Consider the following 72,089-nt stretch of genomic DNA (forward strand, 5'->3'; position numbering starts at 1 on the left):
GGAGAACCTGTTGAGTCTTCCGTCGGCAGCTCTTAAAGCAGGGGTGGGGAACCTTTTTTCTGCCAAGGGCCATTTGGATATTTATAACATCATTCATGGGCCATACAAAATTATCAACTTAAAGTCAGCCTGCTATATTTGGTCAAACATTTAGCCAAGAGGCATGACCGGAGACGGCTCCGAATGTCCGCCACGTAGAGAGAGACTCACTTTCGAGCTCTGCCGTCCCCAGCAGGTCCTAAGAGATTCAGGCAGGGCAGCCTCCTTCTGAGCTAGAGATCTGCCAGGACCCCACACCAAATGATTCGGCGGGCCTTATACGGCCCCCGGGCCTGATGTTCCCCACCCGCCTTAAAGGGACCGGCGCGGAGTCCTCCCGGGGCTAGCAGCCCCCCTCGCAGGACGTGCCGCAGCCCCGACCCTCTCAAGTAAGTTGGCAACGCGGGCTCCCGGCGGTCCTTCGCCTTTGCGAAAGAGCTTCCCGACGACAGCAACCCCCCCCCCCCATCCCATCTCCCTGGACTCCCGCAGCCCCTCCCTCCGTCCCCTAAAGCGGGATAGGGACCTCCCCGCCTCCTCCTCCCGGCGCCCAGCCCTCCGAGGCACAGAAGGCGTTGCTAAGCGCAGTCTGGTTGGAGGGGAGGGGGCTTTCCCCCCCAGCCCCCTCCGGATCACCCGTCCTCGTCCTTCCGACGTGCTCCTGGGCTCACTCGCAACGTGCCAGGCGGACCGTGCCTTCCTCGCCGGCGTCGCAAGCGGAGCTTCCCCCCCACCCCTGCCCTGGATGCCTTAAAAAGGCGGCGTCTTTCCCCCCCCCCCTCTATTCAAAACCCACCCCCCGGCTTTCTCTCTCGCTCGCTCTCGCTCTGGATGCTGCTCCGTCGTGCCTCCGATGCCCGTCCGGGTGGCCGGCGCTGGGGCGTAAGGCGCCCTTTCCCCCCCGGCAAGCGATGACTTCGTTCCCGGAGGAGGGGTGGCGGGCGGGCGGATAAAAGGCGGGCGGGCAGGTGGGCAGGTGGGCAGGCAGGTGGGCGCGCGATGAGCTTCCACAAGGAGACCGGGATGGGCAGCCTGTGCCACAAGGCGCTGCAGATCATCTCCGAGCTGTGCCTGGGCGGCCAAGTGGAGCTGGAGAAGTGCTCCGGCATCTTCCCGCTGGAGACCCCCAACCAAGGTAGAGAGGCGCCGCCGCCGCGCGCTCGGGCTTTGGCGGGCCCCCCTCCGCCCCGCGGCCGTCCCGTCTCGCTCCTCGCCTCCCTGCCTGGCTCCCCAAGGGGGGGGGAGGGCCAGGAGAGGTGCGTGGGGGGGGGAGGGAGAGGCTTCCTTCTGCTGATCGCGGCAGCGTTGAGGGGGCGGCTGGAAAGTTGCGCTTTCCCCTCTCCCGCTCGCTCTTTCGGGGCTGGCCCCGCCGGGGCAGGAGAGCCCTTTCGGCGGGCTGCGAGGGCTGCCGCTCGGGCTTGGGGCTGAAAGGCGGCATTCCCCGGACCAAACCACGGGGTTTGTTGTGGCTGTTCGCAGGGCGAGGGGGTTTTACTCCCTTTACTCCCGTCTGGGGGGGCTGGGATGCGAGGAAGGGGGCAGTGGGGAGACTCAACTCAGGCTGGAGGCTAGATGGCCGTCTGTCAGCAATGCTGATTCTTTTTCTTTCTTTCTTTTTTCTTTTTTTTTATATATAGCAATGCTGATTCTATGACCTCAGGCTAGATGGCCATCTGTCAGCAATGCTGATTCTACGACCTCGGGCGGTTCATGAGAGGGAGGGCATCTTGGGCATCTTCTGGGCATGGAGGAGGGTGTGCGGGGGGAGGTAGTTGTGAATTGCCTGCATTGTGCAGGGGGGTGGACTACATGACCCTGGTGGTCCCTTCCAACTCTATGATTCTAAGCAGCTAAAGTCTGGTTTTAAGGCTGCCGGTCCCCATCCTTCTAAAAACAAACAAACTCCAGCCACCCCTACATGTTTTTAAAGCCCTTCAGTCTCCACGTTTGTTTGTGTCGAATCTTTCCACCGGTTTTTGCTCTGGGAGAAAGATCAGTTTCTATTGCAGGATCAAATAAAAGGGGCTGATGTCCCAGTAACTGATTCCAAAAAGGTGCCGGGGCTTAATCCTGCTTGAAATTCCCATGCTCCCTAAGCTGGTGCTTGAGGGGGGAAGATGCTTGACAGTGACTCTGCCCCTGATTTTAACAGTGGTGCAGTGGGAAGAAATGCAACAGGTGAAGCTTGGAGTTGGGGGAAGTTTCTGTTCCACTGCTCTGCCTCTGTCAAAAGGAGAGATGCTTCAGAGTTAGGTGCTGTGATGAGAAAGTACATTTCTGAGGCTCTCTTTGATACTGCTTTCCTCCTTTGCAGAATAACCTCGGGACACAAGGCTCTATCTTAAATTAGGTTCTGCTTTCCCCCTTTCCATTAAATGCATTAACGCAAGTGGTATATTGTATGTGGCGTTTAAGAGTGAAAGGCATTCACCATCTGCCCAAAGTCTTCCACTTTTCCAGCAATCCTGTATTAATTACCCCTAAACCAAGAATCACAGTCTGTTTTGAAAGAAAAACTCTTTGTATTTTCTGCAATGATATTTTTGGTTGTTGTTGTTTTTTATCAAAAGAAGAGAAAGATGGAAGGGTGGCAGATTCTTCTCCAGTTGCCTAGGGAAGGGAGGGTTTTTATTGTTCCAAGAAAAACCCAAGCCCCGCTAATATTATCTTGAGCATTGTAAAGTGTGGAATGTTTGAAATGGTATTACATTTACCTTTTTAAAAAAGTATTTTAAAGGTTGTATGTCTCTCTCAGTCTCTGCCTTTGGTTAGTAGCTGGAGCTGACATACAGTTTCCATGCACGCTTACAAAGGAAGCAACAGGTGGAAGGAGAACAGCTTCAAGTACCTGTTGCTGTGGGAGGGAAAGAAATGTCCCTGTGAAAAGACAGATGGGTGTGGAAAAGAAGGTCTTTATCCTGTGAGTGGGAAAGGGATGGAGGTTGAATAGCATTTCATGAGGTTTGCTTTGATGGATCATGCATTTGACAAAGTGGGCTGGAGGCCATGGAAGCAACTGCTGGAATAACATTCTGTTAGCCTTTGGGGTGGAGCAAACTGTGATCCCTCTAATCCGGAATTTTCCTTCCCAGCATATCCAGCTGGGGGATTCTGGGCTCACACAAGCAGGGCATGAAGGGGATGGCTTACCCCCAATGTTTGGCCCCCGGTACCTGACATTCCAAGACAGATTGCCTCTGAACATGGAGGTACCCTTTCATGGGGAGGGGATGCAAATCAATCCTTTTTAAGGAGGAATTGTGGCAACAGATAAATTGATAATCGTGCTGTGTGAACAAAGCTGGCTGCACTCCTAAACACTCTTTTCTAGCAGGAAGCTTCAATTAAAAATGCGGGACTTACTTCTAAGGAGAACCACTTGAGCTCGATCCTACAGCTATCTGCTAAGATACTTGTACTATTGACATATTTGGTGTTTCATTATCAGAGACCTACTGAGACAAGTAATCTTATCCATTAAAAATATTTCTGTCATTTGTGAAGACTCTTCTGGTCCATTTCAGTTGCTAATTCTCCCTCTCAGTCTACTATGCATTGTAATTGTGAAGATAAGTAAAAATTACAAATACTATAGGCTTTAAAAAGTATTGTATATACAATAAGGACCACTATAGCCATCATTGGAGGCCCTGCTTTGAGTGCCTTCTCCTTCTGAAATTAAGCAGGTGGCAACCCAGGAGAGGGCCTTCTCGGTAATGGCACCCAAACTTTGGAACTCTCTCCCCAGGGAGATCTGTCTGTCCCCTTCTTTTGTAATCTTCCGCCAGCAGGTGAAGACTTGTTAGTTTTGTTTGGCATTTCCTCAGTGATCCCTCCTTCCTGCCCAATATTTTAATTGTTGCTTTTATGTCTTTGTATGTATTTTAGCTCCAGTTTTAATTCTTTTAATGATGTGTTGCTTTGTGTTGGTTTTAATGGTTTTAAAATGTGATTTTATTATGTATGTTTTAATTTGTTAGCTGCCTTGGGGGCACTTCTGAGGGCAGGAAGGCATGGTATAAATTTTGTAAAAATAAGATACTAAAACTAGATGGGTGGGAGAGCCATTCATTCTTTTGCAGATATCTTGCCTGTTATACATGTTATGTCAACCGTACACCTGTAGATCTGTTTTTGTATCATTTTTTTTTGTACAGATGGAGTCAGGAGAGACCAGTGCAGACTTAAAATACCACAATACCCTACCACTCCCATAGTTCTTTTGACTATTCAAGGCTCTTCGCAATCATTATTTTGCTGACATCCACATAAAAACCCTCTAAGTCAAGTGAGCGTTATTGTTCTCATATTGCAAATGGGATGGGGGGAGTTTGCAGCTGAGAGAAGAGTTACTTGCCATGGGGCAGCTGGAGAGTTTTAAGGCAAGGCAAGATTTGTCATGGGGGCTTCCCGAGTAATTGATTAGTCCCCCAGTCACTAGACTTCACCCCATAGAGATTATGTCATCCCTAGAAAGAACCTCACCCATAATCCTTTTTGGGGAGGAGTTGGAGCTCATTCAGAGTGCTGCGGCGCAACTATTAGTGGGAGCCAGATGGAGCATGCATATTACTCCCATTCTGCAGATGCTCCCTTGGCTGCCTATATGTTACCGAGCTCAATTTAAGGTATTGGCAATTGCATACAAAGCCCTTCATGGCTTTGGCCCCTCTTATCTGCAGGGCCGCCTCTCTCCCTATGCTCCGCCACAACAACTTTGCTGAAGTTAGCAGGGGCTTCTGCAGGTGCCAGCCTGCAAATGGGCAAAATTAATAATTGAGAGCCAGCATGGTGTAGTGGTTAAGAGCGGTGGTTTGGAGAGGTGGACTCTGATCTGGAGAACCGGGTTTGATTCCCCACTCCTCCATATGAGCGGCGGACGCTAATCTGGTGAACTGGGTTTGTTTCCTCACTCCTGCACATGAAGCCAGCTGGGTGACCTTGGGCTAGTCACAGTTCTTTCAGCCCCCACCTACCTCACAAGGTGTCTGTTGTGGGGAGGGGGAAGGGAAGGTGATCGTAAGCCGGTTTGATTCTTCCTTAAGTGGTAGAGAAAGCCAGCGTATAAAAACCAACTCTTCTTCTTCTTCAGCTTGTATACATGTTTTCTCTGCTGTGGCTCCCACGCTATGGAATGGCCTGCCCAAGGAGGTCAGGAAAGTTCCCACTCTCCTGTGTGTGTGTGTGTGTGTGTGTGTGTGTGTATGTAAAGTGCCGTCAAGTCACAGCCGACTTATGGCAATCCCTTTTTGGGGGTTTTCATGGCAAGAGACTAACAGAGGTGGTTTGCCAGGGCCTTCCTCTGCACAGCAACCCTGGTATTCCTTGGTTGTCTCCCATCCAAGTACTAACCAGGGCTGACCCTGCTTAGCTTCTGAGATCTGACGAGATCAGGCTAGCCTGGGCCATCCAGTCCAGGGCACCCACTCTCCTGGCCTTCCACAAACTATCCAAAACTTACCTATCCAAGAGGGCTTCTCTGTGCCAGTAATAGGGTTACACTGTACAAAATGGTTCATGTTAAGTCCGCGTGGGGAGGACACACTAGGACGAGATGGAGTTCCAACAACAACGCTTTATTGTAGTGAAGTACAGAACTGAGAACTGTACAACCAGGCCCTGCTTAAATGCTCCCCAGGCTCCTGGTGGTCATTCCCCCCCGATCCGTGATAGGGGGAAAACAACCCCCGGGTCACCAATGGCATGACCCGGCTTAGGGCCAATGGGATGCATTGGCTTGGCCAAAAGCGCAAGCAAGGTTTAGGAGCCTTCGCCCGGGACTCAAGCTCCTAGGGTTTCCCTTTCTACGATCTTCTCTACTCACATACATTACAGTTCACCTACTTACTTGGATGAATGATTGAGACTGTGGACAATACTGCTGCATATAGCTTATTGTAAGCAGGATCCTATTATGTAATTTCTGTACCACTTAATGTGTCAGGTTAAATACTTATGCTATGCTTCAGTTCTTTCTGGTGTTTCTAGACTTCAAAAATACTAATGCATTGGTGTGAGGCCTCAGCAACACGTTGCGTTTCTTGTAAAGGGACTTCACTCCAGACGTTGCAGCGAGTTAGAAGTTTTATTCAGAAAGTCAGCGAGTTCAGCAGGTCATAGAAACTTAAGGCTAGAATACAGGCATGGGGAAAACTCAGTACATATATAGGGTAAATACAATGGGATTGATTAGGTTTTAGAAACAATGAAGCAATACAGAAACTAACTGCCGGTGACGACTTAAGACAACGCATACAGGAATTTAACGAGTGCAATAACTGGTTGATCTTCCCGGGCTCCCGGCATTGTTCTGCGGGACCCGGTATCAGATCAACGATTACTCGGGCGGGTCCCCATTGAGGTGCAGATGCCGGGCGGGGGACCGGGTGCAAACGGGGAGGGACGGAGTGCACAAAAAACTCCATTTTGTTTGTGCGGGGAACCATCTTGTTTTTACCCGGGGTCGACAGAGAGCCTAGCTGACAATTGGTTATTGAATGTCTCATTTTCTTGACTGTACTGACTCACTCTGTGGAATCTGCCTTGAGTCACTGTGAGAAAGACAAGACTATAAGTAATGTAAATAAAATAATAAAAATGTTAAAGGTCTAAACTGGTTAAGATCTTGGCATCCTCCAACCCCACAGATTCTAGGGACAAGGCTGGGCAATCCTTATGAGAAGAGATTTCCTCTACGAATGTTCAGAAAATAACAAGGAGCCATAACTCTCCCCATTCTAAACCCTAGAACCTCGCACCAGGTCTCAAAAACTTATATCAGGGGTTATTCCCAGCAGTCAAGGCACTGCTGGGAGTTTGTGTGGGTGAAGGATACGTAAAGGTGGGGAATGACCCAATTCCCCTTCCACAAGTGATCCCTCGTGTAGATAGGAAGACTTTGCCAACTCCAGGTTGGGAAATTCCTGGCAATTTTAGGGGTAGACCTGGGGAGGATGGGGTTTGGGGAGGGGAGGGACCTCAGCAGGGTATAATGCCATAGTGTCCACCCTTCAAAGCAGCCATTTTCTGCTGGGGAACTGACCTATGTCATCTGGAAATCAGTTGAAGTTCTGGGAGACCTCCAGTCCCCACCTGGAGGTTGGCAACCAGATCCCCCTCACCTGCTTAGTAGGGCATTTTCATTTACTTTGCCACATATCCTGCCTTTCTGCCCTCGCAAAGTTAGCTTCATCACCCATTCATTCAAATCTGGATATTCCTTTGCCTTCCATTTTGCTGCATATGTTACTCTTGCTGCCGTCACCATATACTTTTATAATTCACTATTATAATTTTTTTGAATATTACTTGGTAAAATATTTAATAGCCCATTTAGCATCTGTTTTGAAGTATCATGCATTTCTGGGCAAACTGTCACACTCCTACCAATCAATGCCACTTAAAGTTTGTCACAGCAATTTTGATTAGTATTTGAAAAGAACCACATCTCTGTTAACAGACTAGATTTCCAAAGTATGCGAGGCCTTGTTCAAGATATTGAATGTTGCTTGCAGGTTCTGAATGTTTCCTTTGCTTGGGTAATGAAACTAATGGTAACTGGGGTGACTTTAGTATAGGGATGCCAACCTCCAGGTACTAGCTGGAGATCTCCTGCTATTACAACTGATCTCCAGCCGATAGAGATTAATTCCCCTGGAGAAAATGGCTGCTTTGGCCATTGGACTCTATGGCATTGAAGTCCCTCCTCTCTCCAAACCCCACCCTCCTCAGGCTCCACCCCCAAAACCTCCCACCAGTAGTGAAGAGGGACCCGGCAACCCTACTTTAGTATGAGTCTTTCCTGTAAGCTTTCCATTCTTCTGATATGACCGTCTGCTACATAGTCTATTACAGGATCTCATTAGCAGCAAGTCCATCATGAGAACATAAGAAAAGCCTTGCTGGATCAGACCAAGGTCCATCAAGTCCAGCAGTATGTTCACACAGTGACCAACCAGGCACCTCTAGGAAGCCCACAAACTGCAGCATCATTATCCTGCCTTTGTTCCAATGCACCTAATATAATAGGCATGCTCATCTGATCTTGGAGATAATAGGTATACATCATGACTAGTAGCCATTTTGACTACGAGCCATGAATGCCCCTCTCCTCCATGAACATGTCCACTCCCCTCTTAAAGCCATCCAAGTTGGCAGCCATCACCACATCCTGTGGCAGGGAGTTCCACAATTTAACTGTGCATCGTGTGAAGAAATACTTCCTTTTATCTGTTTTGAATCTCTCAAGGCACTTCGGCATACAGTTTCACCCATCATGTAGTCCTCTTCTAAAGCTGGACTGTTAAGTGTCCCTTTCACTGACAAAATTGATTTCTAACCATTCATGATAGGGGGCAAACTGTATTCATTTACACACATACATTTTTCTCCACTTCAAAGCAGAGCTATCCAATGATAGCTGTCAACCATGTTTACACTCAGAGGCATCAAAAGCCCGCTAATTAAAACCTGCCTCTCAGAATGGGTTTCCACAGTTAACTGACATGAAATAAGGAAGGCAAACATAAAGCAGTCAAGTAGATCTCAGTTTCTAAAAGCACTTGTAAATCCAAAAGGCTGAGACGCAAAAGGTGTCCTCGGAGCTCCTGACTAATGCTCATTCAACTGCAGTAATTATAGTGTTTAGAAGGAGTTGTTCTTAACACCAAAGTACATTTACACTTTTTCTTGTCCTGATGATTACACAATGCCTGGCTAAGGGTAATGGCCTGCCTGTCAGAAGAACGGAATACCCGTACGTTTGGCAGTAGTACTAAAGATGCTAAAAAGCTAACCCCAAATCTTTTGTTCTTTTAAAATTGCGTAAATGCGGGTGAATTATACTAAAGCTTCTTTCAGTTAGTGAAGGGGGGGGGAAGATTCTCATTTTGCTCCATTTTTGATCATCACACTTTTACCTCTTACTCTTATGGTGACACACATGAGTCCTTCCTTCTCCATTTTTACTTCACAAGGACCCTGTGAGGTAGGGTAGGCTGAGAAAGAATAACCAGTTCAGGGTTACCCAGAGAGCTTTGGGCTTGAGTAGGGATGTGAGCCCTGGTCTTCCTAGTGCTTGCGGCACACACCGATTGCTGTGTCTTGACAAATATTGACTTATTAAAGGCATTGCTCTGCTATCCCTCCTGATTTCTAAGGAAGCTTACAATACAAAAATCACAATACAATACTCTTCAAAAAGGAGGTGGACAGAATGGAGAGGGTGCAGAAGAGAGCAACCTGGATGATCAGGGGCCTGGAGACCAAGCCCTACGAGGAAAGGCTGAGGGAGTTGGGAATGTCCAGTCTGGAGAAGAGGAGGTTGAAGGTGGACACGATTGCTCTCTAAGTATTTGAAGGGCTGTCACATAGAGGAGGGTAGAGAGCTGTTCCTGTTGGCAGCAGAGGAAAGCACTCACAATAATGGGTTTAAATTGCGGGAGGAAAGGTACCAGCTGGATATGGGGGGGGGGAATTTACAGTAAGAGTTGTTCGACAGTGGAATCAGCTCCCTAGGGAGGTGGTGAGCTCCCCCTCACTGGCAGTCTTCAAGCAGAGGCTGGACAAACACTGGTCAGGGATGCTCTAGGCTGATCCTGCATTGAGCAGGGGGTTAGACTAGATGGTCTGCATGGCCCCTTCCAACTCTATGATTCTGTGATCATATAGGAACATAAAAACCCAGAAAAGTACACTCAGTACCCATATTATATTTACAAACCATAGAACAGAAACAGCCCAAGTCAGTCTTGCACGACTTTTTTTAAAAGCCCCAGGAAAAAACTTTTCTTACATGCCCTTTAAAGCTTAAAAACAAAGCAGCCTTCTCCACTTCTTCATACAAACCTCTTCAGAGAGTTGGGCCAACAACCAAGGGTGCTTGTGTATGAAAGCTGTTGGCATGAACTGTTCAGTGGGAAAGGATATTGTGAAGGCATTGACCCAGTGGCCAAAATTCCACTTTAATTCACAGTTTCAGCTAATCGATTCATATCTCATTGGCCTCTAGACAATCTGGACTGCTTCTACATGGGGACATGCCAGTCGGGTAACATGAAGGAGAATAGCTTAAGCATTCAAAATCTAGGCAATGTCAGCAACACACATTGTGAGCTATCTTGTTATAGTCAAAGACAATGGGAGTTCAGGAAATGGGGGATGATGGAGTCCACCGTCTCCCTCAAGACCCTTTCTCAAGAGCTGGAGCTGTTAACAGGAGGGGCCGTGGCACAGTAGTAGAGCATCTGCTTGGCATGCAGAAGGCTCCAGGTTCAGTCCAGTTAAAGGGACTAGGCAAGTAGATGATGTGAAAGACCTCTACCTGAGACCTTGGAGAGCCGCTGCTGGTCTGAGCAGACAACACTGACTTTGATCGATCAAAGGTCTGATTCAGTATAAGGCAGCTTCATGTGTTCTTCCTCATTGCTCATGTAGGTCCCACACTTCAAAAGCCTTCGGGAAGCTCCTATTGGGTGTATGGCCTGCCGCATTGTGGTTAAAGATGCCAGGGGAACAAGGAGGGAAGGATGAGTTGTTAGGTGTTCTAGCTCCTAAAAAAAAAAAATTGGTTTTTATACCCTGTTTTTCTCTATCATAAAGAGTGTCAAGGCGGCTTACAATTGCCTTCTCTCACCCCTCCGCACAACAGACAACAGAGAGAACTGTGACTGGCCCAAGGTCACCCAGCTGGCTTCACATGGAGGAGTGGGAAGTCAAACCTGGTTCACCAGATTAGAGTCCACCGCTCATGTGGAGGAGCGAAGAATAGGGTTGCCAGGTGACTGTTAATGGCGGGCAATTGCCCACCAATTAAGAGGCCAGCCCACTGTTCCTCAACTGGCTGGCAGGCAGAAACAGGCCAGCTGAAGGAGGGTGATAAGCCCACGTGGCAGCGGCGCACAGCAAAACAATTCCTCTATGGTTTTTTGAGGGATGTGCTAGAGCGTCCTCATTGCTTCCAGGGTAAACCCAGAAGATATGTTTTTGCGCATGCTCGCGAATCACCCCACCACCACCACCAAAGCTCCCGCTGATGGCAACGGGGGACCTGGCAACCATAGTGGGGAATCAAACCTAGTTTTCCAGATTAGAGTCTACCACTCTTAACCACGACACCACTCTGGCTGGAGAGTAAGGGGTGAGGAAGAGAACAAGGAAATGGCAGCAATGGCTACTCCCCCCTCCCCATATGCCACCTGATGCCACCACTTCACCTTGTTTCATTACAGCACTAGTCATGAGCCCGGGTGACTTAACAACCCTTCCTAAAGATAATTGCTCCATAGAACATTTTCTCAAGCACTGCATGATTGTATTGAGGTTGAAAAGGTACCGTTGGTTGCTCTATTTACCTGGGAGCTGCTGCCTGCTGGGCTGAAATTGGCCCACTCCTTTTTCTTTTTAGTCTGCCATAATCATTTTGAGTGCACGTTGCGAAAACCCTTGTACCGTGGTCCACCAAGTCCTTACAAAAGAATGAGGAATTGCTGTGCTTTCGAAATACACTGAGTGATGCAATCGGAAATAAAAGTCAACCTGACCCAATCTAGCTAGTTATTTGTAAGCCTAAACACAGGGATAAACAAATGCTTCAGCTGGGCAAACAATGAGAAGCACAATTTAAAAGAATCAGCATAGAAGGGAATCAAGTGGAAGAACAGCCAGTCCCTCCGCATATGCACATTAAGGTGATGGAAAGTCAGCAAATTATGAGATTTCAGCTGCAGGAGCAGCGAATGCTATATTGGCTTGAATCCTATGAAAAGTCCGATGGGGAGGAGCTCGTGGAACAGGACTTTCCTTCCTCCCTGCCCCACTGCCCCCCAATGAACTCGTTCATAATCCTGTTCCTGAACCTCATGAACAGCATCGGGGGGCAAAGCGGTGGTTTGCAACTGGAGGAAGAATTGGCACAACTCACAACTCACTTTCCTTCCACCGATGGAAGTACCCCTTCCATTGGAAATGGGCCATAGGATCCCTGCCACTGTGCTTTGGTTAGGAGTGCTTAGCATTAGACGTACTTGGATACTAAAAAGAAAATGAAGAAACAGAAGCTATGTGCTTGTGGTAGGTCTGAATACTATGCAGTGCCAAAACATTATTCACCATATACTGCACACAATGCACAGATTTGTTCACCATGGGTCATTCAAGTTATAAGTCACACGGCAGAGAAAGTAAGACTGCATACTGGTTAATAGAACAGGGGGAACACCCTTCCTTGGTTCAAGCAACTTTTGGAAATGCTACAGAAAAAAAAATTGGGCTGGGGAAAACAATTCACTAGAATTGGAAAGAAATTATTTCCCTTTTCACAAAATATTGATGTTGAACACTTTATCTGTGGAATTTCAGCCCTAAACCGAACATCGCCATTTCCATTGGATAGTGAGGTAGATGGGGTGACTTAGAATGGTGTTGTTCGGCTTAGGATTCCTTACTCTCATCACATGCCGTATGCTGAAGATCATCAGAGTCCTAGATCAATGCTGTGCCATGGGTTGGATGGATGAGATAGCAATCCTTGTTCTTGATAACTGTAGAGTTGAGATATTGCGGAGTTGAGAACATTAATCCTGGGCTCACTTTTCAAGACTCTACCTTTAGAATAAAAGGTTAGCTGTGGTATTTGCAGATTCCTTAGCGTTCATAGGAAGGGACACCCTGTGGTTTTTTTAAAAAAATCAGCTTTTGGATTTCCTGAATTTTTGTTGTTCCTCAAACACTTCCTATTCCAAGCAAAAATGTCCTTAATGATTTAGCCTACCACATGTGGTGTTGGAGGAGAGTGTTACGGATTCCGTGGACTGCCAAAAAAACAAATCAGTGGGTTATAGATCAAATCAAGCCTGAACTGACCCTAGAAGCTAAAATGACTAAACTGAGGCTGTCGTATTTTGGTCACGTCATGAGATGACAAGAGTCACTGGAAAAGGCAGTCATGCTAGGAAAAGTTGAGGGCAGCAGGAAAAGAGGAAGACCCAACAAGAGATGGATTGACTCAATAAGGGAAGCCATGGCCTTCAATTTGCAGGATCTGAGCAGGGCTGTCAAAGATAGGACATTTTGGAGGACTTTCATTCATAAGGTCGCCGTGAGTCAGAAGCGACTTGACGGCTCTTAACACACACACACACCACATAGAGCCAAACTCCTATTCCATATCTTATTGTTCTGTATGAACTGGCTATGAGCAGATGAGTGGAGCAATGCTACATTCATGGCAACAGATACGTTCATGCATGCTGGCCCAAAGACATAGGTCATTTATGCATGGTCGCTTGAACCTCCTTTATTCCCCGTTTTAGTCAAGATCAATTTTTTCAGTATGCACGATATCTCATTCCTTGGAAGCTCAACGCTGTTTCAACGCATAACAAACCTGGCTTTTCCCATTCCTCTTCTGGCCCAAATTAAACCGTTCATCCTGGCTCATTCCAGAGTCACAGAGCATGCATACTCTGTTCTCGGGATGAGCTTCCCCATGCCATCACGCCCCACCTTTTTCCAACCCCTCTTCAAAGCAGCATGCAGAGGGGAAAACAGAAGATTGGCTTCTCTCACAGCCAATAACAAAGCAATGTGTAAAGAAATGAGGATTCAAGTGCTTCCTGCTACCTTGGAGCTCTTTCTGAGCAAAAGAAAGGCTTTTTTAAACGAGGCTTGGATTTCTCCCCCAACCCCTTTTAGGTAGCTCCATTTTTTGTTCTTAAAATGCTTTTTTAAGCGGCAGTTGGGTCTGGGGGGAAAGAAATATTTTCTCACATGGAGCACAGCGAAGTAAGCCAATTACAGAGCAGCATTTAAAGGGGTGGGACTTGATTTGAGCTTGGGAGACTGCTTTTCTGTATTCATGGCTCGATTAGCACACAGTTTCGTCCCTGATCATTCAAGCCAATGCATACAGTTTCCCCCAACCCGGGTTACTTTAATGTGCGATGAACCCAGGTCCAAGCAGGGAGATCCAGCCCATGCAGAAAAGACCCTAATGAAGGAAGAAGACCACTATTAGTGGTCAGATCCAACGGCCAGGGAAGTTATTGCAACCTTGGAAGGCGGTTGCTGTACACTGTGCATATGGAATGCATCTCTTGCTCTTTGTCCCAGAACTTATCTGGTAGTAAAACTGATGAGTGGAATGGAATGTCTTTGAGGAAATAGTTTGGGAGCTCTACAAAGAATTGCAGTCCACCACAAGGGCTGAACAGTATTTGGGGAGATGCTGAGCAAGATGGTCCCTCTATAAGGTTACCAACCTCCAGGGAGTGGCAGGAGATCAACTGCTATTACAACTTATCTCCGTGCAACAGAGATCAGTTCACCTGGAGAAAATGGCCCCTTTGGAAGGTGGAGTATATGGCATTATGCACCGTTGAAGTCCCTCCCCTCCCCAAACCTCACCCTCCTCAGGTTCCTTCCCGCAGAAAATGGGAGGTCAGTCCAGAACCCCGAGAAATGTTGAACAGACTGAGAGGGCAGTTGGTGACGCCCGTGGCCTACTGCTGTAAGTTAGGGGTTGGTAGTGGCTCCAAGGATGCCAGCCCTTGACGTAGCTCTGTCTATTACATCTCCTTAATTCCTTCATCCAGTTTTTGTTCTGGGGCAGGCTAGAACAACCAGCAAAGATGCTCAGCCTCTGAAAGTATTATTCACAGTACATGTTTGCCTAGGGAACTGAATCTCTTTCTCTCGACAGCCTATCCTAACAGAGATGTCCCTGCTGGGTATTTGGAGAGATTTCTGTCTCTCTCTCTCGATATTTTCTACCATCAAATTAAAGGAAAAGACATTTGGGGACTTTGACATCGTAGCCCCAAGGATTTGTATGGCCCACTGTGATCAATTTGCCCCTTACTTTGCAGACAAAATCCCTCAGATCGGCTCTGGTTTAGATGCCGGCATGGGTGCATGTCTTGATGATGTACCATAGAAATCCGCTTGTCTAATTTACAGGGATACTTTTCAGCTTGTGGATGCCTCCCACCTGTGTCCTCGACCCTTGCCCTTTCTGGCTGATAAAGCCAGAGAGGGGCTGGCTGCGTGGGTAAGGGGAGTTGGTAAATGCTTCCTTGAGAGCAGGACCCATTAAGCCCATTCCAAGTTTCCCTCCAATCAATTGGAAATGTCAGCAAAACCTGTTTTTGCAAGGAGTACTCTCAATCCCCTGCAGATCCTCCATGCATTGTATGCAGTATCAGCTGGGGGCACACAGTTCAGGAGAAGAAGAAGAGTTGGTTTTTATATGCTGACTTTCTCCACCACTTAAGGGAGAATCAAACCAGCTTACAATCACCTTCCCTTCCCCTCTCCACAACAGACACCCTGTGAGGTAGGTGGGGCTGAGAGAGTGACTAGCCCAAGGACTTCATGTATAGGAGTGGAGAAACAAATCCATTACACCTCCGCTGCTCGTGTGGAGGAGTGGGGAATCAAACCCAGTTCTCCAGATCAGACTCCACTGCTACAAACCACCACTCTTAACCACTACACCATGCCTTCTCTCCCAAAAGGAGCAAAGAGCATAGCATCCCTAGGTCTTTTGATGCAAATATATGATCATTACTAGCAGGATGAGTACCATCTGCTTTGCTGGCATATTGCAGCATCTGTGGTGCTAATCTGTCTCCCCACCCTCCCTTTAAGGAGACCCAGTCATCACCCCATCCTGGGACAGGGAGTTTGTGTGTTGTGTGAAAAAAAATACTTCCTAAAATACTTCCTTTTATCTGTTTTGAATCTCTTACCCTCCAGCTTCAGCAGATGACCCCACATTCTAGTATTATGAGAAAGGGAGAAAATCTTTTCCCTGTCCACTCTCTCCATTATATCTTATACCAAAGTTATATCTTGTACCAAATGTACATATCTTATACCAACATTCTATCTATCTATCTATCTATCTATCTATCTATCTATCTATCTATCTATCTATCTATCTATCTATCTATCTATCTATCTATCTATCTATCTGCCCCGTGGCGCAGAGTGTTAAGCTGCAGTACTGCTCATGACCTGAGTTTGATCCCGACAGAAGTCGGTTTCAGCTGGTGGGCTCAAGGTTGACTCAGCCTTCCATCCTTCCGAGGTTGGTGAAATGAGGACCCAGCTTGGCAGGGGTAAAGGGAAGATGACTGGGGAAAGCACTGGCAAACCACCCTGCAAACAAAGTCTGCCTAGGAAACGTCGGGATGTGACGTCACCCAATGGGTCAGGAATGACCTGGTGCTTGCACAGGGGACTTTGTCTGTCTGTCTGTCTGTCTATCCAGTTATATCTTATACCAAAATTGATCACAAGTATTTCTAATTCATGTGTTGGCAACTGCCGGTATTGTCAAGCCATGTTGGCAGACTTTTTGTACATGTGGTGGCTTTGCCCAAGAGCTGAGGAATACTGGACTAAAGTTGTTGATTTGCTAAACTATGGATTAAACAGGAATATTTCATTCATTTATGGGCAACTCACAAATCATATGTTTAAATTCAGTTACAACTGTGAGATTAAATTTTGCACAATGTCAGAAATTGAAAGAGTCTCCAAGTATACAGGCATGGCTGGATAAATTGGATGATACTTACCAGATGGTCAGACTTACTTTTTTGTGAGTGGTAAGATCTTTGCGCCATTGTGGTCTGATTGGCTGAGAGTTATGAATCATATCCAGGTAAAATATGTTAATATTGTTTGAACCTGCCCTGGGATTTGGTGATGGCTGCCAACTTGGAAGGCTTTAAGAGGGGAGTGGACATGTTCATGGAGAAGAGGGCGATCCATGGCTACTGTGTGTGTAAAGTGCCGTCAAGTCGCAGCCGACTTATGGCGACCCCTTTTGGGGGTTTTCATGGCAAGAGACTAACAGAGGTGGTTTGCCAGTGCCTTCCTCTGCACAGCAACCCTGGTATTCCTTGGTCGTCTCCCATGCAAATACTAACCAGGGCTGACCCTGCTTAGCTTCTGAGATCTGACGACATCAGGCTAGCCTGGGCCATCCAGGTCAGGGCACATGGCTACTAGTCATGATGCATATCTATTCTCTCCAGGATCAGAGGAACATGCCTATTATATTAGGTGCTTTGGAACACAGGCAGGATAATGCTGCTGCAGTTGTCTTGTTTGTGAGCTTCCTAGAGACACCTGTTTAGCCACTGTGTGAACAGACTGCTGGACTTGATGGACCTTGGTCTGATCCAGCATGGCTTTTCTTATGTTCTTAAGTTCTTAACTTGTTTTGTATATTAGTTTGTTTTATGAATAAAGTTAAAATAAAAAGAGAAAAGAAAAATGTGAACATGATCTCTCTATCTTTTTTTACCAGCCCAGTTTAGTGTGAATAGGAAGAGTCTTAGTGGGTCAGCTAATCTGGTATCTAATGGCCAGGGCAATCAACAAGGTCACAGGGTCAAATTGCATGCAGTGGTCTAAAGAAAAATGGGCACTTAATGGGGTATTTAATTCTCCCAAGATTGTTTACCTCCTGGTATGTGAATGGAAATGCACTCAAACACAGGAAGGTGCCTTACTGAGTTGGCCTATCAAGGTCAGTGTTGTCTACTCAGGCTGGCAGCAGCTGTGCAGGATTTGAGGCAGAAGTCTATCATGTCCCCTTCTGCCTAATCCTTTTAACTGGAGATGCCAATGATCGAATATGGGACCTTCTGCGTGCAAAACAGACCCTCTACCAATGAGCCATAGTCCCTTTCCAAGTTTGGCAACTGATTTTCTATACTTGAGTACTGTAATTTAGATAACTGGTAGCTGAATGCACAAACTGATTTAGCTGAAATGCATTTATAATAGAGACGTAACAGGAGATACAAAAGTAGCAGGTGCAGTAGTGCATACAGATATGCAAGTTAAATAGCATTCATCAAATGAAAAACACAAACTAGTCATTCGGGCCTTGGAGATGTGGCCATGAGGATTTAATTTACTTAATTTGTTTAATCTTTACATCCCCATCCGCAACCTCGTCACGCCCTGTTATATGGACGATATGATTTCTTGCAAAAACATATTTTATTTGTTACACATTTACAACTATAGGTACTATGCAACATTCTGAATTAAAACATCGGTCCAGTCACCACTGTTAGGAGGCAAGGCCACTGTGAAGCTTCATTGTACCGAGTCCTTTGATCTCTTGTTATTTGGATCATTCGAACCCAGTGTGGTCTACTTTGACCAGCAGCATCTCTTCAGGGTCTCAGGCAGAAAGAAGGTCTTTCCCAACTTCTGGTCCCTGTGCTCCTTTAACTGGAGATGCTATGGATTAAATCTGGGACATTCTCCATTTAAGCATTTGCTTTACTCCTGAGCCACAGCCCATCCTCTCATGAATAGTGTTCTGTTCATTCCTTGTTACAGTAGCATACCAGATCCAAAACAGCTGAAACGATAATCCCATATGACCTTAATTTGCTGTTCTACTGGGTAAAATTGCTCCCCAGCCAGGTTGCATCTCTACTCACCTACATGGAAATAGGTTCCAGTGAATTCACTGGAACTGACTTTTCAGTAAAACAGGCTCAGGGACAGAACTGTAAAGTGATTAATTTGCCGATTACCCCAATTGCAGGTTGGATTAATCCACCAATTAAACCAATTAAAGCTGTCTTGATGATCTCCTTTGCCTTCTTGTTATTTGCAGACATCTCCGTCAGCCTGCTGGCAGTTGTTGTCAGCTTCTGTGGGCTCGCCTTGCTGCTAGTCTCCCTGTTCGTCTTCTGGAAGTTGTGTTGGCCGTGCTGGAGGAGCAAGCCGATGAGTTCGAACCCCACAAGCATTCCTCAAAGCACCTCCAGCGCTCCCACAGAGGTTCTGGAAACTAACGAGAAAGAGAAAAAGGAAATGATCAAAGAAAACGAAAAGCCCCCGACAAAGATTGTGGAGGCGGCGATGAAAATTAGCCACACGTCGCCGGATATTCCAGCTGAAGTTCAGAATGCATTGAAAGAGCATCTAATAAAGCATGCCCGTATGCAAAGGCAGATCACAGAGCCCACGTCCTCGTCAAGGTAAGCAGGAACATAAACCTAAGGCTGATCACTGAGATGAGAATTTTACAAAATGAAAATGGATGATGAACATCTGCAGATTCTTAGCATACAATCAAACAAGAGAATTAATATAGGAAGAACAATCATTATGGTACATGTTATCTGAACATTTCAGCAAATTGTTACTCAGGTGTGAGAGAGAGAGATATGTGATATGTTTGCTAGACTAACAGCCCATTCCTGAGAATGGGGCTGAAAGTAGATAGGAGGCGGCGTGACCTCACCGCTGGCGTAAATGCGTGTAATCACGCATTTACACCGGCGGCGAGGCCAGTCCCGGCTGCCGAGCACCGCAGGACTGCACCTTCCCCCTCTGCCGGCACAGCCTCTCTGTGGTGCCGGCAACGGCGTGGAGAGGCCACGCTGAAGCAGGGGGTGTTCCGGGGGCGGGCTGGGGGGGAGGAGCCGCCGCTTGGTCAGCTTCCTACCCCTTTCGGCCACTTGCACCGGCGGCCGGACCAGCGTTGCTACGCCTGCTATTTAGCAGGCTCAGTCTTGCTGATTTCAATGGGTCAAGAAACCCCAGTTAAACGGAAAAAAAGCCACAAAATGACTTTTTTGTTTGTTTGTTTAATGGCATCAGGGAAACGTACGCCTCAGCTCAGGAATTGGCTGTTATTGTTTTACATTTAAACAACTGTCTCATCCAGGCATGCATTTCTGACAGTATAGGTGCCCATCACTGTTAAAGAAAGAGAGCTAGCACTAGGAGAGCGAGCACATCACCCCCCATCTTATTCAACTTCAGTTTGTTCTCCCTCAGCCACTTGACCATCACATTCAGACACTGGGCCGTATCAGACACAACAGCAGCCAGCATACTGATGACAACATACTCCAAAAGAGCAGACAATTTCATTAAGAGGCCTTGCATAGATTTTGAACAGCATGGGAGACAACACAGAGCCTTGTGGCAGCCCCAGATATCGGCTCCCAAGGGGATGATTCAGTTTCTCCCACTGCAATCTTTTTGTGACCAGTCTGAAATATAAGAAGCAACTCAGCACTGCTGTTCCCATACTCTCCTCACTTTCAGGCTGTCTCAGCAGTACCTGCAGTATCAAAGGCTGCTGACAGATATATCAACAGCAATAAAGACGCCTTCCCTTTGTCCATCTGAAGATTGAGATCATCCACAAATGCAACTGAAGCCATCTTTGTCCCAAACCCTGCTGCCACTCCAAGTGGTGGCAGGAGAAACACTTAAAATCTCACCAGCATCACAAGTGTGATGATGTCACTTCTGGAGAAAACTCAGAAGCATGGTAGCTCTAGGAATTATAGTTTTACTATAATTCTGGGGCTGCCACAAGGCTCTGTGTTGTCTCCCACGCTGTTCAAAATCTATTCAAGTTGAGAACTCCTCCTCTTCTAAGCCAGTCTTGGCACTGTCAATGCACCCTCATGCAAAGGAGACTAAACCTTGTAGCACTGCCCCTGGGATTTCTCATTATCAGGAAGCACCTAAGGCAAAAATAATTTTAATGTGGTATAGTGTGTTTTGGGGGTTGTGTTGGATCAATAATTATGGAGTAGCAAAATATGGAAGTTGAGGCATTATGGTAAAGCAGCTTTGGATTCAAGAGCAGTGAACTAGCAAAGTATATTTTGAAAATAAACTGCTTGTTTGTAATCAAGACTGCAAATATGTAATGCCCGGAAGCTGTGCTCCAGCCTATAAGCTCTTCCCTGCAAATCAGCCAAATTCTTACTGTTCTATACCCATTGGTGGCCATGTGCCTGCAAGAGAGCTACATCTTTTGCCTCCAAATTTAATGGTTAACCTGTGCAATGCTAAGGGACTCCAACTGGAACAGAAAAGTGGCTAAGAAACTTCTGATCATAGTTTCCAGATTCATCCTTCGATATAGAAGGCTCATCAGTGTGAAGGGAATTGAATATGAGCCGTCTTAATTGGAATATTTTATACGCTGTCTTTATTTTGCATGATTACAAATGAGCCCAGCTTATGAAACAAGCCATTCTTCAAGTCTCCTGATCCCAAACAAGCTATAAATGACACCAGAATAAGGATTTCAGCATCACTGATGTACACCTTTAGAGTGTAATTTGGCTTCAACTGAGAATGTATGCCAAGCAAAAGAATATCCTTATTGATTTGGGGGGGATCAGAGAATAATAAACATTTTATGACTGAAAAGGGCTTTTGCTGCCACCTGGTTCCATCCACTGCATCAAAACAAGATCTAATATGTTCCTTACAGTTGCTGGTTGCCTATTTTCTGAATCTAATTAGATTTGCTCACTCACTGTTTTCCTGTTGAATGGTCTGATCCATAAAGAGTGTGCTGGGCTGCTTTATGCTCTAGCCAGCATGATGTAGTGGTTAAGGGTGGTGGTTTGGTGGTGGAGTCTGGTCTGGAGAACTGGGTTTAATTCCCCACTCTTCCACATGAGCGGCGGAGGCTAATCTGGTTAACTGGATTTGTTTCCCCACTCCTACACATGAAGCCAGCTGGGTGACCTTGGGCTCGTCACACTCTCTCAATCCCACCTACCTCACAGGGTGTCTGTTTGTGGGGAGGGGAAGGTGACTGTAAGCTGGTTTGAGTCTTCCTTAAGTGGCAGAGAAAGTCAGCATATAAAAACCAATTCTTCTTCTTCTTCTATAGGTCTAGTTTGATTAACTTGGGCTAAAACGTGCGTTGCAGGTATGTGGGCCAGGTGAGATCCAGCCCTGAAGCTTGATCAACATAGCATTGTCTCCTTTGCCCAGCCAATAGAGAAACACATTTTGCATATTGGATTTTGACTCTTGCTGCTGACTTCCCCCACTCTGCCACCTGTGACCCCAGCCTGGTCCTTCTAGAAGACAGATTGCCTGACTGAGTTGCTGAGTTGATGCTCTCTGGTTTTTAATTTCTTTTCAATCTAAAATAGATCTCCACCCTTTGCAATAAAAACATGGGAAAAATTGCACTCATAATTAATGGCAGATTGGCTGAACTTCATGCTCCTTTTTCTAAATAGATATTAAAAATCGAATGGATAGCAAACAAGAAATACAAAAGCCAGATTAAAAATAAATGATACAAACAGTGCAGGTTCTCAGGGGAAGGAGGATATTTGCCAAAGGGCTCAGCAATCTAAACCGAATATGTTCTACATATTACAGGCAATCAAAGTGATTGCATCAGAACCTTCTGTCAGAGAATTTACAAGTTCCATAGATAATTTTAAAAAACACTGTCTACATATTTTGTTTATTTTACAGATAGGGAAGAGACACAAAGGGTTGAGAAGAAACATCCCAGTTCAACTCATCAATTAAGCCTTCATTCACATTTATCACTTATTAAAGTATTTCTGCATGTGTCCACGATCTCTTTCTAAATAGAAATCTCCATAAACTATGGGCTAGTTCAGACAGGCATGTTCATTCGTTGATTTCTCCTCTCTTGGTTACTTAACCCTAGGTGACTTGCAGATGAACTGGAGAATCAACTCTGCTGGAAAGCATCATGTTTGAGATGATATGAAATTTATCTTTGGCATTTCGTCTATGGTGGCTCATTCGCATAAGCAAACCTTCCCTTTATGTTTTGTTTTTCAAGTGATGGGCACACGTGTGTGAAATATGAAATCCTTAATTCTTTGCAGAAATGTCTCAAACTGAGTGACTGCCATTCTAAATGAGCTAGTGAGTTGAGCATTCTGTTCCCATCGTGCTTGGGGGACAGCTGGCAGATCAGGTGGAGCAGAGAAAAAAGCACTTCTAGTCAGAGCAGATACCTGAGATTTCAGAGCCACGCGGGATCAGGGCTTATTCTCAAGAGATTAATTTCAAGTCCATTAAGTCTGTTTGAACTCGAAGTCCCAGAACCTGGTTCAAAATGAAAGTTTTCTGACACCACAAAACGACTGATTATGTTGAACCCAAAGCATAGAGATGACCTTCTGCTCACAAAAGGAGTCTTCCGTTCAGAGGAGTCCTTCTACACACTGAACAAGGCCTTGCATGAGTGAAAGGGTAAAAGTGCATCAAAGCTATAGAGTTAAGTGTCATCAACATACTGATGACACAGTGCAATCCTTAGAAATCCTTAGAAGCTCCGTCGAATTGATCTGCGTAGGTTTCTGAGACCTATTTAGGATTGCTCTCTTTCAGAACTATGTCTACTCAGATTGGATGATCTTTATCACAGGTTTCATATGAATGCTGAAGAACATTAGGAACAAGATGTACTCCCATTACCATCCCACAAGGAAGTTGTCCAGATGACGAGCTCTGGTCTCTGATTGTGATTAGGGAGAATCACTACTGAGGCTTACATTGAGCAGGTTGCAAGGCAGTAATTTTACAGTTGTCAAACAGTTTACACAATTTCCCATAAAGGTAGTGCAATGAGAAAAATAAAGACAGCATAGCCTCCTGTCATAAGATTAGAACAGGGAGTTCTAAACAATAGACTGGTGGACTCATGCTCTCTTTTAGATACTGTAAACTAAACAGGGAGACTGGGTTGGATCCATACTAATTTTTCCCCTAACAGAAAGCAGTTCCATAAACAGAACAGAATATATTTGCCTATCCCCTTCTGCTGCTGCCTACTGATCTCCCCAAAAGGCTGCTTGTGGTGGACAGGGGACCTTCCAGACTAGCATACATGGCAAATTGGGGGTCTGCAGCAGGAGGGGAAATTAGTGGAAAGTGCTCATCCTTGAGTAAGCTGACAGTTTAATCTGGAACCAGATTAAGTGTAAGTGGTGACAAATGCAATAGGAAATGTGATTATCTTATTGCTGTGTGGTTGTTGGATGTCAAATGAATAGGACTGTACTGAAGAAACTGGGAAAGATGCCTACTGGAAACTTGAGTTGAGGCACGAGTATTCTTTTCCACTAGGGGCTGGAGTGATGTTTCCTTTCCCCACTTGGGTGTGTGAGGGAGAGAAGCAGGAAAGAAGATGATATGATGTATATAGGTTCAAACGGAAGAAATAAGAGCAGTTCTATCAACTAAGATCAATGGCTTCATGGCCCAGTAAATGTAGTACAGTAGTCCAACTACTGAAATTATACCTAGTCCAGAGGAGGGCAACAAAGATGGTGAGGGGTCTGGAGACCAAGTCCTGTGAGGAAAGGTTGAAGGAGCTGGGTGTGTTTAGCCTGAAGAGGAGAACACTGAGAGGGGATACGATAACCATCTTCAAGTACTTGAAGGGCTGTCAAATAGAGGATGGTGCCGAGTTTTCTGTTGCTCCAGAAGGTCGGACCAGAACCAACGGGTTGAAATTAAATCAAAAGAGTTTCCGTCTAGACACTGGGAAGAATTTTCTAACAGAGCGGTTCCTCAATGGAACAGGCTTCCTTGGGAGGTGCTGAGCTCTCCTTCCCTGGAGGTTTTTAATTAGAGGCTAGATGGCCGTCTGTCAGTAATGCTGATTCTATGACCTTAGGCAGATCATGAGAGGGAGGGCATCTTGGTCATCTTCTTGGCATGGAGTAGAGGTCACTGGGGGCGGGAGGTAGTTGTGAATTTCCTGCATTGCGCAGGGGGTTGGACTAGATGACCCTGGTGGTTCCTTCCAACTCTATGATTCTATGACTATAGGTTCTCCCATTCCGCTCCATAAAAAGAGGTTTCGCTGCAAAAATCCCATTGCCCCTATTGAAATTTGCTTTCCCCCCACCCTATATCAGATTGCAAACTTTACTGCTTCGTCAATTGTCCGGACGTTTTTGTACTGAGGGTTCTAGGGCTGGCAAGGGGTGCAGTTTTTATTTCACCCAAGGATCCGACAGAACGAAGGCAAGCCCTGGGCAATATAGCGAACCTGAGTGCAGAGACAAAGCAACACTGTGCTGCAGGTGTGAAACATTAACTGTGCAGCATCCCAGCAACCTAATTGGTTGAGCTCCTGGTACTTTAGCGGGGCAATCATCCTAATCCCGTCGGACCAGAAAAGCATGCCTGCATTGCTATGGGAACTATAAAGCATTGAAAGCATTAGCACATCACTTAGCAGTCTAGCTGAAATGTTGTGACTCAGAAGCTACGGATGCTAGCATGTCATTAGGGCACTGGCTCAGTAGGGCAAAAGCAACACTGTTTGTGTCAGTTCCCACTGGTAGTAACCTCTTAGTGGCTTCTACCACAGTGATTATACTCACGGGAGGAAATGACACAGCAAACGATATAGAGCAAGGGAATTTTATAAGGTAGTGATTATATTAGGTATTTTAAATTTTAAAGTGGAACGTGGCAACTTGAAAAAGACCCCCCACCCTTTGAGGCCAGATTTCCCACAGCTACAGAGTGAAACAAGTGCAAAGGGTTGCAAAGTACACATTATTTAGGACAGGTAATCAGACAACTTTTTAAACTTAATCTACAGCCTGCTCCATTCCAAATGCTCAGGGTGGTTAATGCTTAAAGCAGGGGTGTCAAGCTCATTCGTCACGAGGGCCGGATGTGACAACCAGATAACAGCTTGAGGTGGTTTACAGCATTAATACAATTAAAATCAAAGGCTCGGATCCTACAACATGTCAGCAGTGCTGCACAACATAACTGGCCCTTTTCCCACCTCCCCCTTCTGCTACAGTATTCTCAGCTACTTAAAATTGTCCCTCTTGAATCAGAGGACCCCCCAGTAACATTATAAAATGGGGTGATGCAGTGAGGGAAGATTCACCCCAAAAAAAACCAAACACCTGTCTTCCCCTTCTTTCAGGAGTGGAAGTGCCCTTCTGCGAGGAGAACCGAAGTCTAGGATCCAAGCCAAAAACAACAAATCCAACAAGAACTAACCCAGTCAGCAATAAAGTCTAGCACCCCCCCCCCCCGGAAAAAAATTAATGAAGAAAAAGAGTTGGTTTTTATATGCTAACTTTCTCTACCACTTAAGGGAGACTCCAACCCGACTTACAATCACCTTTCCCTTCCCCTCCCCACAACAGACACCCTGTGAGGTGGGTGGGCTGAGAGAGCTCTTAACAGAGCTGTGACTGGCCCAAAGTCACCCAGCTGGCTTCGTGTGGAGGAGTGGGGAAACCAACCCAGTTCACCAGATTAGCCTCCGCCGCTTGTGGAGGAGTGGGGAATCAAACCCTGTTCTCCAGATCCGACTCCACCGCTCCAAACCACCACTCTTAACCACTACACCACGCTGGTGAGAGCAACGAGAATGATGAGGATTGAACCCAATGACCTGGGTGACGGTGGAATTGAAAAGGAACAAAAACCTGGTGCGCGCATGGACACATATTTTCAGATATCACACTTAGTTCAGTCTAACATTCCTATTCAAAAAAAAAAAGGAGGCCACGCAAAGGTTTTCCATTTAGCAGGCAGTTGAGGTGCAAATAGAAATTGAGCGCTTCATGAAGTAAAATGCAATCCTTTCCACATGGACAATTTGTACTCCCAGTATGGAAAAGCTACAGTTGCTGCTGAGTCCCCTTGGTGTTTCAGCCCCCTCTCAAATGGAATTGAGCATGGTGCGAGTGCTCAGGCCTCTCTGGAGCACGACAAAGCAGAGGACAGCCAAGTATAGACTGACTTTCTTTTAGCGGCAGTAAGTTATATATACACTGACAACAACTGGTAGAGAATTTCTTTAAAGTGTTTTTTTATGAAGGCCGGAAAAGTGCCATTGTGGGAATGAAATGACAAAAAAAAAAATTGCAGATCTCCAGATAACAGAGATCATTTCCCTTGGAGAAAATGGCTGCTCGGGAGGGTAGGCTCTATGATATTACACCCTGTGTAGGTCTCTCCCCTCCCCAATTCCCACCCTCCCCAAGCTATCCCCCCCACAAATCGCCAGGTATTTCCCAAGTAGGAGTTGATAACTCTGGCTATTGATCTTAAAATAAATTGCCCCCACGTTTTCTCCCATACAGGAATAACCCCCTGATTCTGCAGATAGTTACACAGGATAGCTGCATTGGTTTGCAGTAGAACAGCTAGTCCAGTAGCACCTAACAGACTAACAAGGTTTTTGGGGAGATATCATTTGACGAAGGGAGCGGTGGCTCTTGAAAGCTTATACTCTGAAAATCTTGTTGGTCTCTAAGGCACTACTGGACTTGAATCTATCTTTTCCGTAGGTTAAAGGTGCTCGTTCCCCTCAATTTGTCTTTGCACGATTTGCCTTCTAAACCTTTCATAATTTTTGTAGCACTGGTTCTTGTAGGTTATCCGGGCTGTGTGACCGTGGTCTTGGTATTTTCTTTCCTGACGTTTCGCCAGCAGCTGTGGCAGGCATCTTCAGAGGAGTAACACTGAAGGACAGTGTCTCTGACAGTGTTTGACTGAGAGTCTCTGACAGTGTTTGACTGAGAGACCCTGTCCTTCAGTGTTGCTCCTCTGAAGATGCCTGCCACAGCTGCTGGCGAAACATCAGGAAAGAAAATACCAAGACCACGGTCACACAGCCCGGATAACCTACAAGAACCAATGAACTCTGACCATGAAGGCCTTCGACAATATTTTGTAGCACTCTTCTGAAGTTTCTTCCAGACTGTCAACTTCCTTCGATCTTGAATCATTACCTAGTTCTTTCTCTGGTGAAAGAGTTATAATGGAAACTTGTCGAATATAAACTGCTGTTTAGTTTGTTTTTTGTTTTTTATTTTAGCCTTCGTTTCCCTTTGCGCTCATCCAAGTTTATTTCTTTGTGTCGGCAGGCACAACTCTTTCCGGAGACACCTGCCAAGGCAAATGCAGGTGTCCAGCGTTGATTTTAACATGGGGACAGACCCCGTGTTACAGAGGGGGGAGACCACCACCAGCATTGGGAGGATAAAGCCGGAACTTTACAAACAGAAGTCCGTGGATTCCGAAGGCAAGAAAGAAGATGTGAAAATCTGCGGGAAGCTGAATTTCACCCTGAAGTACGATTACGAAAATGAACTGCTTGTTGTTAACATTGTCAAGGCCTTGGAACTGCCTGCTAAAGACTTTACAGGTACTTCTGACCCTTATGTGAAAATCTACCTTCTTCCAGACAGGAAAAAGAAGTATCAGACACGGGTGCACAGGAAGACTTTGAATCCTGTCTTTGACGAGACCTTTCAATTTCCTGTAGCCTACGATCAGCTTTGCAACAGGAAACTGCATTTCAGCGTGTATGATTTTGACAGATTTTCTAGGCACGATATGATTGGGGAAGTTATTCTGGATAATTTTTTTGAAGTCTCGGACCTCTCCAGAGAAGCCACAGTATGGAAAGACATCCACTGTGCCACCACAGTAAGTAGTACTGGGTCTTAAAAATGCCACATTATTATATATCCATGTCTCCTCTGTTCTTGGTGGGACGACTGCGACACCTGGTGCTATAGGGATCAGAGTGTCAGAACAGAATCTGGGACACCCAGGTAGTCTTCATTCAGCCATGGAGGATAATCTTTGGCCAGTCACTCTCTCTCAAACCAACCAGCCTCACAGAGTTGTTGTGTGCATAAAACGGAAGAGGGGAGTGTTGTAAGTTGTTTTGGGTCTCTGTTGGGGATAAAATCAGGGTATAAATATCTCAATGAATAAACTTGTCTGCAGCTCATCAGCATACTTCTGTCTGCATGTGTTATTTTTTTCCTACAATGACCCTGTGGAAAAATGAGATCTATATTGAAGTGTATGGTTGATGGAAATAGTGCATTTTCCACCCCACCCTATCCCATATCATGTGAAAATATGTCCTACCTCATGAGATCCCCTATCTATCTCCTCCTCATTCAAAAAGGGCCAATTTATTCCTACCATTCGTTCCTTGTCTTTCCCACCCTAAAAAATGACCTGTTATTTAACTCTTGGCAGCTCAGGAGCAAGTTGTAAAGGATAATGTCAAATTAGGTTAGGCAGGTATAGAGTTGCAGGAATACATGCAGTTGAGACTCAGGGGGAAACTTAAACATTCTTACTGTGATCAAAACTGCGAAAGCTTCAACTTGGAAGGCTTTAAGAGGAGAGGAGACATGTTCATGGAGGATAGGGCTATCTGTGGCTACTAGTCAAAATGAATACTAATCATGATGCATACCTATTCTCTCCAGGATCAGAGGAGCATGCCTATTATATTAGGTGCTGTGAAACACAGGCAGGATTGTGCTGCTGCAGTCATCTTGTTTGTGAGCTTCCTAGAGGCACCTGGTTGGCCACTGTGTGAACAGACTGCTGGACGTGATGGGCCTTGGTCTGATCCAGCATGGTTGTTCCTACGTTCAGGTGGTATAAGAGATAATCGTCAGAAAATATTAGAGGCAAATCCTGAAATAGGAAGCATGTTATCAATGGTTTTTAATACACCCGGTAACTCTTGGAATGATTGAAGAATAGCTAATGTTGCATTCCTGTCTTCAAGAACAGAAATTAAAGTCACACAGGGATCCACACAGTAATAGGTAATTCCGTTCGTTTATTCAAGGAACTCTATATGGCACACAGGTTTTTAGTCAAAAGAATATAACAGTAATTAAAATATACTAGACAGGAAACAGGTAATTTCAAAGAATAACTCTTTACGGAAAGAACAATTTTATGAAAGAAAACACCAAATACAGTAATCATTTGATCTGAAGGTGGCTGATCTGTATGCTAGAACTGGGTCACCACTGGATTCCTATGAAAGGCGGATCAGAGGTGGGAGATATAACGGACACATGAACACACATGAAGCTGCTTTACACTGAATTGGGCTATCAGGGTCAGTATTGTCTACTCAGACCAGCAGCATTCTCCATGGTCTCAGGCAGAGGTCTTCCACATCACCTACTGTCTGATCCTTTTCACTGGAGATGTCGGGGATTGAACCTGGAACTTTCTGCATGCCAAGCAGATGCCCTATACAGCCCCTCCAAAGTGTGGGGGGGGGGATGCTGGGCCCTTTCCCTGCTTCAGTTTTTCTTCCAAAAGCCATTTCTGCCTAGCCACTTTTCTCCCAGATGTTGGGATCAGAAATAAGCCCTTTTAGAAGCATGGCTAAGGGGAAAGTAATGTCAGAAGAGAACGCTCAGGCAGTGGGATGATTCCATCCCCCAGTTCCACCTATTTCCCCAGGAACGTCTCTCTCGTCATCCCCTTCTGTAGAGATATGTCACTAAAGTTTGCATTTTCCTAACTCTGGATTCCAATTTGTCCAGATTGTAATGTTTGGCTGCATCATGAATTGAGCAGCAGTTCCTTTGTATGTTCTCCAGTATGGAGAGCTAGCGTGGTGTACTGGTTAGGAGCGGTGAACTCTAATTTGGAGAACCGGATTTGATTCCTTACTCCTCCACATGAACAGCGGACTCTAATCTGGTGAACCAGGTTGAATCCCCACTCCTCCACATGAAGCCAGCTGGGTGACCCTGGCCTAGTTACAGTTCTCTCTGAACTCTCTCAGCTCCACCTACCTCACAAGGTGGCTGTTGTGGGGAGAGAATGGGAAGGAGATTGTAAGCCGTTTTGATTCTCCTTAAAAGGTAGAGAAAGTCGGCATATAAAAACCAACTCTTCTTCTTCTCCTCAAGCTAGAAATATAAGCCCAATGACTCCCAGATGCTCCACAATAGCAGCATTACAGGAGCACAGAAAATGACATTTTCTGGGGTGCCTAAGTCCTCCCATGGACATGATGCACTCTGGAAACTAGATGTCCCAGGGCTTTTTGCCCTTGGGAAGCTGTTGTGAGCATGAACATAAGAACATAAGAAAGGCCATGCTGGATCAGACCAAGGCCCATCAAGTCCAGCAGTCTGTTCTCACAGTGGCCAACCAGGTGCCTCTAGAAAGCCCACAAACAAGATGACTGCAGCAGCATCCTGACTGTGTTCCACAGCACCTAACATAATAGGCATGCTCCTCTGATCCTGGACAGAATAGGTATGCATCATGACTAGTATACATTTTGACTAGTAGCCATGAATACCCCTCTCCTCCATAAACATGTCCACTTCCCTCTTAAAGCCTTCCAAGTTGGTAGCCATCACCACATCCTGGGGCAGGGAGTTCCACAATTTAACTATGCTCAACAATGTTCCAGGTACAAGGGAGCTGCAAATATGTAATAATTTTCAAGGCATCTGACTCAATGCTGTGGACTCAGATGCTTTGAGATGTAGGGAATAAAAGAGACTGAGGATGAGGCAATGTGAAAAACCTCAGCTTGAGATGCTGGAGAGCTGCTACCAATCAGAGGAGGTAACACTGATCATCAGAGACTAATGGTCTGACTTGATGTAAGGTGGCTTTGTATGAAGTCACCACAATTCATGTTCTGTGATAATGTGTAGTTAGAGCCTAAGGCTGCAGTGAGCCATTTTCACTAACAGGGTTGCTAGCAGGGTTCTTACAGAGGATGTGATTTGGCTAAATCTAAGTATAATCCCATCTTCTCAAGTTCTAACAGGTCTCTGGTGGCCTTTGGTACTCCCAAACAGGTCCAAGCCAGAGACAAGTGAAGTCCATGGCAAGAAGGGATTTGAACTCGGGCCTCCGCCATCTGACACTAGAGTCATTATACTATTTGCCAACACAATTATGGAGCTTGAGAATTTGTGCAGGGGTGGGATTGTTGGCAAAATACATAACTGGTCCTTGCTCACTTGTCCTTGCAGACAACAGAGTGATAAGATGCTGGCTGGAGGAGAGGCCATGGCTCAGTGGTAGAGCAGCTGCTTTGCATGTGGAAAGCTTCAAAAGGTTCACACCTCTGCTCATCCCCAGCATCTCCAGCTAAAACAAACTCTACCTGGGATCCCAGAAAAGTGCTGCCAATATAAAGGCAGTTTCATGTGTTCAGATAGATCGGGGTGGGGAACGTCAGGCCCGGGGCCCATTTGAGGCCCACGAAATCATTTGGTCTGGCTCTTCGTGGGTCCTGGCAGATCTCTAGCTCAGAAGGATCTAAGACTGGCGATCCACCCCCTCCCGTGGACAGGAATAGCCTCTATTCAAGGCGGTTGTGAGTTTGTTTTGCTGAGAAAAGGAACCTTTTTTCCCCCTTGCAGAAGAGTCCTTAGCTATGGAGCTGCTAGGACTGCCCAAGAAACTGTGTTAACCCTTTCCCACCTGGGCCATGGAGAAACATATACCTCCTGTACTACAAGAGGGCTGGGGGCGGAAGTGGTGACAATGGGGGGTTAAAGAAGGCAGGGCCAGAATGCGTGTGGAGGGGCGAGTTCTTAGCCAGTGTGTCCTCATTTCATCCCTGCAGGCGGAGGTAGCAGGAGCCGGCTGTAGAATCCAGCCCCGACCATGCGGAGCAGGAGCAACTCCGGCATGTGGCTGGTCAGCTCCGCCCGGCTGGTGCAACAGACCATCCTGTGCCACCAGGTGGGCGAGTGCACCACTGGTTGGATGCCTGCCTGCCTGCACGGGGGTGGGGTTTCATCTGGGGCAGCTGCCTGCTTGGGGCTTGGGCGGCTAATTTTTAAGTTGATGATTTTGTATGGCCCGCCAATGATGTTATAAAATCCAAATGCCCCTTGGTGGAAAAAAGGTTCCCCACCCCTGAGAGAGAGAGAGAGAGAGAGAGAGAGAGAGAGAGAGAGAGAGAGAGAGAGAGAGAGAGAGAGAGATCCTGTTGTAGACTACACAGTATTGTTCTTTTAAGGCATTATTTAGTGCACTATAAACTATGTCTGAAAAATATGAGAGTTTGCAACATTTTAAAAATTTGTTGACTTCCATGTGACTTGTGACGTGAGGGCACATAAGCCTTTAGTATGACATCCAGTGGTTCTTGAAATATAAATATCTTGAAATATGTTATATATATTATTATTATTAAGGCCCACTAGGTGTCTGTTGTGGAAAGAGGAAGGAGATTGTAAGCCAGTAGAGAAAATCAGTGTATAAAAACCAACTCTTCTTCTTCTAGCCTGCAGAGAGGGGAAGGATCATTTTACCATACTACACAGACTGGTCTCAGTCTCAAGGCAGCCTCATGGGCTGGCAAGCCCTTTTTCTTGAGCAAGAGTCTGATCCTATAGACTGCCACTGGCTGAGTGCTACTAATCTGCATGCAGCCAAACATTATTGCTCTTTTTAGCTCCTGACATTAGTACAAGTCCCTTCAGCTCTCTGAGACACGCAAAGCCAATTACAGCATGTGGCTTCCAGTGGCAGTGTCTTGATTTGGTGTTAATGAACTGCTGTTTTGGAACTTTAAAACCTAACCCTGCCACTTTATTTAAAAAAAAACACCCAGGCAAAGAGATTGGAGAGGTCAAACCATTCAGATGGAAAAGGTCTGCGTGTAGTCAGCAAAGCTTTAACTGTAGTTGGGATTATTTTGGAACAGACATCCCTGTGCGTTGCTTGCTCTGGGATTTTGGCAGACTTTGGCTAGGCATATTTGGTGAGTTCCCTTAAATTAGAAGAGGGAGGACATGCACACTGTGCATTTTCCCTCACCGGCTTGTTTTAGACAACATACAAAGCCATGGTTAGCATGACTGCCTGAATGCAGGCAACTCTGATCACTGTGGTTCGTTCGAGCCTGTCAAACCAGGATCTGAAACCATGATTTGAAGTTGGTTTATTAATACTAACTCTTAACTCTGCGTGATGAATTAACATGGATGCCCTGGATTAATCCTGGCTTGTTCTCCACCACCACACATGGTACAGTGGGGTGGGGGCATGGCTCAGAGATAAAGCACTTGCTTTGCATGCAGAAAGTCCCAGGTTCAATACGTACCATCTCCAGAAAAAAGGATCAGGTAGAAGAAGAAGAATTGGTTTTTATATGCCAACTTTCTCTGCCACTTAAGGGAGAATCAAACTGGCTTACAATCGCCTTCCCTTCCCCTTCCCACAACAGACACCCTGTGAGGTAGGTGGGGCTGAGAGAGCTCTAAGGGAACTGTGACTAGCCCAAGGTCCCCCAGCTGGCTTCATGTGTAGGAGTGGGGAAACAAATCCAGTTCACCAGATTAGCTTCCACCGCTCATGTGGAAGAGTGGGGAATCAAACCCTGTTCTCCAGATCAGAATCCACCACTCCAAACCACCGCTGTTAACCACTACACCACGCTGGGCTCCCAATGTGTGTGTGTCATCAAGTCATAGTTGACTTATGGCAACCCCATCGAGTTTTCAAGGGAAGAGACATTCGGAGGTGGTTTGCCATTGCCTGCCTCTGCGTGGGCTGAGAGAGTGTGACTGGCCCAAGATCCCCCAGCAGGCTTCATGTGGAGGAGTGGGGGGAATTGAACCCGGTTCTCCAGATTAGAGTCCACCACTCTTAACCACTACACCTACACTGGCTCTCTACACCACACTGGCTTTCATATGGTTGATGGCTCTGGCTCATAATTACTATCTGTAACCCATCCCAACGGCGTGATGGTCTCAGGTACCCAAAGCCAAAGAGGACTTCCATTTATTCCTCTAGATCCGGCCCCATGCACAGACACTTAGGGTTTACCTGATCTCAGTCTGGGAAGCTATTTTCAATGCCAAGAAAATGCAGCTCTCAACATAAAGAGAGTTCCTTTGAGCATGTACAAGTGTGCATTTTCCTCTCCACCATGCAATGATTGTCACAGCCGTAAATCTGTGATCAGGAAACTGGACTTCCGCACCAATGGTAAAATTTTCTACATCAATGATAACTTTTTCAGGAAATTTATACGAGCCCTAGAGCTTCTCAAGGCCATATCCCATATTACAGAATGACAAACTTGGGTTTGCCACAAACTGTTCACATTCAATGTCTTGGTGAGTGCATGCATTTCAAACTTGTGTTTGGCATACTCACACTTAACGTTTTTAGGCCCACCCTTAACAAAAAATCACAAAGGTACCCTGATTATCCTAATAGGTAAAGAGGCCCTGAACAGTTTCTATCTGTGTTTGTAGCACATCACATATACATGTTTATTTACCTCCTTATACCCCACTTTTCTCCCCAATGGTTACCCAAAGAGGCTTAGAACATTCTCTGTTTCTTGATTTTATTCTCATCACAACCCTGCGAGGTAGGTTAGACTGAGAGTATGTGATTGGCCTATGGTCACACAGCAAGCTTCCATGGCAGAGTAGAGTTTGGAACACATGAAACTGCCTTATACTGAATCAGACCCTTGGTCCATCAAAGTCAGTATTGTCTACTCAGACTGGCAGCGGTTCTCCAGGGTCTCAGGCAGGAGTCTTTCATATCACCTACCTGCCTAGTCCCTTTAGCTGGAGATGCCAGGGATTGAACCTGGGACCTTCTGCATGGCAAGCAGATGCTCTATCACTGAGCCACAGCCCCTCCCTGGGTCTCCAAGATCCTACTCTAACATGTAACACAATCTGTGTATATAGAACAGAATCATAGAGTTGGAAGGGATCACCAGGGTCATCTAGTCCAACCCCCTGCACAATGCAGGAAATTCACAACTACCTCCCCCCCCCCAACACCCCAGTGACCCCCTACTCCATGGCCAGAAGACAGACAGTATATCTGTTTATGCAACGCTTTCACAGCATGTATACAGTACATCCCTTTCAAATGGCCATGCAGATGCACGTCTAAGAATCAAATGCTCTTGTGGGCCAACACGAGCCTTCTTGTATCTTTTTGTTCCGGTACGAATCATGGGGATATCTCTGCTGCTTATCACAGAAAAAGGGCCTTTGTTGCTTCCAGTTTCTTCGGGGCACGCTTTGAGCCTGTTCTCTCCATTTCACAGCAGTTCTCCCACTTGGCAGTTGTTTTCGTAGCCACTTTCCGGGTACAATCTTCTTCTCCCAACAGGTTTCCATGTGTATTTCATGCGCGTCTAACATAGCATAAACAAAGCTACTCTGAAAGGCTCCCTGAAAACTGCAGCCACATTAACAATAGCCTGACATTACACGCAATGGCGTCTAAACATTAAACCACAGGCAGTGTATCTTTTAAAAAAAAATTATAACAAATTAGCAGTTTCCTGCCAAAAGCATGTTTTTGTTTGCTATGATTTAAAGCTTCATGTTGCTGAAAGATTTCGATCCCTGTTCTTCTAAACGGACTGTGTATTTAATGAGGTAAGTTAGAAAACATGTCCAGCAGGTATGGCTTGTCCTTGTCCACCCCCCTTAAGTAATATTATTTTACATAAAATAAGATGTAAGACAAGAACATACAGAGCAATCCTGAAAGGGGGGCGGGTTTGGACCAGTGTGCGCTGGTGTTAGTGCCGCTTGCATCAGCTAAATGGGCACTAATGCTGGGCAGTAACGCCAGCGCATGGCCACTTACACTGTTGTTGGGGAGCCATGCAGCAGAGCCACGCACGGGTGCCAACACAGCCGCCACAAGAGCATTTCTCTGGCATGAAAGCTCGCGCCAGCACCAAAGAGGGTGTTTCCTTTCACCCCAGAAATGCCCTCTTTTGCTGGCACAAACTTGCGAGTGCAAAAAGAGAGGTAAAACTCTCGTTTTCGGCTTGCTGCTTGTTTTTATTATGGAAGTGTGGCAATATTTCAGAATAAAATTTTAAAATACAAGTGTGTTTTTTAAAAAAAGAAAGAAAGAAAACCCAATAGCTGCTTAATCAAGTGGAGAAAACAGAGCTCATTTCAGCCAGCGGTATGGAAATCACCGTTGTTGCCAGAGAACTTTTCGGAGGCTAGTAATTCTGCAACCAGAAATATTTTCCCTTCTTGACATTTCTGTAAAATCAGGATGCTTTCAAGGCAATCCTGATGGACTAAACCTTCTCCCACATTTTTGCTTTACAGGAAAGCATAGACTTGGGAGAGATCATGTTCTCCCTTTGTTATTTGCCTACTGCGGGAAGAATGACCCTCACAGTCATCAAATGCAGAAATCTGAAAGCCATGGACATCACTGGTTCGTCAGGTAAGGGTATGCTATTTCACTTTTCTGGCAGATTTTGTATCTCTGAGAAATAGCAAATCACCAGTTGCCTTGTTGCTTCTGAAAAAACCTGACATCTTTAAAGAGAAGTGCCACCTGGTGGGTACAATCTGACTGACGAGCATTGCAAATCATAAACACAGAACTGAATGTAACTAAAAAGGCAAATGCAGTCTTGGGCTGCATCAACAGAAGTATAGTGTCCAGATCACGCGAAGTGATGGTATCGCTTTACTCTGCTCTGGTTAGACCTCAGCTAGAGTACTGTGTTCAGTTTTGGGCACCACAATTTAAGAAAGATGTAGACAAGCTGGAACGTGTCCAGAGGCGGGCACCAAAGATGGTGAGGGGTCTGGAGACCAAGTCCTATGAGGAAAGGTTGAAGGAGCTGGGTATGGTTAGCCTGGTGAGGAAAAGACTGAGAGGGGATATGATAACCATGTTCAAGTGTTTGAGGGGCTGTCATATAGAGGAGGGTGCCGAGTTGTTTTCTGTTGCTCAAGAAGGTCGGACCAGAACCAACGGGTTGAAATTAAATCAAAAGAGTTTCCGTCTAGACATTAGGAAGAATTTTCTAACAGTTAGAGCGGTTCCTCAGTGGAACAGACTTCCTCGAGAGGTGGTAAGCTCTCCTTCCCTGGAGGTTTTTAAGAAGAGGTTAGATGGCCATCTGTCAGCAATGCTGATTCTGTGACCTTAGGCAGATGATGAGAGGGAGGGCATCTTGGCCATCTTCTGGTCACTAGGGGTGTGGAGGGGGGAGGTAGTTGTGAATTTCCTGCATTGTGCAGGGGGTTGGACTTGATGGCCCTGGTGGTCCCTTCCAACTCTATGATTCTATGATTCTATGTTTGCATTGTCGTTCTGAACTAGTAACAGATAAACTTATGGAAATAATTGCTTTGGGCTGCACTCCTATGGATAATTAGGACCCCTGACATTTTAGGAGGCCGCATGATCCAGCAACCTTGCTGATGTTCAGCAGGCTTCTCTCTGGTGTAGGAAGGCTTACCAGGTACCCCCTCTCCTTCAGCAGGAGTTTTTTTGGAAGGGGGGTCGCACATGCATGGCTGTGATCACATCACTTCCTGTTTACACCCAGAAGTGCTGCATCGCAAGGAGCCTTTACCACTCAAACTGGGAGTTTGAGTGGTAAATGGCCTGTTGCGATGCAGCGCTTCCAGGTGTAGAACGCATCACAAGGGGCCATTTACCACTCAAACTCCCAGTTTGAGTGGTAAAAGGCCCCTTGCGGTGCATTTACAGCTGGAAGTGCCACATTGCAACGGGCCTTTTACCAGCCCCTTGCAATACAGCGCTTCCGGGTATAAACCGGAAGTGATGTGTCTCCGCTGGCAGGTGCACATGCACGTGTTGCCCACTGACCCACCGCTGGTCAGCGGGCAGCCAGGTGGATTGGCGGGGCGTTGCCCATCACCACCTGGCACTTGGCAACCCTAGGTATAGGGTAGACCTCCTTTTTAACCCCAAGTGCCAAACAAATGCAACACTATCTGTGAAGTGTGCTGGCAAACAAAATGGTGGAGAGTCAAGGGTTGTTCATAGCCAAAAAGCTCTTGGAGCAAGCAAGGAATCAGTAGTGCTGCCAGCATCTTGGGCTTTCAATCATCTTGGACTTGACTGGTGCCTACCCAAGTCCAGGAGGTGATGACAGGCATAAGCCATGCCTGTTGCCTTATCGCCTTTTTAAGTGTAAAAGCTAGTTCAAGGAAACGTCAGGTTGTCACTGAATTATCTTGATTGTAATCCTTCTGAGGGGCATTAGTATCATTGCTTGATGCAGTCAGGATTTTGTTAGGCAACTGGAGCATTCTGCCTGTTCCCTCAGATCCGTACGTCAAAGTATCCCTGATGTGTGATGGCCGGCGATTGAAAAAAAGAAAAACGACAATAAAGAAAAACACTCTCAATCCAGTATACAGTGAGGCCATCATCTTTGACATCCCTCCAGAGAACGTGGACCAGGTCAGCCTCTCCATCGCCGTTATGGACTATGACCGGTACGAAGCATTTTCCTTTTTCTTGAGATTACATTTGGGCAAGCTTTTTCTCATTTGGAAGTTGCCAGACCCAGAGATCCACACGCGATGGATTAGTCTTGACGACTTCATCCTTATCAAAGTGACTCCCTGTTTTCCCACACACACCCTTATGCCCAAGGAAAATCTGTCCCTGAGTGATCGGGAACCCTCGAGAATTATGTGGGATGTGGCATAGGAGAGGGGACTGCTATAGGTATGGGAAACTGATGGGAAAAAGCAGGAATGACCCATCTCTCAGGAGAGGAAGCTACAATGGGGAGTGTAAAGGAACCAAGGGTCCTTTTTCTTGATCCCATCCACAGTTTAGAAGTTAATACCCACATTATTTTTAAAAGCATTAAATATCATTCTGGTATTGAATCTAAAGCGTGGTGTGAGAGCCAGCATGGTGTAATGGTTAAGAGCGGTGTACTCCGATCTGGAGAACCAGGTTTGATTCCCCACTCCTCCACGTGAGCGGCGGAGGCTAATCTGGTGAACTGGATTTGTTTTCCCACTCCTACATGTGAAGCCAGCTGGGTGACCCTGGGCAAGTTACAGTTCTATTAAGAGCTCTCTCAGCCCCACCTACCTCACAGGGTGTCTGTTGTGGGGAGGGGAAGGGAAGGTGATTGTAAGCCGGTTTGAGTCTCCCTTAAGTGGTAGAGAAAGTCGGCATATAAAAACCCAACTCTTCTTCTTCTATATTTGAGTTTGATGTTTCATTTTTTTAAAAATACATCTATCTATCTAATGCATTTTTATCTCTCTGTCTACTGCATTGTGTACGTAAAGTGCCATCAAATTGCAACTGACGTATGGTGACCCAATAGGGTTTTCAAGGTGGTTTGTCACTGCCTGCCTCTGTGTAGCAACCCTGGACTTCCTTGGTGGTCTCTCTTCCAAATACCAACCGGGGCTGACCCTCTTTAACTTCTGAGATCTGATGAGATCGGGATAGCCTGGGTCAGCCAGGCCCTGACCTGCGACTAGACAGCACTTTCCACCACTAGTGCTTTCCCCTAAGCAGCTCAGGATGGCATAGACTGTTCTTACCTCCGTTTTGTCCTCACATCAAACCTGTGATGTGGGTTAGTCTGAGAGGAACTGAATGTCTGGGCCCAAGGTCACCCAGCAAGCCTCACAGCAGATGGAGATTAGAACCTGGATCTCCAGATCCTGATCTGACATGCTAATCAATAACCCTTAGTGATTGGGATCTCAGAATTCTTTTTTTATACTAGAGCATATTTGAAAGCATTGGCAAGATTTAATTTGTTTAAAGATAATTATACACACAGTCCTGCTGCCAATCTGCCATCATGGCATAACAGACAGTGAGCTGAAACTCCATGGAAACAAAGAAAAAAAGCACAAAAGCTTGTAGCAGGTGCAGAATTCAGCCAGAGGAGATGCCAGGTGTGACGTCTGTGTTCCTACATAGCTCGTCATCCCTTCTTGTGATTAGAAAAACCAAACTAAATAATGAAAGCTAAGAAAAATAATGGAAATTTGATGAATTTGCAACACCAACAACAAAAAGAACCCCAAAACCATACAGATTGTACAGCTACTCTTCAGTCAGGGAATTTGGTTATCTGGCCAGAATTCGTTGTGTTCAGGTAGGGTTGCCAGCTCTGGGTTGGAAAATATCTGGAGATTTTAGGGGTGGAGCCTGAGCAGGGCAGGGTTTGGGGAGGAGAGGGACTTCAATGAGGTATAATGCCATACGGTCTACCTTCCAAAGTGGCCTTTTCTCCAGGTGAACTGATCTCTGTTGGCTGGAGATCAGTTGTAATTGCGGGAGCTCTCCAGCCACCACCTGGAGGTTGGCAGCCCTAGTTATGGGGCATACATGGCTCTTTGGGTGAAGAGTTAGATTCTGACTTTCCTTTCTCCTTCTCTAATCCTAGAGTAGGACACAATGAGGTGATTGGGGTCTGTAGGATTGGACTTGATGCAGAAGGACTTGGAAGAGACCACTGGAATGAAATGCTGGCATACCCCCGCAAACCAATAACTCACTGGCACCCCTTAATCGAGGTAAGAGGATTGCAATACCTGCTGCTCACCTTTACTAGCCTTCTGTATGGAATACCTCCTGCCCAAATAGGCCTCTGCTTCACAGGAGAGCATTTTTGTAAGGCAAATGTTAGGAAAACAAAAAAGTAAACCACCCTAGGAATGGGAATTAAGAGCCTAAACTCTGGTGTTTCCCCCACACACAAACAAACCCCCACCATTGGAGAGCACTTACACACATGCTGAATAATGCACTTTCAATTTCGCACGGTAAAATCCAGCTGCAAAGGGCATCGAAAGTGGACTGGGAGTGCATCATTCTGTGCCTGTGAAACTGCTGTTGTTTTTGCATTTCCCACAACTGCCTTGCAATTCTACAAAGCTTTCATTCTACAAAGTGCAGGAGTGGTCAGACTTATGTATCACTTATTTGCTCGTTTACACTTCTGGTGCAATACCAAGATGGGTTGCACCCTTCTACATCCATTTGAGCCAATGGGATTAAAAGGGGATAATTCTGCTTAGGATGTCGCTGTTATAGACCATTCAGTCCTTTCCAGATCTCAGAGTAGAATGCAGGGGTCTTGCAGTTTGCCTTTACCAGGGCTGAGACCTGCTTAGTTTTAACAAAAAAGCAGCATTTGTGTGGCACCAGACTATATGCTAACATCAGTGTACTCTTTTAATTTCAATAAAGAAAAATACATATAAGAGAAAGAATGCTGCCTTAAATATACCACACGTTGGCGTCCCGGGGTGGCACTGCCTCAGCAGCGCTGGGACACCGGTGTCCAGGCCTCCTCGCCAGTGTTGGGGCTACTTACGACAGCGTAAGTAGCCCAGACGCCGCCGTGGGGGTCCCAACGCCGGCACAGCCCCTTCCCGGCCTCCTGAGGACTTTCGTCCTCAGAAGTCAGGAATGCGCTGTTAGTGTAGTCTAGTCCCATTTGTCATTTCTTTATTTAAAATATTTACAATCTGCATTCTTCATTTAAAAAAAAAAATCCTCCAAGGCAGCTCACAACATTTACAAGCTTATTCCTATTTTCCCCAAACATATACCAGTAAAACAGATTTAAAAAAACAACAACAACAGGTAAGGTATCAATGAGCATCATTGGTAAATAAAAACTGAAGTGTATAGATCAAGAACTCTGCACTATGTGTCATTTTTATCTTTGAAAAAGTGAATCTAGGATTTTTGAGGTTGATCCGATGTGACATTAGAATGGGAAAGTAAAATATTCTGTTTAAACCCTCTCTGGTTTCTGCCAGAGAACGGTCGGAAAAGGGAATTATAGCATTAGATTTAAATGGTATCAGTAATGAGCCATTACAATCTAATAAGAAAAGACAAATTGGATGTTGAGAAATGTGCATCTATTCTGTCCTCAATGGGCTGAAATCACTGAATGAATTCTAGCATTCCAATACTGTAAAGCAGGTCTTCACAATTTCTTCTGACCACCAAACCAAGCAGAGGTAGGGGTAGGCTGGGATGTCCCAAGGGCCCGGGGTCAACCAAACAGAATGGTTCTCGTAGCATTGGCAGCCCCAGAAAGGGCACAGTGATAATGAGGACAGGTGCGGGCTCACTCATCTCCTCCTTCGGTGCCACCTCTGGGTCTCAGTCTGAGACCTGGTCACTGGCGGCACAGGAGGGCAGCGATGGTTGGGAGACATTGTCGATTGCTGTCACTGCTTGTTTGGTCAGAGATGAACAGCCCCCACAGCACTGCCAGCTCCAATGGGACTCAACTTCTCCTAGCTGCTTGTGGTCTTCTAGGGCAGCGGTCCACTGGGAATGTCCAGTTATACCCTCAAATCCCATTGATTACATGGATTTCGAATGGTGTCATTAGGATGACACTGTTAAGGGCCAATCCACCTCTGAAGACAAACCAAGGTGGTAAATGCAAAAAAAAACACCAAATTTTTAAAATTTTGCTTCAAAAATAGAGGGCCTGTCAAATGGATAGTGGACCACATTCTGCTTAGTGGGTCACAGGCTGTAGAGGCCACTGTTTGTAGGCTATAATTGGAGCTGGGGGTGGGTTTGGATTACTCCTGGCTGGGCAGCCACATTGAGGGGAGATTCGGGCCCCCATGCCCTAATTTAGGGTAAGGCTTTGGCTTTGGCTAAAAGCTTGAGCCAGGACAGAACAGTTATCAAGATGCAATCCCCAAGTCCACTATCAGAGACGGAGATCTACTATCATCATCATCATTCCTTTATTAGCATAAAAACATAATACAAAAAGGGTACAAAAGGAATGGAGATCTTTAAAAGTGCCCTTTAGGGAACAGTTAAAAGACAGTTACATCAAATAGCGCTGTTTGTTGATACTGCCATCTAATTAACCGTTTGGCGGGCTTTTAAAACAAACTTTAAAAACTGTGCCACTGTCTCCAATATATAGGGCGAATGGTTGTTCAATAAATAGGAAACATTAAAAGAATCTGAGGCTTTCTGTCTATTAACCAACAGGGGGCTTAAAAGTTAATTACGAGATTCTGTGTAGAAACTACAATAAAATAAGACATGAGCAACCTTTTCAATACAATTGTTGCCACAAGGGCAAAGCCTGTCAGACAGAGGAATTTTCCGAAATCTGCCTTCAAGTAGCGCAGATGGCAAAACATTAAATCTGGCCAGAGAAATGGCTCTACGTTGTGAAGGATCACACAGGTGAGATAAGTATGGGGAGGTGGAGATCTACTAGTTACCTCAACCAGCTGCCGCCGCTGAATACTAAATGCACAGCCCGAATATACAAACACTTATGTTTCACAGGCTGTTAGGCAAAAAAATAGAGGGTGACTTAATTTAACGCCTCTAATCCACTGGTTGGGTAGACTTCATTGCAAATAACTCTCCATGTTAATAATGGTATAAAGTCTTTCCCCATGGCAATGAATGAATCGTATGTCTCTCAATATGAAACAAATACGTGGGAATATCATTTGTGAAAAGATATCATTCATTCCAGTTGCCAGGCCGAGCAACCAGTTTTGACAGTCAAGGATCTTGTTCATCACCAAAACCACCACTTACGCCCTAGACTGAACAAGGGGTTCCTGATGTCCAGCGTAAGGAGCTCTTCATACTTATATCATGACGGAAGGTTTGGCTCCAACCGATGAACGGTGTCCATACTTCTGCATTACAACATGTCGTATCTCTACTATTATCATTCCATTGTTTCAAATCTTTAACGTCCCATTGGCTTTCACTTGAGCACTTAGATGTGGATGTCATGAAAAAGCAGAGATCAGTTATCATTTGTTCTTGGTGCAAAACAAGGTCTTGGAACCAACATAACCTTTCATGGCAGCACAAACTGTGTCATTTTTTTTCTTTTACATTTCAATCCGACTTTTTAAAATACATTATGCACCGAGTGAATAATCGGTAGGGAACCGCAGACAAGCACGGCTCCCTGATACGAGTTCCTGTATGATGCATGTTTGTGAATGTCTCATTCATACTTTACATTTTAGCAGCACACCTGTCTTTCTCACAGTTGTCTGGTCACACACAACCAGTTTCTGAATGTTCTCTGGTTTCTGGGCCTTCAATATAGGGTGGGAGTCAAAGAGCAGCACATGGAACTGCATCTCACGTGCTAAGACTTCCGAGAGCCTTCCTACCCTCTGCATCTCCTTTGGCCCAGCAGGAAGCTGCTCCAAGAAGTTGGGAAAGCTGTTGCCTCTGAATAGGTCACCACTGTTTGCTCTGGTGTGGAGTTTGGGGGTCGAGGAAAAGCAGCCACACAGAGTAGAGACAGCAGCAGGGGAAAGGCTGGACTTGGGTGTTTCGTCCTCTCCCTGTTGCCGTCCAGCTGCAAAAGCTGATTGGCTTTTCTCTGGCCAAACATCAAAGTACAACTACAACAGTTCAGCAACTGATGGCCCAGCTGGCAATTCTTCATGCCTCAGGAGGGAGTCTCTCACATCTCTCTCGGGGTGGGGCTTACTACGGCTTACGTATAAATGTATTAAGTACACCTACAAAAGTAATGTGTGAAAGGATTCTTGTCAGCTGGGTACATAAGCATCTAAAGCCTTTAAAACATATAGTTATCAGCTTTGTTGCGTCAAATCGAGAAACTCTATCAAGCTTCAGTCTAGTTTCATTTCTCTGATTTTCCTGGAAGACTCATCATTAAACATTTAGGTAAACAGGAATTCGACTTGCGCATTCTATGAGTTGAATTGCAGAGTTTGGACACATGGAATCGCAGAGTCCATAGATGTGGTTGCCAGGTCATTTTTAGCGACGGAAATTTGATTCTGATGGCTACCAGGGAGATCCTTCAATGCCCTCCAGCACATGAGTCACATATCTTTATGCCAGCAGTATGAGAAGACTAGAGTACTTCTTTCAAAACGGCACCTGGCAACATCTTGTTCTGGGATGCAGCGTCAGTGCCATGGATTACCGCCACATACAAAGCCACTGCTCCTCACCCGTATAGCTCCTTTACTAAACATTTACTGTGGTTCTGTGGAACAGAAGTGAGCAAAGCATGCCATACTGGCTACCAGAAACAGTGGCTGGCCGCCACATCCAGACAAACTTTGTGGTCCGTTGCGTCAGTGTGGGACTACTCCAAATGTTGTAGTCTTGATGATTGCGTTAATCATGTGCCTGTGCCTACCCAAGAGAAGCAACGGTTGCAATCAGTGTGAGGAGAGACCAAGGATCCCTCCTCCTCACGAGGACTGTTCCAAAAGATGTGAGCCAGCGTCACAGGATCCAGATTCAGCATTAAATCACCTTTGCAGGAGAAATCTCCCTAAAATTTGTACTTAACAGCAAAGTAAACTGTCAGACCAGACACTTCACTTGTGATGACGTGAGCGGCGACTGCCTCCATGCAAAGAAAATATCGCTGAGGAAGTAGCCTTTATTCAGATGCAGGAAGAAGGAATCCTTCACCTCAAGCCTAGAGCTTCATATCAGTGCTTTGAGGATTCCAGCTTTATTTCTTCTTGCTCAAACCCTCGGATCATTTCTCCTGATTTATTGATTGATCACATTTATTTGCTAAATTAACTTCTCTGGATGAAACCTGTCCAAGATATTTGATTTGCAACATTTGCATCTAGCCTCATAGCATATACACAGGGCCGCCATAAATATTCATGAAGATAATTCACAGTGGGTAGCCGTGTTAGTCTGTCTGCAGTAGTAGAAAAGAGCAAGAGTCCAGGAGCATCTTAAAGACTAACAAAAATATTTTCTGGCAGGGTATGAGCTTTCGTGAGCCACAGCTCACTTCTTCAGAAGTGATACCATGAATATTTATGTAGTAGAAAAGAGCAAGAGTCCAGTAGCACCTTAAAGATTAACAAAAATATTTTCTGGCAGGGTATGAACTTTCGTGAGCCACAGCTCACTTCTTCAGATCTGAAGAAGTATCTGAAGAAGTGAGTTGTGGCTCACGAAAGCTCATACCCTGCCAGAAAATATTTTTTTAGTCTTTAAGGTGCTACTAGACTCTTGCTCTTTTCTACTACATAAATATTCGTGGTATCACTTTAAGGAGTTATCTGGATTGCTAGAAAAGGGAATATCTACAGATGCTTTAAACATGCCAGAAAAGATCATGGCGCCATTCTTCCTGGATTGACACTACAGGTGGGAGATAACAGGTTTTAATATTTCTCCATATAAATAAAGCCTCCCTGCATGGAGAAAGCTAATATGCCAGGGGACAAACTAATCTAAAACCCTGATATTGCCAAGGATTTTTTTTTTAAATATCCTGTACTATTTTAAACAAAATTGAATAAGCCTTTAAATACTATTCACAAGCAGTTTAAAGTGATACAGGTCTGTTATTGCCTGTGAAGTTAAAGCAATGTAAGCAGTCCAGGTATCACATGTTTACTCCACAGACATCATTCCATTGCTGGATTCCACTTATTTGGAGTCATGAAGACATATGATTTCTTTGTTCAAAACCAGGGCATATTGTCTGTATGCCACTTTAGATATATCAAATCTTCTTTTGAGTTTTTCCTCTCCATATATAATCTCTAAGAAAAGGGACTGTGTTTTTGAAGCTACATTTTTTGTAGTGAAACACTGTAAGATTCAGATTGCATATGCTTTGCACTGTTCTGCACCTATTAACCCCCCCCCCAAAAAAACCTATCTAGTTCACACAAAAAATGTAGCATTTGTGTTCTGCAAAGGACATATATTTTTATTGTCTCATAGTTTTCTATGAATAAGGCAAAGCTTTTATTGTAACTTGAAGAGGTTTAAAGTGTCAGTTTTTTGTACCTACATTATTGTTATCCAGCACCAAAGGAATTATGTTTCAGTGTCTCCCCTATGCCTTGGCATTGTTAATTTAGTGGTGTAAGTAGTGCTATGCATATTGCTTTGAACGTTAGTCCCCTTGAACTTAGATTTCCTTCTAAGGGCCGGTTTAGACCTATACCTGGGTGGCTATCATTTTGCATGACAGAGATCTGGGGCCATCATTTATGGTTAGAAAACATTCTCTCTCTCTCTCTCTCTCTCTCTCTCTCTCTCTCTCTCTCTCTCTCTCTCTCTCTCTCTCTCTCTCTCTCTCTCTCTCTCTGTATATATTGCTGTCACATTGCAGCTGACTTATGGCAACCCCATGGGGTTTTCAAGGAAAGAGATGTTCGGAGGTGGTTTGTCATTTCCTGCCTCTGTGTAGCAACCCTGGACTTGCTTGGTGGTCCCCCATCGAAGTCCTGATCAGGGCCAGCTCTGCTTAGCTACCAAGATATGATGAGATTGGGGTAGCCCGGGCTATCCAGGTCAGGGAACGGTTTACATGCAGAAAATAAAATAAAATAATAATCCTACATTCAGTCCCAGGCATCTCCAGTTTAAAAGATCTTGAGTAAGATTTGTAAATACTAATGCCTGATCTGACTCAGGGCTCAGCTAAATGAGAGACTGGGCGTTCCATGAAAGGGGCTCCGACTGGCTTTCCCCCCCTCCTCCTAAAATTCAGTCAAGCAGTAGCCCTATTCTGATCAGAACCAGAGTACAAGAGGAGGGGGTCTTTAAACCTTTCCTCTTGTCAATTGTTCTGACCAGAAATTATCCCGGCCTATTCAGACAAACATACAGGAACTGATGTAGGGTTCCCAACTCTGGATTGGGAAATTACTGGAGATTTGGGGGGGGGGTGCAGCTGGGGAGAGTGGGGATTGGAAAGTGGGACTTATTTATTTATTTATTATTAAAGTGTTTATTTATTATTTATTAAAATATTTGTATCCCGCATTTTCTTGTGGTGCAAGGCACGGTATGGAGTATACAGTTCACCCTCCAAAGCTGCCATTTCCTCAAGGGGAACTGATCTCTGTAGTCTGGAGATCAGTTGTAATTCCAGGAGACCTCCAGGCCCCACCAAGAGGTTGGCAGCCCAAACAACAAATAGTGGTTCCCCGTCGTCATTTCAGGTCAGGAAAATGGCTGAAATTCATCTTCTCCCTTCATGCTGCAATCCTGATTAGAATCAGGCCCCTGTGCATATGATTTTTAGAGGGGGGGAATCTGGGAGCTCTGTGTATCTCCCAGTTTCTCATTTAGTTGAACCCTATGTCAGTATAGATAACTTCATGGGTTTAGTCTCTTAAAGTCATATATGAGGTGGTCACCCGGGACAGAAACTATATGTGCATTGACCCAATTCATGCATTCTTTCTTTCAAAAGAAAAGGGGAGAAAGATCATAGCGCATATGCACCTCTGCATGAAGTGCCCATGGTGTTTCAGGGATGTGGTTGGAGAACTGTCTTCTCAATCATGCAAATGGATCACCATCCAGGAAAGGTGATTTTTGTAAATATGCATAGGCTTGGGCTGAAATACAGTAGTCATGTCAACGGTTGCATGTGCTTAAGTTACAACAGAATAACATGTTCTTAATAGGGTTACCAGGTGCCCACTAATGTTGCTCAATAGCCCGCCGATTCCTGCTGCTTCCCGCTGACACTCAGCTGGTCAGTGGGCGGAAGCAGGCCAGTGGAAAGGGGGCAGCAATCCATGACCACATGTGATGATGTCACTTCCAGCATGACCTGGAAGTGGTGGCATCGCACCGGGGGGACACTCTATCACTCTCCCCAAAACTCTATGGAAATGATAGTTTTGGGACAAGTGCTAGAGTGTCGTCGCCCCCCCCCCCCTTGTAATGCCAGCACTTCTGCGTCACACCATAAGTGATGTCAGCATGCAGGGACATGGATCACCGCCCCCTGTGCCCACCTCCCAAAATAGGATTGCCAACCTCCAGGTACTAGCTGGAGATCTCCTTCTATTACAACTGATCTCCAGCCATAGAGATCAGTTCACCTGGAGAAAATGGCCACTTTGGCCATTGGGTTCTATGGCATTGAAGTCCCTCCCCTCCCCAAACTCCACCCTCCCCAGGCTCCGCCCCAAAAACCTCCCACTGGTGGCTAAGAGGGACTTGACAACCCTATCCCAAAAGCTCCCGCCAGTTGCCAAGAGGGACCTGGCAACCCTACTTCTTAACCATGGAGAAGTATGTACAGAACAGCAGCCTAAAATCCTGATCTGTTCCTTCAGGGATGTGTACGAGGACGCCAGTGTTCACACAGACATTGGAATAAGAGGGGTCTTCTCCATTCACTTTTACTAGAGGATGTTCCATGCACAGAGCATTTAATGAGCAGAGCATGGTAATCATTGGCTGCATTGCACAACAGAATTTCACAATGCTCCGGACAGGAATTGAAGGATACGGTTCTTTTTCATAATTGCATGTGGATAATCCGTGTCCATTTAAATGGGACTGAAGGCCAGTACACACATGGCAGAGTAGCATCGTTGATTCGTGTGATGCAGTGTAAAATAAAGCCTTGGAATCCTACAGCCTCCCTCATCCTATACAATAACATGTAATTAAATACAAAAACGAAGCCCGCATGTAGCGACACGAACAGGACCTCTTTGCATAAGCTCGCAATTCTTATTACAGGTTATGCATGCAGTGGGGAGAATACACAAAGCCACCTTCATTCCAGTACCCAACCATGCAGGGAGCCAATAAGCTATGTATGAACTGGCACTTTTATACACATAAATGTGTACAGAATTGCAAGCTATGCTATTTATAGGGGTTCTTGTTCTTTTGTGAGAATCTACGTAGTTTTTGTTTGTTTTTTCCAGAGAGTTAAAGACAATTGAAGAGGGGATTATTGTTCATGGGGTTTTGCTTCTGATAAACTTTTGCTTCTGGTAAACAGGCTTGGTAGGTTTTTGTAGCGTTTAAAGGAAGCCTGCAGAACCTGTTTAAACAGAATTTGTGGTGAAACAAAAGTGTGTACACTGTCGGGAAGTGATGCCTCTGTCAAACCATCTTTTTTTTTGAACAAATATCTATCTTTAGTCTTGCAGCACAAGCCAAAGCAGAGCTGAACTATAATAACTTCATTGAAGTCAATGGGTTTAGGAACATGCAACTCTGCTTAGGATGCTAAATGCCTACTCCTTTTTTTCTCCAGCTTTGGAAACAAAATTCTCGCTGTGCTGTCATTGGTATTCAGTCACTGATGTGTTTCAAGAATGTAATTGTGGGTATTTTTCAGAAAAGTATTCCCCAAGCTGCAATTTTGCAAAGCTGAACGGGGTAAATGATTTGTCTTTGTTTGTCCTTGTTTTCAAATCACGGATCTGCTTACTATGAAGAAGTGCAAACACATCAAGGGAAATGGTTTGGCATGTTTCTGTATGCATTTGACAAGGTGCTTCAGAAGTTATTCAGACACCCCACAAATGGACAAAAGGGTTGACAGACAATCTGTTTTGCATCCAAGTGTTTTAGGGAGCAATTTACATTCTGAAAATTATTATTTGGGATGGGGGGGGATGCACAACCTATGTGAAAGAAACTGGATCAACAGTGCACTGTCACTGTGCTCAGTTTACATTTATTTTTGGATTGCAGATGTCTTATTCAGATATATATTTACTGCTATGTTGAGAGATAGTATTGCCAAAACACAGAGCTGGAATCTCTGTCATGTAATGCCATTTCTGTTATACCCCTTTCCAGATGAGATGCCTTGGCTCCATAGAACTTTTTTATAGGTTTCATTCATTCATTTATTCATTCATTCACTTTATTTATAGTCTGCCTCTCTGGAAAACCGGGTTTGATTCCCTGCTCCTCCACACGAGTGGCGGACGCTAATCTGGTGAACTGGATTTGTTTCCTCACTCCTCCACACGAAGCCAGCTGGGTGACCCTGGGCTAGTCTCAGTTGTCTTAGAGCTCTCTCAGCCCCACCGACCTCACAGGGTGTCTGTTATGGGGAGGGGAAGGCGATTGTAAGCCGGTTTGATTCTTCCTTAAGTGGTGGAGAAAGTCGGCATATAAAAGCCAACTCTTTTTCTTCTTCTTGCTGAGACTCAAATTAGAAAATAATGCAATAAACATACAAGACAACCAGTGGAAAAACTGGTTGGACTGCAACTCCAATTGTCTAATTTGACCATTAAAAAAGCAAACAAACATGGGAGCTCTAATCTGGATCAGTGTCACCGAGTGCTTCTACACTGTTTCCCTGTGCCTCTCGGCATGTCCAATGTTTTGTATAAGGTGGTTTACCTATGCACATTTGTACATGAGTAGGCCCCGCTCACATAGTGAGCATAGAGTGGAGCTGATCTGGCCATATTAATTTCTTTTCTATTCCCTATATTGTCATTGTCAAATTGCTGTTCACCTGATCTTTGTTAATTTCATTGATGAGCCTTCTGCTTCTTTTGCACCATTTTTACAACATTTTCATTCCATTGATGCCAGATGAATGTTGAAAAATAAATGAATATTCATGGGAAACATTTGGCACAAGAAATAGATGCAAAAATAAGGATTCTCAGGGTTGTTTCTCACAAGGAGAAACTAAATTGAAATGGCGACACATGAAATTGCACCGGTCATCTTTTGAAATTCAGTCTCATCCCTAGAGTGCCATTAAAATCAGATGTGTAGATTATGTACCCAGAGTTTACTGATCTATGAATGGAAAGTCTGCAGGCCACAAAAACAAAAAGACCTCCTTGTCCAGATCCAAATAGTGAAAATACTAATGAGTGACATGTGACCATTTCACCATGCTGAAAATCTTGATGCAGGAACACTGACTACAAACCCCTTTAAATAGCCTTTGGCACTACTCACCATCTATTTGGGAGACAGGGAAGGGAAAAGAAGGCTGGATTTATTATTCCTCCTCCAACCCAGGCTATCATGCTCTACCAGGGGCATGATAAGCACAAATACAACCCTCAATGGGCTTAGAAAGGCATCACTTACCTGGTGGTGAGTCTAGGGTTGCCAACCACCAGGTACTAGCTGGAGATCTGCTATTACAACTGATCTACGGCCAATAGAGATCAGTTCACCTGGAGAAAATGGCTGCTTTGGAAATTGGTCTCTATGGCATTGAAGTCCCTCCCCTCCCTAAAACCCGCCCTCCTCAGGCTCTGCCCCCAAAGCCTCCAACTGGTAGCAAAGAGGGACTTGGTGAGTCCCATGTTGGAAAACATTCAGCGGATCAGGCTGTTAAAAGAGTTGGGCAGACTATTCCTGAAGGAGGGCGTGGATGCTTCCCGGCTGCCGCAGAGAAAATTAAACAATTTAAAATGTAGAATGGGGAAAATGCCCCCATAGAAAACAGCGAGGCTACGCCACCCAAAAAAGGTGGCCTAGCATTGCTGCAACTCGAGGGGGCATTCCAGGGGCGAAAGGGGTTAGGATGCTGCCTAAAGGCAGCTCCACCCCCTGGAACACCCCCGCCGGTGCAGGCTCCCACTTCTGGGATTTTGCTCCCAGAGTGGTTGTGCCAGTGGCGGAGCCCCACTCAGTGGCATGTCTTACCAGTGCCGGCATGAATGCCCCCTGTGCCGGCATAAGTTCCCTTTATCCTGGGATAAATGGGCACTTATGTCGGCGCAGGGTCACAGAGCTCCTATGCCGATTCACACACACCCTTCAGGACTGAGCTCATCGTGCCAAAATTGTAGAAGTGGAGCATGCTCCATTTTGAAAGCCTTTTGCCTGCTAAGGAACTTCACTGCATCTGATTTTACTAGCAAAAAAATAATAATAAAACAACTATTCATAGTAAAATAACAGAAAACACACACATCAATTCTGTAATGCAAAGAATAATTTAAGGACAGCACAAAATGTTTACACAGTTTGGTTTTGAAAAATACTACACAGTGCACACAGTGGTAAGGAACTGTTATAATACCGGCAGTCTTTCCATTATGTAAAAACTCTAATATTGCTTCGAAATGACAACTTTTAATGTCTCTTTGCAAATGTGTTTTCTCTGTTTGCAGTAACTGGTCTCGTGTTAAACAAAAATGAGTCAGGGTTTGTTTGTTTTTTGCAAAGTATTTAGATAATGGGAGGCTTATTACACCTCTCTTTGGAACCAGGGAAATAATGAACGTGATCTGTATGGCCAAATGCTGGGCATGTTTTTATTGATTTATTTAAATACAATTACTTTATTGTTGCATTAACGCGGATGCTGAGAAAGCATGATTGTATTGCCGCAAGAGTTTGGTTGATTTGCTAGGATGAGGCAACAAAGCGTTAAAATTCACTAGCATGGTTTTTTTGTGTGTGTGCAAGCAGGATGCTCAAAGAAAGCATGGATTTGAAAGTGTCTGCAGTAGATGTATTTAATATTGACATTCCAGGTTTACAGGTGCTGCTGCTTTGCCGCACTCATTCGTTGAACGGCGCTCAGGGCATTCACTTGTGCAACAACACTGAAACAAAGGGGGTTTGCCAAGGAGAAGATCGCAGCAGATTATGGGGCCAAAACACTGACCTGTAGGCATGCATGCACCGGGTAGGTAACCCGTTATCATTTTAATACAGGAAGTGCTTCTGCAAACTCAATGAGATGCGCATCTGGACTGACCATCTCCATTTGAGTGAATGGGAAGCTACAAAGGGTAGGAGAACTCTATGGATACTGATGGCAGCCATCACGAGCCTGGGAACCCTGATTGCTGCTTTCCTGTTGCAAGTGGCAGGGTGTGGGTTGATGATTTTCAGCAGAGAAACACTTGGTAGAAGGGTATACTTATCTCTTCCCTGGTTCATATCTTTCCCCCTGCAGCCCTTCCTCCAACTGCTGACCTCACAAAGCTTGGGTCCCTTGCTGGCAGTCGGGGTAGAAAAGGTGCAAGGGAAAGGTGTCTGGTGAAGAAAAGGTTAAATGCACGCACCCCTGCCCACCATCCAGTTCTCCATTGAAACGTCATCCCATCCTGCTCTTTTATTACACAGAAGCAACAAGGAGAGATTCCCTTACCCGTGTTTGCTATCATCGGTGTCGTTCCACCATGTGCATGCATCAGTACTTTCACGCCTGTGGAAAAATTGGCTGTGGATCAGATTTGTGCCTCTAATCCCCAATGCATGTAATATTTTTGATCATTCGTACTATAATGGTAAGCGGTCAACGAGCAACATTGGCCTTGGTTGCCTAAAACAATAAAGAAATGTGTTGGATTGTGATAGCCTGATGTTGAACTCCAGTGTATTGTATGTTATGAAACGTTGTTTCCCCTGTAATCTGTAGTTGTTGATACAGGGACTTGTTTGTGTTGAAGATAGTGAGTGTCTGTCCTAAAAGGGAGCACTGACAGAGCCCTGCCTTGCACATGAAGCAGAAAGCACTTATATTCAATGTCTATATATTTATACGAGGAAAAATGAAGAAACAAAATTTACTTTTGATAATGATGAGAGCATAAAGCTTATTTCTCATTTTACAAAAAAAAGAGAGAGCTATTTCGTAGAAATTCTGCTATTTTCTTCTTCCAAATTTCTTGCTACCCTTTGTCCACCTCAGACTTCTATGCCAGTAGAAACAACAGTGGGTCATCACGTAGCGCATTGGCCCTGAGCGTGCAGGAACAATTTCCTAGTAAGAATGGGGACAGGCTGGTATGGTCCAGGGTTGGTATCACAGATTGTGCTTGCTATCAGGGCCTCATGTTTTTGGGGAGAGCCTGCCACTGTGCAACAGCCATGATCACAGCCTGCCCCCTCCTCTTCTCTGGGTAGTGGCATAGAATCTCCCTGCCCACCCTTCCTTCAGCCCTTGGTGTACACACTACCACATCTGCCACAATTACAAGTACTTGGTCCCTCTTTGTCCTCCTCTACCAGATAGAGGGCAAAGTGCAGTGACTTCTTTACTTTAGTGATTCTGTTCATCTGGCCCATTTGACCCTGAACAATGTCACGCTGAGATCAAAAATTAAAGAACAGAAAAAAAACTATCTAGATAACCCATAGGAAAATTAGTATTTTTTTATCTTGATTGGGGAAAAAACTTGTCAATTGTCAATGTAGTATTAAAGTCCACCCCTGCTAAAAGAACCCTCAAATTGTCCAATTCACAGGCAGATTCCCAGATAAAAGGCTTTATCCATCTGTCTCTAGCTAAACAAGGAATGCTGAAGAGTGTTTATCTGGCCAGAACCATTAACTCCCCTGATGGAATGGCATTCAGTCTAGCCAACATAAATAATCGTCTGTATCGCGGCGGGATTGTCAGAAAATCAAAATACATCAGGAGGGCTTGCGGCAAGTTTAGACCTAGGTATAGAGGTGAGCATACTCTACATGCTCTAGGGCAGTGACCTCTTCATGACAACATCCACTGTTCATCCATCTGCCAGCATGCAGAGTGATGGCTGCCAGGAGCAGCAGCAGCCACCACCCAAACTGAGAAGGCGAGCGAGCCTCCAAGAGGTGGTGGCTGCTTGTTCCTCTAAGCAGGTGAAGCAAAAGCAAGTAGAACCACTATCTACCATTCAGTTCCCCACCATCTCTGTCTTTCCTAGGAAAGGACCCCACTAGAAAGCATCTAGCTAAGGGCCCCAAAACCTGGAATCAGCCCTGTTCCAGTCTGTCTTCACTTACAACCTCCAAGTACTTTACTATCTCAGATCTTCTATCTAGCCTACCAAAACAGGTGGATGAGGAGAAAGACGTTAATTGACAATCTGTTGCCTTTTCCCTTCATTTTTTTTTTTTTGGCATGACTCTCCAGAATACAAAATGCACGTCTTGTCCATCAAGAATGCATGAATTATTTTTACCACATTTCAATTTCAAATGCACATATGTAATTCTAATCATGCCCCCCTCACACATCTGAAGGAATCTTTTATCTCCAAGAAATAAATGCATGCATTCTATTTGATGAATAGTTTGTGCATATTGTACTCAAGTATCTCTTTAAAAAAAAACCAAAGAAATAAACAATCCTGGGAGTTGTGGTCCTCAGAATGTTCCCTCTTGGTGAAACTTTCAAGGGTTGGCCAAGATTGCCTAGCAAATTTCTTCTTGTTATGCATTTCTTTCTAGTGACGTTCCTGAAATTCATAATTCCTGGGTTTGGAATACAGGTCTGGGTAGTTCATAAAGCCCACCTTCAGTATGAAGTGGCAATTATGGACCCATGAATTCTCCTCAAGCTCAGATTTTAATTCAAGCCAGAGAAGAGCTCCCTTCCACCCACCCGTTCACTTATCTGTGTTCTGTTGTGGTAGCTGCAGTAACAGTGGTGGCCATGGGAGAGAAGAAGTCTCTGTCCTCCTTCCCATGCCTAGAACACTGTTATGGCAGTGTTACAGACTCCCATAGCCCTGGAACATGGAGGCTGCAATCGTAAGAATAAGACCCATTGAATAAAATAGGACATAATTCTAAGCAGACCTGTTTACGATTGCTGTCATTGTTTTCTCAGGGTGCCTGATGTCCACACTAAGGACATCAGGTACACTGAGAAAACTACATTTCTCAGAGTCTCTGGCTCATGAAACTCCGCCATAGTAGTACTCATTCCAGGCACATAGAGAAGGAGAAAGAATGAGAGATCAACCTCCTCCCCCCCCCACCACCCCGCCACAGCTGAGGCATCAGCAACTCACATAAGGCAGCTGGAGAACTCTGTGAAAAGGTCTAAATTCTTGGAGAAAACAGAACATTTTCCCCAAGTGTTCTCTCATTCCACTTATAATTGCCTACTGCATTCTGAATCAAGGCTTTGAGGAGTTTGCTCATCTCTACTTTGTTGACCTTCCTTTCTCTATTTTTATACAAGGACAGCAGACGTAGGAAGCAGTCCTAAGCCACTCTTTTAAGAAGCAAGTCCCATTTCATTCAATGGGACCTACTCCCAGGAAAATGTTCTTGGGAGTTCATCGCCATGGTGCTAGTGACATCACACATCCTCAGGCAAGTAACGTAACTAATCTGAAGATGGCCCAGAGAGGAGGCACTCTGTCTCTCTATGTTCACAAACTCCATCGCACACACATTTAGGTGTGTCATACTCATAACCGCCATGGTGTTCTTCAAATGGGAGACCGGACAATGGTCATTTAATGGGTACTTTCATTCACATTCACCCCTGTCTGTCTTGGTTGTTCCTCGGAGTTATGAATTTTTTTCCACTCCATTAGAGATGACGTTGCCATCAGACCTCACAATTCCCGGGACTTCCCGTCCCTCTATTAAGCTGATTCCTCCCTCTCCCACTTGAAATCCCCATGCATAAGGCAAACTGCGGGACGTAGAAGCTTGGTTTCTCTCATAGCAATTAGACAGCCAATTACAAAGCAGCATGTCAAGGGCCAGGGATTCAAATACTTCCTGATTTGAGCTTGGAGACTGCTGGTGCATAGACTCCCAACAGGAAAGTGTGGGTCCAGCAAGCAACGAACCTCAGATAAAACTCCCAAGCATAAACGACCAATGATAACAGAAATTTTATTGTCCAGACAGGTTGTATATCAGCTACACGATCGTTAGGCTTCCTAAAGAATCTGCCTTTTGTAGACAGGTTAGAGGTGAGTGCTTGCACATACTGGCAACAACCTAGCTGACTTCCACACAACTCAGTTATACAAGGCAGTGGGGTAGATCAGTACCAATTTTTACCTATACTTAACTACATTGTCCCTCATTTCAGAAATTGTATTCAGGGAATCTACTCATGGGAGTGAGGTGGACAGAGTCTGGCTTTTGATATTATATTTTATTCACTGAAGACTATTTTGGTTAAATGCACAGAGAAATATATAGAATATATATGCTTATTTTTTAGAAAATTGATTTGTAAGGATTAACAATACAAAAAGGCAAAATTCAAGCAGGGATAGCTGGCTTCTGGAAATCTTGAAGGCTAAAAGTTGTCCTAATACACTTTTTTTTAAATTGAGTTACAAAAATTACCATGTTACAAATTGGAACCTGATACAATGCCCACTTTAGACTGTGAAGATGGGTTGTCCTCATGGGGTCAGGAAGCAATTTTCCTCCAGGCCAGATTGGCCATCTTCTGGGCATGGATTAGGGGTCACTGGAGGTGTGGGGGGAGGTAGTTTGTAATTTCCTGCATTGTGCAGGGGGTTGGACTAGATGACCCTGTTGGTCCCTTCCAACTCTATGATTCTATGATTCATGGCTAACGGTAAAGATTCTTCCAATGGATTTGGAAGAATCAATCAGCATTTTTTACCACTAAAGTCAATGGCCACAATTTTTAAGATGTACTCCATGGACCTCTATGTGTGGCCTAATGGAAATTCCTAGTAGGAAAAGAAAATTTAGCATTTGTCTCCTGCATGGGTTCACATGTACACATTGTGGGAGACCGTTCTCTTCCCCTTGGAGGACCACAGGGCAGCACATGGTTTAAACTTGCAGGACAGCGTGTGCCATACAGGTTTGTTTTAATGGAACATGGGGGAAATCCATGGTGGTTTTAGCATCCAGAACTTTTGTGTGCGCAGGTTCTTATCAGGCGCCAAACAGCCAAACCTCAACTAAGCTGCCTATCTGCGGAATAACCTGAGTCACAAGGCCAAGTCAAAATAGCCCCTGAAGAACGGTAGTGTTCTTCAAGCCTTCTTCCTAGTATGTGCTATTTGATGTTGGCGGAATGGGATCTCTTTTGGTACCCTTTATTCATTGTTACTTCTGTGACTTTTTCAAGGCAGTTTGTGATTTGGTACTTAGCCACTCTTCATGTCAGTATCTTCAGCTTCTGCATCTGATAGACAGATTTTCTGAAAGCACACAGTTTTCCCCCCAACACCTGTCCCTGGCTTTTTGTATGTGCTGCTAAAGAGCAATTTGTGGAAATTTGAGGATATATTATTGTTATTACCGATATAGTAAATGTTTTTTGTTTTCATTTTGCACTAGCCTTTAAGAAATGTATAACACGTTTCTGTATTTTTACAATGTATCATCTAGAAAGCGTGAAAATCTATTTGTCAGCTGAGAAGAAACAAATATGTAATGACACCTCAGATATGTCACGAAGTGTACAGTTTGTGATAATTTTATATATAAAAAGGCAAAACCAAGAAATATTTGATATAATTTTATTCCATTCGTTTCATATGTATTTTGAAAAAGAAATAAAAGTGATCTAAAATGACATTCGTTGTCCTCAAGTCTTTTCAGCTGTGTTGGTCAGTGTTGTCTTCAGCAATTGAAAAAGGCTGGAATGGAAATCTTTATCATCTTGGAGGACTACATGAAGACCTAGATAGGTGTGTGTGTGTGTGTGTGTGTGTGTGTGTGTGTGTGTGTGTGTGTGTGTGTGTGTGAAGTGCTGTCAAGTCACAGTTGACTTATGGCGACCCCAGCAGGAGACTTCCAAGGCAAGTGAGAAGCAGAAGTGATTTGCCATTGCCTTCCTCTGCAGAGACTTCCTTGGTGGTCTCCCTTCTAAGTACCAACCCTGAGATCTGACAAGATCAGGCTATACCGTTCTGCCTTCCTTCCCAAATGTTTTAAATAGATAACATTAAAAAAATTGCTACCTCCACAAACTCTTCCCATCAGCTACACCATAGGTTCCAGTGAGCTCACATTATAGTTCAGCCAATGATCGTTTATAACACCAACAAATGATGTTGTAGTTTTAAAAAGCATATTTACAGATTACCTTTCAGCCTTAAGACAGTTACAATGCCGTACAGGTAGAGATGAGTTGATTTCTCCTGGTCTGTCCTTTTATTGCCGTGTTGGCTTGTTCTACTCTGTATTCTAGTCCACTTGAACTCCAGATTATTTAGGAGAATTTCTAATTCCAGAATTAGATCAGTTTTGCCACACAAACTGTGGCATTCAGCTGCTTCAACCCAGCTGTTCCTGTTGGCAGCAGAGGATAGGACGCGCAATAATGGGTTTAAATTGCGGGTGGAAAAGTACCGGCTGGATATTGGGGGGAAATTTTACAGTAAGAGTTGTTCGACAGTGGAATCAGCTCCCTAGGGAGGTGGTGAGCTCCCCCTCACAGGCAGTCTTTAAATGGAGGCTGGACAAGCACTTCTCAGGGATGCTCTAGGGCCTGATCCTGCATTAAGCAGGGGGTTGGATTAGATGGTCTGTATGGCCCCTTCCAACTCTATGATTCTATGATTCTATTTCCATCTCCCCCTCCCCAAACTCATTTCCCATGCACATGCATACATTGATAAAACACAAAAGAAAAAAACAAACTAATTTATGATGTGACCTTGCATACAGTTGCATCAAAATTCTTTTGAGTCAGTTTTTCAGTTATGTGCAATTTTATGCAAAAATAAAAAAAATACTTTTTTCCATCATTTTGTCCTTGTGGAAGTGCACAATAGTAATTGAGACAGCGGAAAAGACGTAGGAAGAGTGGGTGAAATAAAAGCTGCAACAAGCTGAATATGAAAAGCCCTCTGTGCAAAGTTTGGAAATAAACATCCATTCCAGTTCAGAAATAAGATCAGGTATCTGGGACCCAAATCCAGGGAGAAACTTGGAGAAGAGAATATTAGAAGTATCCCTATAAGTGCAGCAGACAGCAGTAAAAGGGAAAAAATCCCCAATTCTGACTGTGAGAGAGCATTGTTTCTATTCCCTCCACTGTTTCCTTAGCTTTCAATTGCACAGGTTTTCAGTGCTGACAGCTCACAGAGTAGTCTGGTGCTGAACAATGAGAAGTTGATTAAATAAAAAATCACGCAAATGCATTTGTGAACTAGCTCTAAATGTTTCTTTGCACAGGAAAGACTCCTATCTTTCAGGTAGGCATTAGTGGACAACGCTAATAGTTCTAAAACAAATGTGTTCCACTGTTGTATAGAGCTTTTCATCATCTCCTGTCCAAGGGAGGGACAAAGTCTACCTCGGGGTAGCTTCTGCAATGTGGTGTTGGGCTCAAGTCGCAATCAATTTATGGCAACCCCATAGGATATTCAAGACAAGAGACGAACAGAGGTGGTTTGCCATTGCCTGGCTCTGCATAGCAGCTCTGGATTTCTTCCCATCCAAATACTAACCAGGGCTGACCCTGCTTAGCTTCTGAGATCTGACGAGATCAGGCTAGCCTGGGCCATCCAGGTCAGGGCAATGTAGCAGCATTGTAGCGATCTAGCAACATTGAAAGACTCCTTAACCATCTACATGGCCTTAATAAAAATTGGCATTACTTATCGGAAGTGGTGCGTGTGTGTGTGTTCATGGGGGGCGGGTTCCTGGACTGTATCTAACAATATACGTTGAACTACAATCTTTGATCTCTTTGACACCTGCCATTCTCATTAATGTCAGCGAGCTTGACAAATGTGCTGTACTTTCCCGGTCTTGATAATCTCGCTGAGTAGCTTGTCTCATGAAAAAAACAGTTTGAAGTCTCCAGCATAAGGTACCAACTGAAGAGGTGTTAAAAAAAACAGACAAAAAAGAACAGCAAAGCGAGCTCAGCCGTTGCGAAAGAAGATGGTGTTGACATCAAGGGAAGGTTCAATTTGTGTTTTTTTTTAATTCTGCTTCATCCTGTGGGGTCAGCAAGAGTCTGGATGAAGAGCATCTTCAAAGGGTGTTGGGATGGTCAAAGCAAGCGGTCTCCATAGGAAGCTGCAACGGGTACGCTTGGAGAGGAAATGAACCCGTCATTTCATCAATGCAAACGCTTCCTGAGTAGTGTTTGATAGCAAGCTCAGTAACGTCACTGACTGAGTACCAGCAGTGGCCAACAGGGGCTCAGATAATGTCTTTTTGCTCGGCTCTACCTGTTGTTTCAGTATTCAATTAGTCGCCAGATGTACGCGATTCCTCTTGTGGCTGATCGCAAAGGGGTTTGCTAAGGCCAGTATAAATCAAAAGGCCCCAGGGCAAGGATGCAAAAGCGTAGATACATTTGCTTCAGCTGCTTCGCCCAGGAAGGAGAAAACTGAATGAGTTTTAGCATCCATCTTCTGTAGCAACGCTTGGTAACAGCAGTCGGAATAATTTCCTTTGCTCTTCTGTGTTGCTTCACATTATTTTAAGTTAATAAAGCAATAGAGCTTTAAAAAAATACAGCTGTATTGTTGTTGTTTTCTTGAATGCAGCACGTCGCATTATTCAAAGTGTGCTTTACTTGATACAGATGATTGGATCCCCCAAAACAAGTTACAGAAACTCATATTTCCCCTGCAAAGACTAAGCTCCTTTTTGTGGGGAGGGGGTGTATAGTTGGTATTCAGAAACTGATAAAAGGTCTGTAAAGTTTAGCGTTTGGGCAGCGCTGGTTTGGGTGGAAGGGATCCCTCCAGCCTTTCTGTTCATTTCATTAATTTATTTATTAGATCCTTTCTGTCCTACCATAAAATGGACCTTTAAGGAAAATTAAAAACACAAGAGCAACCTTTACAATAAAACATCATCAAGCTTGTATCACCAAGCTAGTATCATAAAGGCAACACCATTAAAACCAGCATGACAAACCAACAAGTAAAAGCAACGTCAAAAAACTGGAACTAAAACCAACACAGCAGCATAACGTGCAAACTCTTTGATTCAAAGTTCTTGAGCCTTTGATGGAACACCAACAAAGACAAGAAAAGACACAATGTCCTTAAGAGGGTGTTCCATATTCTTGGCCCTCTACCTCTCTCCATCCCCTTACCAAATTGCCTCTGTTTACTCCTCCCACATCCCTAGAAAACTCCTAGTTTTGTCATTTGTGTGGGAAACACACCGACCCCGTTTCTCTCCCCCACCACAAAGTTAGGTACTACGCTGAGGTATGTTGGAAAGGAGCCAATGTATTTTTGATGTACCACCTCTTTCTTTGAGCTACCCCTTTTCAGTTCTCAAAATCCATGCAGCATAATTATGTTTGCTAACTATTCGGATCAAGCACATTAATGGTTGTGTTGTCTACCAACTGCTTTTTGCCAGCACCTTTGAAAGGATCAGAGGAAGCACTCTTTACCTGTGCCGCACCCGGCACTTCGGGCGGAGAGCTCCAGTCGGCCTCTCTACAGGGGGAGGATGTAGGAGAAACGGAGATAGGACAGAAAGAGAGGGGAAGACCGCAGGGGAAGTCAAATGGAGGGGAAGACAAGGATTGGGGCGACAAAGGGAGGATAGACAATAAGGAAGGAGGGAAGCAGAGGGTTAAGAGGGAGATAGAGCTAGGGCAGACAGGTGTGATGAAACAACACCTGAAGGGAAGGAAGACAGAGAGGCAGGTTAATTGGTGGGTGGGGCAGGTTCTAGGGGGAAAAGGTTAAGAGAGGTTGAGGTTTGCTGGCCGAGGAGGAGACGGGCGTAGGAGACGACCACAAGAAGCTGGGTGGTCGCCCTCCAAAGAAGCCAAGACAAGAGGGACGAGCGGTCTCTACAACTCGGAAGTCTGAGGCGAAGCAAACAGGAGCGGGGAAAGGGTTGGCGAGCCGAGATGTTGGAGAGGGAGCTCAGAGGAGAGAATAGAAGGCAAGAAAAAAGGGGGGGAAAGGGGACGCCGACACGGAGCAGTCTACAGGACGGCAGGTGAGCCCCGACATTACCCAACCATTTGTTCATGTCACAAAGTGCTCCTACAACAGTGAAGTTGAGGAAAGACATAGTATGCATGCGAATCACAGCCTAGAATAATAGACAGTAATAGTGGACTTATTTCCCACTGAACAATTAGGCAGATTACTTAGAGTTGCCAGTCTCCAGCTGAGGCTGGGGCGTTCTCTGAGTTACATCTTGCCTCAAGACAACAGAGATCAGTTCCCCTGGAGAAAATGGCTGCTTTGGAGGACAGACTCTATGGCATCACATCCCTGCTAAGGTCCCTTCCCCAGGCTCTGCTCTAGGGTTTCCAACTTCCAGGTACTAGCTAGAGATCTCCCACTATTACAACTGATCTCCAGCCAACAGAGATCAGTTCACCTGAAGAAAATGGCCGCTTTGGCAATTGGACTCTATGGCATTGAAGTCCCTCCCCTCCCTAAACCCCACCCTCCTCAGGCTCCACCCCAAAAACCTCCTGCCGGTGGCGAAGAGGGACCTGGCAACCCTACTCTGCTCCCAGATCTCCAGGAATTTCCAGACACAGAATTGGCAACCTTAAATCTTGGGAATACCTTCTCACGATGCTCGATGAGGTCACACCAGAACAAACTAGTGATATTACCTGCAGATAGCAATAAATGGGTAACAGATAATGGCCTGGGTTAAAAAGAGAACAGTCAAAACCCTCTTGTGTAAGTTTGGTCAATGAATACTTCACTAGCTTTACCCTGGATCGCTCATTATTATAGGAATAGTAATTTATTGTTAATTCTGCCTTTTTTAGCTACCAGGGTTATGGTTTAAATATTTATCGTGTATTTCAATCTTCTAATGGATATTTTCTGGATTTTACTTGATAACTGTGATTGCCTTGTTTGTTTTTTTATTGTTTGCTATGGCTTTGAGTGATAAAGGAAACAGCTGCATTGCATATATATGACTGCATGAAGATTCCTTTAATGCCACTGATATGTGTGTACACTTGTGTGCCTAAAATAAAAAATACATTTATGAACTGTCTTAAGAATCTTAACAAGCACCACCTTGTGGACTCTGATAGGGTAGGAAGGTGGCATGAAGATGTTTTAAATAAAGTAAATAATGAAGTAAGTATCTTATTTACTTGTATTTATTTAGTAAACGATTTAGATCCCACTTTTCCTTGTGGTTCAAGGTAACCTACACATCATCGTTAAAACATTACAATTTAAAACCAATCAATCTCTAGGTCAGCTAAATATTTACAACTAAATATAGAAAAGTGGACAGGCAGGATACCATGCTAATTAAGAACTACAGATGAGGAATATTCCCCCTCCCACATTGTAAAGGCCTGGATAGTGTCTCCTAGCATCAGTGGCAGAATTAGGGTGGCCAGCCTCCAGGTACCACTCAAGCAAAATTAGCACAAGCACAAGGGCCACAATATCTGGCACATAAACTCCACACTTGGAATTATGCTGATGATCTGTATTGTCAAAAGACAACCATGCAACCGCAGTTGACATCAAACAAGAAATACTTATAAGCACATACAATTGGAGGGGCGGGGCGTCGAGCTATGTAGAAGTCATCCGATCGCTACTCTCTGCACCAATCTTCTTAAAAATCGCCGCAGTTAAATCCTAGCTAAGCCAAAAATATCCAAAAAGCTATGGGAAAATCAGGGGAAGGCAGAAACAGGAAAAGCAACCTGAAATCGCCGGATTTGAAGCCTTTTCTGCGTAGAGGACCTTCAGAGCCTCCAGAGTTCCTAGGCAGCCAGGCATGCAAAATGTCCGCCGAACAAGTTAAGCTGGAAGAAAAGTGCAAAGAACAAGCTCCAGAAGCCTTGGAAAATCAAATAACGACTGCCCTTCGCCAACTCGAGCACAAAATCATAAGTAGGATGGAAGAATTACTCCAACCTATTTCTTCTTCGCTTCTAGAGCTCCAAAATAACTTAAAGCAAACAGATAAAACTGCAGAAACAGCATTAGAGCTGGGGATAACTGCTCAAGAAGAGATCAGAGCTTTGCAGTCAAATGAGGACATCTTGAAAGAAAAAATAATCGTTATGGAGAATAAACTGTGTCAAGATAATTTGAAACTTAAAGGCTTCCCTGAGAAGGTGGAATAATCCGAACCTCTGGAAATATTCATAGCTAATTGGTTAGCTAATATATTTAACTTGGAGGATGGGGTAGCTCCCTATATTGCTCAAGCATATAGATCAGGCCCCATTCCTAAACCAGACTCATCATTAAGGAGAGAGATTATAGTGAAAATATCAGACAACAGAACCAAAAACAAGATTTACAACGAGGCCAGAGCTAAAGGTTTTCTTCTTTTTAAACAATTGAAAATCAAAGTTTTCCCCGATCTTGCACCGGAATCCCTTGCTAAAAGAAGAATCCTGAAACCCATCACATCCTCTCTTTCAGCAGCATCTACAAGATACAAATGGCTGCCTAATTCAAATATTTTGATACGAAAAAACAGCCATACCTTCACAGCTGAAGACCTGGACTCAGGTTACAAACTCCTTCAAGACTTACAGATAGACATAAAGGAAACCTTGAATGAAGATCTGGCGAAAACTCAATCAACTAAAGGCTCCACAGAACTGAAAAAGCATTTCACACCAAAAAAAAATGATAAAACCCCAGACTGTTGAGCATACTTTAAAACTTAATTTGAGGCTTTTGCATATATTAATAAGCTTATGTGGTGCAGTTCAGGGTAGTTTGATCTTCTCCCTACCTTATTATAACCCCCCCGGCTACAGGTGTCATTATTGACCCTGTATTTTAATAGGCTAGATATAGAATTAAGTGCTTTCTACTGTTAAATAACAAGGGTGAGTTTAATACACCTATTTAATTTGTGTGTGTGTATGTTTGGGTATAGCCTTTTCCGGAGGGGCTTAGTCTAGTCTAGTTTAGTTTAGTTTAGTTTAGTTTAATAAGTAAATTGAAATTTAGATAAGTCTTTAAAGTTATAGAGTTATAATTTTGTAAGTTATTAATGTCGCACAAAATAATCTCCCTCAACTGTAGAGGTTTAAATAACCAGATCAAGGCCAAGCGTATCCAGTCTGTGATTCCAAAAGAACACCCAGATATAGTTTTCCTCCAGGAAACTCACTTAAAAAATTCTAAAACACAACCATTCCAATCAAAGAGATGGGCTGAGATATTACATGCTTATGGCATATCCAAATCAAGAGGAGTTGCCATCTTAATTTCCAGTAATGTTAATTTTACCCTACAAAAAACTAGTAAAGACTATAATGGTAGGTATATCTTTGTTTCAGGCTTATTAAATGGCGTCAAAATTACTTTGGCATCAGTATATGTCCCAAACACCAATCAAACTCAATTCATTGAGAATGTTCTTATGAAATTAGAAAACTTCAAAGAGGGAGAAGTTATTATGGGAGCAGATCTCAATATTATTAACAACCCTCATTTAGATAGGTCTAAAATCACAAACAAAAATTGTTTCCCCATCTGAACTTGGAAACAATACATCAAAATTAGCCATAACACTTCAAAAATTTAATATGATTGATTTGTGGAGAGTCCACAATCCCAATTGCAGAGATTACACTTATTATTCCTCACAATTTGAGACATACACTAGAATCGATTATATCTTGATTAAAAAAAATTACTTCTATTCAACTCAACAAGGATAGGACTAATGTTATGGACTGATCACCACTGGGTTGAGACCACAATAAAAAAATCCCAAACCAATGTAAAAAATTACAATTGGTCTCTCAACAGAAATTTGCTGACAGATGGCTCTATTGCAAAAGAAATTGAACTTTAAATAAAAAATTATCTAGACCTCAATTGGAATTGTGGAGTAGCTCTGCCAATAACTTGGGATGCCCTTAAAGCTGTATTGAGGGGAAAATTCATTGCCATGGCCTCAGCAGTTAAAAAAAAATTAGATTAGACAAAACATCACAACTACTATTACTAATCTAGAACATCTTCATAAGCGAACGGGAAATAAATCTATTTATAAAAAAATATTAACAGAAAGGAAAAAACTTGAACTCTTGGAATCCTCCCAAATTCAAAAAAACATATTATTTATGAAGCAGCACTATTGGCACTCTGGCTCTAAATCATTAAAAAATTTGGCCTGGAGAACTCGACAGAATTTATCAAAAGATTGGTGAGTTCCATCAAGGATGAAAAGGGCCATACCCATACGGATTCTAACTCTATTATAAAATTATTACACACATTCTATTCAAAATTATACTCTTCCCATAGACCAAACACTCAACAAATTGAAAACTATCTAAATACAATAGATTATACCAATCGCTTATCAGCTTACCACCAAAAACTCTTAGATCAACCCATAACCCCCCCCCCCCAAGAAGTTTTAGATACTATTAAAAAAATAAAAATTAACAAGGTGCCTGGAATTGACGGCTTTCCATCAGAATTTTACCAAAAAAATCTCATTTACTCGCTTCTCCTTTTACAGAAATTTGCAATATGATAATGGAAAGGGCAATAACTCCCCCCTCCTGGTCGGAATCTGCCACAATTTTAATACCAAAGCCAGGAAAAGACCTCTCAAATCCATCCTCATACAGGCCCATTTCTCTTTTAAACCAAGATTCAAAATTTTTGCATCAATTTTAACGGCCAGACTGAACAGGTTTATAGGCAACTATATCAATACAGACCAATCAGGCTTCATTCCCCAGAGGCAGCTAACAAACAATATCAGGAAAACTTTGAACATCATTAAATATTGCAAAAGCTTGAAAACTGATTTGGTCATTATTTCTTTAGATATTGAAAAAGCATTTGACTCAGTAGAAACTAATTACCTAATTCTTTTATTAGAGAAAATGCAATTTGGGCCAAAATTTATGCAAGCAATCAAAGCAAGTTATACTCACCCCACTACTAAAATAAAAGTTAATGGCTTGACTTCAGAATCAATCAGACTACACAGAGGAACCAGACAAGGGTGCTCCTTGTCTCCATTATTGTTTGCATTAGCGATTGAGCCCCTCGCCCATCACATTAGAACTAATTCAAAAATTGAAGGTATTAGCGTAGGAAACAAGACACAAATTGTCACTGTTCGCAGACGATATGGTTCTTTATATCACAGAACCCTGCTCATCTCACTCCCCTTCATGGATGAAACTATTGGGCATTTTGCCAGTATTTCAGGTTTAAAAATTAACAAAAATAAAAGTGAACTTTACCCTATACATTTATCACCTAAATCCTTCTCAACAATCAAACAGAATTTTGACTACAAGTGGGTGTCTACAACTTGGAACCACCTAGGTTTGTCAATTCCTGTCAATATTGCTGATCTAGAAAAAATCAATATAACTAAAATAAATCAGAAACTCAACCAGTTATACTTGGAATGTCAAAGAATACAACTTTCCCTATTTGAAAGAATTAACCTTATTAAAAGTTTAATTCTTCCCCACTTTATATTCTTATTTAGATCTCTCCCATCAACGTTTTCTTGCTCCTGTTGGAAGTATTGGCAAAACAAGATCCAAAGGTTCATTTGGAATAATCACAAACCAAGAATCTCACTAAATATACTTCGGTCTCCATCCGCAAAAGGAGGCCTAGATTTTTGGATATCCGCCTCTACCATGAGGCTATTCACCTAAAAAATATAATAGTAATAATGAAATATAAGCCTGCCCCGGACTGGTTAGACTTGGAATTCTCTGGCGGAACACAAATCTCAATATTTGAATTCCTCTGGAATAATCCCACTGATAGACCAAATAGAACAACTCAGAATTCCTTTCTTAATTTCAGTATAAAGATCAGGGACAAATATCGACAAACTTTAGCGCCCCATCCATCTAGAATATCCCCCTTTACAAGACAAAAATGTTTTAAGCTAGCTTTTAGCAAATGGGAAAATTACTTTTGAAGACATCAAAGCAGGACATCTTTTAGATAAATCTAGGATTGAAGCTGGTACTAGCTCTAAGTTACCCTGGTTTCAATATTTCCAATTAAAACATTTATGTAACAATAAACAATTTTTACAAGCTTTTAAAAAACCCCTAACTGATTTTGAAACTCTGGTTAAATTACACAACAATAGACAAAAAGGCCTAATCTCAAAACTTTATCATATTTTACTGGGGGAAACATTAGAAAAAGGAGTTATTACCTACTTAACTAAGGGGAACAAAAATTGTGGAAAAATAATTTTAGACAAACATTGGTCACAAACTTGGAAATCTTACAGCTATACATCAAGAATAGTTTCTGTCAAGATGCAAATGGTGAAACTATTGACAAGGTGGTATCTAACTCCTGTGAAATTAAACCATATTAATAACTCCTCTCCAAAGTGTTGGAAAAATTGTGGTAGTCTGGGTACCTACCTACATTGTTGGTGATCATGCAAACACATTAATTCTTTTTGCGACGATATTCTAAGAGAAATCCTTTTGTGTGTGTGTTAAGTGCCGTCAAGTCGCTTCCGACTCATGGCGACCCTATGAATGAAAGTCGTCCAAAATGTCCTATCTTTGACAGCCTTGCTCAGATCTTGCAAATCCTTTTACTCACAGGTTATTCTATACCAAAACAACCAGAACTCATATTACTAAATCAAGGATATGATCCCAAAATTCCCAAGATTAGAATCTAGCTCATACAAATTCTTATTTCTATAGCAAAAATAATAATAGCATCACAATGGAGAAACAAAAATCCTCCCACAGTTTCTATGTGGCTGAATCATATTAAAGATTTCCTGGTTATGGAAAAAATATCAGAAAAAATACAGCAAATGGAAAACCCCAACCACGAGTCACTTTTCTTAGAAACATGGTTTCCAATCCTAGAAAATTTTTATATGTTGGCTTGTCCCGATTTTAAATACCTGTTTTAACTACTCAATACGTTCCAATGGGTAAAGGTTTAACCTACTATTCTTAAAGTCATTACCTCTTGATCCAATTTATCATAATGTGTGATGTTGAATAGTTACGAATTGTATGTTTGTATGTGTGAGTTAAAAAAAATAAAAAACTACAAATTAAAAAAAAGCACATACAATTAACATGGAACGCGAAGAGTTTAACATGTCAAAAAAGCAACGGAGCATTTAAAACACAATGGGCTTCTGGTACATTTCCCATTTCATGAACGGCTTGGTCAAGCTTCAAATTTTTCCGTATGGTTGAGAATTCTGTGAAATATAATTAAATACCATGTTCATACAACGCTGTGAATTTTATACTCAGAACAACCTTGTTTGTAGGCTTGTCAACCTTCAGGTACCAGCTGGAGATCTCCTGCTATTACAACTGATTTCCAGTCGATAGAGATCAGTTCACCTAGAGAAAATGGCTGCTTTGGCAATTGGACTCTATGGCATTGAAGTCCCTCCTCTCCCTAAACTCAGTTCACCTGTAGAAAATGGCTGCTTTGGCAATTGGACTCTATGGCACTGAAGTCCCTTCTCTCCCTAAACTCCCTAAACTCTCCCTAAACCCCCAAAATATGTGCAAAATACAAAATATATGATTTTCCTCTGATCCACAGCCCCAACAGGATGCCAATTGAGCCTCACAATGGAGGGCATTTCATGGACTTGGTGCCACTACTGAAAAGGCCCTGTTGTGTGTTAGTGCCTCTTGGACAATGGTGGCAAACAGAACATGGCCTTGTTAGATAATCACAGTGCTGCTGCTATTCAGACTTGGGAAGATGGAAGAAAGATGCCCAACTGGGCCATTTGTACATTCTGCCTAGGGTTGCCAGGTCCCTCTTCACCACTGGTGGAAGGTTTTTGGGGTGAAGCCTGAGGAGGGCGGAGTTTGGGGAGGAGAGGGACTTCAATGCCATAGAGTCCAATTGCCAAAGCGGCCAGGTGAACTGATCTCTACCAGCTGGAGATCAGTTGTAATAGCAGGAAATCTCCAGCTAGTACCTGGAGGTTGGCAAGCCTACAAACAAAGTTGTTCTGAGTATAAAATGGAGGAGGGGCAAGTGGTATCGTAAGCAGCTTTGGGTCTCCACTAGGGACAGAAGTCGTTATATATCTCTCTCTCTAGAGATAAATGCACCATACTAGCTGCCTTCACATCACATGCTATTCTTGATGTTTTATTGTAGACTGCATTAATGTTGCATAGGTTATTGGGAATACATCAATATCAAAAGGTGGGTTGTAACTATTTTAATAAACAAGTATAGGACGCTTCTTCC

General features: G+C 44.2%; 1 protein-coding gene and 1 non-coding gene across 2 annotated transcripts; one reads left to right on the forward strand and one right to left on the reverse strand.

Moving 5' to 3' along the window:
* Nucleotides 1-1,038: 1,038 nt before the first annotated feature.
* On the forward strand, nucleotides 1,039-44,232 carry SYT10 (synaptotagmin 10). Its single transcript, XM_056847754.1, has 7 exons — nucleotides 1,039-1,174; nucleotides 18,689-19,055; nucleotides 27,753-28,317; nucleotides 36,765-36,885; nucleotides 38,753-38,924; nucleotides 40,859-40,988; nucleotides 43,958-44,232. Exons 1-7 carry the CDS (start codon nucleotides 1,039-1,041, stop codon nucleotides 44,027-44,029), a joined length of 1,563 nt encoding a protein of 520 aa, XP_056703732.1. The 3' UTR covers nucleotides 44,030-44,232.
* TRNAG-GCC (transfer RNA glycine (anticodon GCC)) lies at nucleotides 35,239-35,310 on the reverse strand. The gene has a single exon. It is a non-coding gene; the product is annotated as a tRNA-Gly (tRNA).
* Nucleotides 44,233-72,089: the final 27,857 nt, after the last annotated feature.

The sequence above is a fragment of the Euleptes europaea genome, chromosome 3, assembly GCF_029931775.1.
Source record: "Euleptes europaea isolate rEulEur1 chromosome 3, rEulEur1.hap1, whole genome shotgun sequence".
NCBI classification, from domain to species: Eukaryota; Metazoa; Chordata; class Lepidosauria; order Squamata; family Sphaerodactylidae; genus Euleptes; species Euleptes europaea.

What these genes read in the sequence shown, in the direction of transcription:
- SYT10 (XM_056847754.1), top strand. Translation starts at nt 1,039, where the DNA reads ATGAGCTTCCACAAGGAGACCGGGATGGGCAGCCTGTGCCACAAGGCG. An exon ending in ACATCCACTGTGCCACCACA is followed by an intron (nt 28,318 to 36,764) that starts GTAAGTAGTACT and finishes TTTGCTTTACAG; the next exon opens with GAAAGCATAGACTTGGGAGA. An exon ending in GGACATCACTGGTTCGTCAG is followed by an intron (nt 36,886 to 38,752) that starts GTAAGGGTATGC and finishes CTGTTCCCTCAG; the next exon opens with ATCCGTACGTCAAAGTATCC.